Raw genomic sequence first — 72,089 nt, 5'->3', positions numbered from 1 at the left:
ATGACTATCCCCCCTAAAAAGGTCATAACTTGGCGTTATGTTTAGAATGCTGGCATGACCATAGTTCCGCGATTTCAAGGCATCTGTTTCCCGGAGTCTCAGGGCACACCTAGCAGCCTGGAATTTGATCAGAATGTCCAATGGTTGGAGATTCAAGATTGCGTTCAAGGCTGCTTGTGGTGTGCTTCTTAATGCTCCAGTGATCAGAATTGAAGCCGATCGCTGTACTAAGCTCAGTCTTGTCAGCAGCTTCTTTTTATTCACCCCCTGCCACCAGACAAGACATCCATAGGTAAGTATGGGTAAGACAATCGTCGTATACAGCCAGTGTATAATTCCGGGTCTCAATCCCCAACTCTTGCCTATGGAGTTCTTGCATGAATAGAGTGCCATCAATCCCTTCTTAGAGCGTTCCTCGACATTCCTATTCCACAGTAACTTGCGGTCTAGGACAGTGCCAAGATATTTAGCTTCATCAGAGAGAGTTAATGTCACTCCACCAAGTGATGGCAGACGGAAACTAGGAACTTTGTATTTCCTAGTGAAGAGTACCAGTTCGGTTTTTGTGGGGTTTACACCAAGACCTTTGGTGCAAGCCCAATTTGACAGGGTTGAAAGAGCACCCTCCAGGATGTCTGATATTGTCGTAATAAACTTACCCCCAACCAACAAGACTACATCATCGGCATAGGCTACAACCTTTATCCTGAGATGATTGAATTTCATAAGTATCTCATTTATCACCAGAAGCCACAAAAGGGGGGAAAGAACTCCACCCTGAGGTGTGCCTCTGTTGACAGATTTCCTCACGGAACTCTCTCCTAGGGATGAGTTGATAATTCTGCTTTCCAGCATTCTATCAATCCATTCCGTAAGGAGTGAGGGGATACCTATGTCTACGAGAGCAGAATGGATTGCCTCTAGCTTCACATTGTTGAAAGCTCCTTCGATGTCGAGGAATGCTGCCAACGTGTAGCCAGAGGACTCCATATTCTTCTCGATGTATCCAACCACCTCATGCAGAGCTGTATCCACTGATCTGCCCTTGATATAGGCATGTTGGGATTTACTAAGTTTATTACGGTCAATGGTATCTCTAATTTCTGAGTCTAGTAACCTTTCTAAAGTTTTTAGTAGAAAGGAAGAAAGACTAATCGGTCTATAGTCTTTAGGTACCGTATGACTCGGCTTCCCGGCTTTCGGGATGAAGGTCACGGTAACCTCTTTCCATAGACTGGGTATGTACGACAAAAGTAAACAAGCCCTAAAAATGTCCTGCAGATATGATATTATCCGTTCATCTGCGTGTTGCAGCATGGCCGGTGTTATACCATCTGGACCAGGAGATTTGTAGGGTTGAAAACTATTTATCGCCCATATCAGTTTTGGGTATCTTATAGTGTCTTCTATCATCTTCTCCTCTTCCCTCGTCCGAACTGTAGGCTGATGCACACACTGCGCATCTTCCCTATAGTCCTTACAACCAGGAAAGTGGGTTGATGATAGAAGATCAAGAGTCTCACTGCCAGAGTTTGTCCACGTTCCATCACTTCGCTTAATACTTCCTATGGATTTTGGATCCTTAGAGAGTACTCTGCGGAATCTGGCCGCTTCGTTGACTCCTTCGATCGACTCGCTATAGCAGACCCAAGACTCACGTTTAGCTTTCTTGATTTCGCCCTTGTACCTATTGAATTGTCTTTTATAGACATCCCAATCTGTACTGAGCTTTGTCTTACTAGCTCTATTATAAGCTTTCCTTGCAGCCTTCCGCAAGGTTGCAAGGTCCTGTGACCACCATACCGGTTGAGATTTCTTCCCAGGGTATGTCAGGGGACAAGATGCCTCATAGCTCTTCAGAAGAGTGGCCGTGACATTTTTCACAGCTAATTCAACATCCTCAACCGTTTTGAGATCATTACGATCCCGAAAAGAGGCTGCTGTTTTAGCTTTGAATTTGTCCCAGTTCGTCTTCCGAGGATTCCTATAAGGTTTCTGTTTAACTCTAGAGGTAGGAATCTGGAAGGATATGAGTCTATGATCCGAAAAGGAACATTTCTCAGACACCTCCCAGTTTACGACCCCAGAGTCGTCCATATTTGTGAGGGTTATATCAATGACTTCACCTCTCACCCTATTTACAAAAGTTGGTGTATTGCCTCTATTACAAATTCTAAGATTATAGCTAAGTATAAACTCGAAGATGGACTCACCTCTTGTGTTTGTGTTGCTGCTTCCCCAATAGAAGTGATGTGCGTTGGCGTCACATCCCAAGACGAGGTCACCAACTCTACTCATCTCCTCCAATAGGCGGCATACAGCAGTGCCGGGTGGGTCAGGAGCTTCGTAGGGAAGATAGACGGCAGAGACTATCAGTGGCTTCGTGGTACCTCTGTCTAGTCTTGCTGTCGTCATATCTCCATTGCTGAAATTAGAAAGAAGCATTAAATTTAACTCCTTTTTAGCAAGAATACACGTTCTCACCTTCTCTCCATTGGAGGTAGACAAAAGCGTGTATTTGGTGTCGCCCAGTCCAGTCACCTTACCTTTGTACAGGTAAGGTTCCTGGATGAGCGCCACGTCGATGTTTGAGGAAGAAAGGGTGAGTAGCAGTTCAGCAGCTGCTGCTTTACAGTGATGCAGATTTATCTGGATCACGTTAAGCGCTTGCTGCTGCCTGCCTATTGTTTTGGAGTGGTGAGACGGAAACAAAGTTTCCCCATTCCATAAACAAGCTCACCCTTGTTCTTCCTCAAGTACTCCTCTCCCGCAGAATCGGTAGCGAACTTCGCGACTACACCGCCGTTCCTTTCAAACGAGGCGAGGATTCTCCACCTCCTCGTCTGAAGGCCGTCGTTCTGCTTCTCCAATAACCTCAGTGTCTTCTCCAGCCCCTTGAAAGGTTTTGGGATAAACACCGAGGTTACCATACCGCTCGGTATCTCTTGAACCGCTACGGCCGCCAGACGACCACCCTCCCAAAGGGGGTCCAGGCTGTTGATTGTCTTCTTAAGAAAATCTGAAGTCTTCTTAGTGCGACAATCAACAACCTTTACTCCTTTGTAAGAGGAGGTCAGGCCAAACCGCAGGCTCTCTCGATCAACCTCGTCGGACAGGAAGAGGTCCTTCAGATAGCTGTCGACCAGCTCCCATCTCTCCTCACTGATAAACCCGTCAGGGTCAGCTCGGTCGATGATCGCTACCCGCAGATCTTCCGGAACCTCTTTTGGATCAGCAGAGTCGCTTTGCTTAGTTGTAGGTGTCCGGGCTACCTGCTTCGAGACAGCGTGTTTGGTTTTCACCCCACAATCGCTGCTCTTGGCAGGTTTCTCCTTCGACGCTACCACCGAAGCAAAGGAAGCAGAGCTCTGTACGGCCGACGACTGCGTGGGCCTCTTTGCAGCAGGTTGTTGCTCCTCCGAGGACCTCATTCTCTTGACAGCCGTGGGCTGTGGCCGAGATTTGGCACCCGGGGTAGCAGCTACCACAGAGGTATGCCCAGCAGACGCAGGCACCTGCTTCGCGTCCGCTACCTTCTGCTTGACCACTGACGACTGCCCAATTGTCACCGCCTTGGCTGTCAGCTTTGGCAATTCGGCAGAAGGTGGATTGACAGAGGGCGGTTGTGCCTTATCGGTCTTCTTGGAGGCCTTTTTGCGGGCTCTCTTTCGGGCCGACTTCGACAGTCCCCTGCCTTCTGTCTTTGTGGATTCTGATGTCTGAGACGTCTCAGTACTCAGTTTACCCTTTGGGGGTGCTGAGGGCTTAGACGTCTCAGGCATCAGCTTCCTGGATGTACCGGGGCCATCAGCAGGTTTCTCCTTCTTAGAAGGGACTACCGCCGTGGTCTTAGTACTGGGTCGGGGGATCCTGTCAATCAAGAAGTCCCTCTCAATGTCATCAGGATAGTTCCTAGAGAACTTCCTAATGAGTTTGAGGTTCCTCTTGATTAACAGGAACTCCTTACCCGTGATGGAGTCGCTGTCCCGTCCAATGTACCGTTTGCAGAAATTTACTGCTCTCCGATACATTTTCTTGGCAGCGATCTCCTTAGCGTCAGCTTGTCTATCAGATAATGGTACCGATGAATCATCCATCTTAACGATGGGAGCCTCATCGGTGCCAGCATCTGCTTCGACAGCCAACTGCCTTAGAAGCCTCGCGACGTCACTGCAGGCCGTGGAGGTTGAGTCAACGTCTTCAACCTCGCCAGGGTTTGCCTCCTTAGTCAGCCGAGGGGACCCTCCTTGCTTCAGGGGAGACATCATGGTTTCTACCGTACTTATCACCGTGGTTCTAATAACGGTGGTTTCCATAATGTCATCCTCGTCCGACAAGAGAGAGTCATCCCAGAGCTGATTTGGGATGCTCTCCTGACTGAGGCGGAAGGAGTCGGTTTCCTCTAGAAGGTCGAGGAGAAGATTCGACTGCCTCTCCAGGCTCGCATTTACGTCATCGAGAGATGGACAGGTGGCTAAAGATAGGTCCAGGGGAATTGCTTGGGTCGTCAACACTTTGGGGGAATCATTGATGTCTGACCTTGTAGAGTTCGGGACTGAGGGTGCCAAGGCAGCCACACCAACATCAGTCGAAGGTTCGCATTCATTGTTGTTTTGTTTTTTTGGGGGGGGGGGGGGGTGTATTAAAAATTGGCTCCATAAAAAGTGCTGTTAGTGAGGATTTGAGGTCGACCATGGCATAGCCTCTTACCATGGAAAGGACTTGGCAACTAAGCCTGAAACACTTGTTGAGGCGCCCAGGTATCAACAAGGCTCCGTTCTAATACAGTCGGTACCCTGACTGCAAACCGTGGAACGCTGATAGGCACGAGGTCGCATGACACCCCAGCGTTAGGGGAGACACTTTAAGAAGGTAGTGTCCCAAACCTTGAGATGGATATATGGGAGGGGGCGCCATTCTCGCCTCGTCGACTCCAGGCCTCCAGTCATTCAAGGGACTGTTTCTCAGCGGTTGTCCTAAGCTACTACGCCTACATAACGCACCGGTGCTTCAGTCATCCAGGAGACTGTTCAGGGCAATTTTCCCCGGCGAGATCGCTAGCTTAATCCCGGTCTTATTCTCCGTACCAACGGTGCCGCAATACATACTCCAGTCTCTGACAATATCCCCAGTATCAACTGTGCCGAAAACCTTAACAATAAAACCCATCTACACTAAAAAAATCAGAAGACTTATTTCCTTACTCCTGTCGCTGACAGAAATAAATTTCTGTGACGGACTCTGGCCGCCGGGAGCTTGCCCCAGCAATTCGGAGGCCAATTGAGTCGGTACAGGACATACTGAAAATTTTGTTTGAATCTGACATATATTGGGAGTTTGGTGCTACATTTATCAAAAATCGGACAAAACTATATGTGGGATCTAGATCTAAATCTGAACCGATTTCAACAAAACTTCACAGACATCAAACTAGACTTATGTCAGTCAGTACGCTGTGTAACATTTTGTAAGGATGGGACAAATATTGGGTGTTTGTTGCACCATTTACCAAAAATCGGACGAAACTATATATGTGTGCTATATCTTAATCTGAACCGATTTCCACAAAATTTCGCATACAACACAATATGGACATATTTCAGTGCGCTGTGCAAAATTTTGTTTCAATCCGACAAATATTGGAAGTTTGGTGCACCATTTAGTTAAAATCGGACGAAAATATAAACGGAGCTATGTCTAAATCTGAACCGATTTCAACAAAAATTCACGGACATCAAACTGGACTTAAGTCACTACGCTGTGCAATTTTTTTTTTTTTTGAATCGGACAATCCTTGGGAGTTTGGTGCACCATTTACATAAAATCGGACGAAACTATATACGGGAGCTATATCTAAATCTGAACCGATTTAAACAAAACTTCGTATACATCAATATGGACCTAATTCAATCGGACAATCATTGTGAGTTTGGTGCACCATTACTCAAAAATCGGAAGAAACTATGTATGGGTGCTATATCTAAATCTGAACCGATTTCAACAAAACTTCGTATACATCAATATGGACCTAATTCAGTAGACTATGCAAAATTTTGTTTGAATCGGACAAATATTGTGGGTTTGGACAGCTCATCGTCTACAAAGACTCCCTTCAGCTTGACTATGAACCTTCAGTTCGCCTATAAAGACTGCCTTCAGCTCGCCTATAAAGACTTGCTTCAGTTTGCCTATAAAGACTCGCTTCAGCTCGCCTATAAAGACTTGCTTCAGCTTGCCTATAAAGACTCGGTTCAGATCGCCTAAAAATACTCGCTTCAGTTCGCATAAAAATCCTATCTTCTCATCTATAAAGCCAATCTTCAGCCCGCCAATAAAGCTGACCTTCCTTTAAAGACTATCTTCAATTTTTATACAAATACTCTCCTCGGTTCCCTCTTCAAAAAAGTAAAACAACTCATGTTTTTTTAAAATATTTAAAATAATTACGAGTTTTTTTTTTATTTTAATTTTTTATATAATATAATAATTTGTTGTTGTAATTAATAACTATTATAATGCTTTGTTTACTTAGTAATTACATTAGTTTGTGTTTTGTTTTATAAAAAAATGTATGTGTGTGTGTTTAGGTTTTTGGGGGGACTGAGGACGACGACATTGGGTAGAAGATAATGATGCTATATAATCTTTTTTGTTTCCTTAGAGAAAGAACGCGAGAGATAGTGAGGATATATTTTCATTTGTTCTGTGTATGTTTATCATGCGGAAGGAAGAGAGAACGGCTTTACACAATCAACCAACATATTCTTTATAAGATATTTGTATTTTATTTTTTTAAATATTTAATTTTCTTTTTTTTTAATTTTACGATTTTTTTGGGTATATTTTTTTGTTTTTTTCATTTTTTTTGGTAGACTAATAGTTTTTTTTCTGAATATATATGTATGTGTAAATGTATCTGTGTACGTATGCTATTGCAAATTTTTTGTAAAAACATTTTCTATAATAATTTCTATTTTTTGCAAATTTTTCTTTTATAAATTATTTTTATGTTCGGGGACTTGGGCTGGCTGCATCTGGTGTTGGATTAGGTTTTAGTGTTTTTTCCACATTTCTATTTGCCATTATCATGAGAAGTATTTTGTTGTTGTGGTTTTAACCATTGTTGTTGTTTGTTCTTAATTTATTTTTTGTTTTTGTTTTATTTTGTTTTGTTGTTGTTTTTTTTTTTTTTATTTTAAATTATGTGCAAAAATATTTTGCGTTCGCTCCTCGATTATAAATCACGTTGCATTTGTATTTTCACCATTACTTTCGTGGAAATTGGCTCCGTTGACAATAAATGATGTGCCCAAGCCATACAAGTGTCCACAATATTTGGCATTGTCAATATTATCCTCGAAGAACATCTGCAAATGAAAGGGAAGGCAAATAAAATGAAAATAAATTGGTAATGAGAGAAGAATTTTTGGAGGTGTGTTCGTAATAGCCTTGGAGGTTAATGAAGCCACATGGAAGGTATACTATTTGATGGTCTTCTTCTAGAAGTAAAATAGCCCTTAATAGATCTTCCATAAGTAAAAGGTCTCCCATAAATGTCCACACAGATAGCAAATCTACTTTATATATTACGTATATAGAAAATTTCCTAGCCTCCCTCCAGATAGTCCATAAATACCCTCATCTATAAAGACTCCCTGCTTCAGCTCGTCTATAAAGACTCCCTGCTTCAGCTCGTCTATAAAGACTCCCTGCTTCAGCTCGTCTATAAAGACCCCCTGCTTCAGCTCGCCTATAAAGACTCCCTGCTTCAGTTCGCCTATAAAGACTCCCTGCTTCAGTTTGCCTATAAAGACTCCCTGTTTCAGTTCGCCTATAAAGACTCCCTGCTTCAGTTCGCCTATAAAGACTCCCTGCTTCAGCTCGCTTATAAAGACTCCCTGCTTCAGCTCGCCTATAAAGACTCCCTGCTTCAGCTCGCTTATAAAGACTCCATGCTTCAGCTCGCCTATAAAGACTCATTGCTTCAGCTCTCCTATTAAGACTGCCTGCTTCAGCTCGCCTATAAAGACTCCCTGCTTCAGCTCGCATATATAAAGACTCGCTTCAGCTCGCCTATAAAGACTCGTTTCAGCTCGCCTATAAAGACTCGTTTCAGCTTTCATATAAAGACTCCCTGCTTCAGCTCGTCTATAAAGACTCCCTGCTTCAGCTCGCCTATAAGGACTTCATTCAGATCGCCTATAAAGACTCCCTGCTTCAGCTCGCCTATAAAGACCCTATAAATCCGTGCCTCATTTCGCGCTTCTGAGCTCGCCTACAAATCCGTGCTTCAGCTCGTTTATAAAGAGCCTCTTTAGCTCATTTATAATGGAAATTTGTTAGTAAAAATTTGAGGTTAAGTATTTACAAAATACAAAAATTAACAAATAATAATGAAAATGATTTACGTAAATGGCATTTGAATACAATTTGCATTCATTTCAATTAATGATGGTTAATGATGGTGGATACTTACAAAAATATGCTTATAACACATTACCAAACCATATTTTAATATGAGAAGCCTGATTCAGTTAATATTTCCCTTAGGGAAAGTATTTCGAATCAAAGTGGAAGGAAATGTTTCAAACATTTCAAACCATTGAAAAAAATATGAACTTGTTCCTGTGGAGCCAATGATTTTAGGTGTAAAAAATTACAGAATATTTTTTTGATATTTTAAATTTTCTTTCAATTCAAAAATTTTTGATAAAAATCTTTAGAAATTGTTAATGAAGTTTCATTGGCTCGCGCTCGGAACAAGTTCATATTTTTTGAAAATAAGAAAAAATTTAGAAAACGAAATTTTGAAATAAAAATACCAATTGGAAATTTTTTAATATGTTTTTATAAAAACATTAGCATATTTTTTTTTTAATTTAAAATAAAAACAAAATCAATTCAATTGATAACAAATTACAATGTTAATAAAAAAGAAAAGAAAACAAAAATGGAAACTCTATACAGATAACTTCATTAACAATTCATTTAAGAGTTTTTTGTAGTTGTTGTTGTGTTTTTTAAACTAAAAACTAGTTTAATATAAGGAACATATTTGTATATACATAAATAAGATATTGAGATTCATGTTGTAAAGGCAATTCCCCGTAATTGAAAATTATTTCTTGTTAAAAATTAAAATTAAAAAAAAAAATCGGGGCATAAAAAATTCATAAGATTTCAATATGAAAAAAATAACAATTTATAGTTTTCTCAGGAAAACAAAAATTATAAAAAAAAAATAACAAAAATGGTTACATGAAAAAAATGATTAGTAAAATGTTTGTATGAAAGTAAATGGAATTCAAATGTTAATTCATGAAACAAACAAAAAATCCTCCAAAATTTTCAAATATTATTGTTATTAAATTCCACAGCATAATCTAAAAATGTTGATGTGGGTTCGATTTCAAAATTATTATTTTCATTATATACCTCACGCATTTTAAAGAATGCCATTCCCGTTAGCAGGGCATCGGAACCGGCCTGATGTTGTGGTCCGACGCGTCGCAATTCCAGTTGATCGGCCACCTCTTGCAGGCCACCCTTCAAGTTCTTACACGATTTCATCAAATACTTAATGTCATAGATATTCGGAAAATAGATGTGCAGCAAATCGAAAAATTCACTCTCATCGGCGGGTAGATTTTGATCGGTTAACAATTTCAGCAGATAGCCAAAATCATAGCCCGAATGGAAGCATAGCCATTTGATGTTGTCAACCAAAACAATGCCCGATGACATAAGGAGTTCGGCAAAATCTAAAGGATCAATGCCATCCTCTTCGTGTTTTTTAAATTGTATGCCGGAATTTTGTAGCAAATCAATTGAGTCTTGGGCGTACATGTCCTCGCTGGAAACAAAGGAACCAACAAAAAATTAATTAAAAAAAAAAAACAATTAGAATGAATTCTCAAACTCACCTCAAATTAAATTTAAAATTAAACTGCCATGTACTATAGCCGGGTGGGGTTTTACCCTCATCATCCATAAATGTGAGACCCAATTGTATGATGCGCAGCAAATCGACATTGCAACGCAGTAGCTGATAATGATAATCCGATGTTGAACGAAACTCACCAACAGGTCGGGCGACCACTCCCGGGAATTCTGTATCCATTGCCACATAATGATATTTTTGTACAACTTTACGTATAGTACGAAATTCTTCTTCTAGATTATGTTTCCAGACATCGCGTATGCCGCACTCTTCATTGCTGGGTATATTTGAATTATGGCCACCCGAACCATGACCACCACCGGCACCACCTACTGCTGAAGGCATTGCCTGTAAAGATGGCGAGAACTTTGGTTTAAACGATTTTAATGTGTGTTAACTAACAGTGGACTTGGGGTGATTTTTTGATTATGTTGTTGGTGTGTGTAAATAAAAAAATAATAAAGCTAAGGGTAAAATAATAGGAAGAAATAAAATTAGAACGAAACCCAGTAGTTCGAGTAACTGGTGATGAACTAGATATTTTACTAATTACCTGTAAGTACCACTAGTTACCACTTCATGCCCTAGACTGGTGAATTTAACATGTGTATGTCATTGGGGAAGTCAATTGTCCCCTGCCTGCGTTACCAGTATACAGTCATTTCGATAGTCGATTCATTACCCTTTGCATTACCAGTAACTACTGAATTGGTATGATGTGTGTAAACAACTTTTTCAGTTGACAAAAAAATCCAACAGTCTATTTTGTGTTCCTTTTTGGGGTATGAAGTAACTAGATCACCAAGTAACTAGCTATATAACTATATAATAGCAGACAATTGATATTTTTTGTACAACTGGGAAGGAATTGTAAGACTCCTTAAAAATTATTTTTTTAAAAATGGGAAGTTTTTGTCACGTTTTTTAATAAAATTGGCTGCAATGTGGTATTTTGAATTCTCATTGGGTTGTAAATCTTACTACCAAAAATAATCAATATTGGCTTACTCTTGGGTAGATCTCATATTAAAGCAACTCCCGAAATTTCAAAATTTCCAACCAAATTGACTGTAAATTTGTATTTTTAGTTCTCATTGGGTGCCAAATCTTCCTACCAAAAATCATCAATATTGGTTAACTTTTTAGGGTAGATCCCATATTAAGGCGACCTCCCGAATTTCGGTATTTTGGGTTTTTTGTCACGTTTTTTAATCAAATTGGCTGTAATTTAGTATTTTGAGTTCTTATTGAGTAGCAAATCTTCCTTCTAAAAATCATTAATATTGCTCAACTTTTTAGAATAGCTCCCATATTACGGAACTTCCCGAAATTCGGTACTTTGGAGATTTTGTCACGTTTTGTCAATCAAATTGGCTGCAATGTGGTATTTTGAATTCGTTCGTTGTAAACCTTTCTACAAAGAATCATTGATATTGGTCCGTTTTTTAAAATAGGCCCAATATTACCGTACCTTCTGAATTTCGGTATTCTGGGGAGTTTTTGTCAAGTTTTTCAACCGAAAAGGCTGTAATCTGGTATTTCGGTTTCTGATTGGGTGGCAAATCTTCCCACCAAGAATCATCAATATTGGTCAACTTTTTAGGTTAGATCCCATATTAAGGCACCTCCCGAATTTCGATATTTCTTGTCTAGTTTTTAATCGGAATGGCTGTAATCTGTTATTTTAGGTTCTCATTGAGTAGTAAATCTTACTACCAAAAATTATCAAAATGGGTAGAAGATCTCCCTACCAAAAATTATGAGTATCCGCCCATGATAACGTATAACCTTCATATGATTCCACCTAATTTCGATTATTTTGAAGATTTTAGACATCATTTTCAAACGAGTTGGCTCTTTTTTCAATTTTGAGTTCTCATTGACTAGATAATCTACCTACCAAAAATTATCAATATCGGTCCACTTCTTCTAGTATCTCCCCCACAAAAGGTCAAAATTTTCAATTTTTTTAAATCCAATATTAAGCGAATTCAATGTCCGATTTAATCCAAACATTGCAAATTATAATACCTTTTCCAAACCTAGATCATATCATATCGATGATGGGACCCGTCGGCCACCTCCTTCTAGTACCTCCCTCACATTCTAATTCTATATCAAACGAATGCGATGTCCGATGTCATCCAAACTTTCCAAATCTTAATATTTTTACCAAAACTGGATCATGTCCGAAGACGGTACCCATCCATCCACTCCTTCTGGTACTTCCCCCACAAATTGTCTAAATTTTAAAAATTTGTTAATTCAATATCTAACGAATAGAATGCCCGATGTCATCCAAACTTTGCAAATCATAATAATTTTACCAAACCTATATCAAGCCCGAAGATGGGACCCTTGGGCCCGCTTATTCTGGTACCTCCCCCACAAAGGGGCAATATTTTGAAAAATTTGTAAATTCAATATTAAACGAATGCAATGTCTGGTTTGGCCCAAACTTTGCAAATCGTAATAATTTTACAAAACCAATATGAAGTCCGAAGATGGGACCCATCGATCCGCTAATTCTGGTATCTCCTCCACAAACATTCAAACATATATTTCTATGGATCAGATACAGATGGTCGGTCAACTATTTGATAAAAACATGTACCGTATATGAAGGGAATAATGAAACCAGTCTTAAGTAATTCCGCAGACCTCCGGGGGTATACATCGCTCGCCAATATCAACTGACACTTGTTTACTTATTTTTAATCAAAATTTTTTTTAATAAATTTTTTTTTTCAATGGATCATTAGGATATTATAGAAACATTGTTTTAATCGGGGCTTCAAGCGTGGGTTGTTTAAAAAAAATATTATTTTTCAGATTATGGGTGTATAAAAAACTCTTCATTATAATTCTGGCATACATAATCGTGGACATAAATAAGGTAGGCTCGGCTAATTTTTTTTAATCAATTGTATAATTATAATGAGAAGTATTATAATGTTGGAATATTATATCTAGAAAAAATATAATTTAGCATATAAGCAGATCAATTGCAGTGATGAAATTTAAAATAAACAAAAAACACAATGGAAATTATAAAAAAAACTAATATCAAACGTAAAAAAAACAAATTCCAAAACAATTCAACAGTCCTTAAGGATAATATAAAAGGAGGAAGTGGCGGAGGGCAAAATAAGGAAAAAAAAAACGAAACCAAAACAAACAAAAACAATGTTTTCACTATTTTAATTTCTTGCTACTTACATCAATTGTTGCAGATGACTTTGTTGCTGCGACGTCAGCCACGTTTTATTTGAACAAAATAGTTTCTAAAAAATACAATTGATGGTTGTCGTTTGTTGTTCAGTGGTAAAATACTAATTCTTTGTGGGAGGAGTTTCTTTTAACGAAAATATTTTAGCAAATTATTTAAATCTAAATTATTGAATATTATTTTTCATCCTTCACACTGTGTTATATTGGCGAGTTTTGCAATACGGCGCATAAAATGCCTGCAAAGTATATATAATATATAATAAAAAAGAGAAATACAAATATGGAAAGAGAGAAAAAAAGAGTAGAAAAATAGAAATAACTATTATTTGGAAATTTGTTTTTAATAATTTTAATTATTGTTGTTTTAATTATTATATAATAGTTTTTTTGTGTGTTTTATTTCTTTACGAATGTGTGAAGTTTTATGAATGAGATATTTTTTGAAAGATTATAAATGGAATTGTTATACACAAAATGTTTTATGTTATCAAAAGCCTAACTTCTTCCCATAATTGAATTTTTTATTTTATTAAAAACCAAAAATCATCAAGTATATAAAAAAAAATAATTTCAAATTCAAAAATACACAATTTGAATTGATCTGCTTAGAAATTATATTTAAAAAAAATAATTAAATATTTATACTATAAAACAAATTAGGTTGACCAATTTTCAATTTTTTAATATCCATTAAATTTCGAAGCACTATTTGTTGTCAATTTAAAACGTCTCTACAGAAAAGATATTCTTTAAAAGATCCACGCCTTGACTAGACGACCCAGAATAAATATTCTTTAAAAGATCCACGCCATGACTAGACGACCCAGAAAAAATATTCTTTAAAAGATCCACGCCTTGACTAGACGACTCAGAAAAAATATTCTTTAAAAGATCCACGCCTTGACTAGACGATCCAGAAAAAATATTCTTTAAAAGATCCACGCCTTAACTAGACCCAGAAAAAACTTTAAAAGATCCACGTCTTAACTAGACCCAGAAAAAAACTTTAAAAAATCCACACCTTGACTAGACCCAGAAAAAAAGATTTCTTTAAAAAATCCACGCCTTGACTAGACCCAGAAAAAATGATTTCTTTAAAAAATCCACGCCTTGGGTAGGCACATATATAACCACATATAGCCTCAAAATTCCGAAAAAAATGATATATGGGTGGTTTGATTGAACAATGAATTGCTAGATCTGTAAATTGAGATCCTCGTCTAGCTAATTCGTCTGCTGACATCATTACCTATGATGTCACAGTGTCCTGCTACACAACACAGTCGATAGCTGTAAGTAAGTTCTTTCAAAGCTCTTCTACACTTGAGGATGGCCTCAGGTTTGATGTAACAGTATTTGATGGCTTTAAGAGCCGCTTGACTATCCACAAAGATAGTTACCAGTTCAACGATCTTTGCATCCAGACTTTTTATCAATCGCGAAGATTTCGGCTTGGAAAACACTACAGTTGCTATCCAGCTTGTAGGTTAACTCAAGGCCCAAGACCTTTCACAGTAGACACCAGCCCCTGTACCTTCATCCATCGATAGATTCCTCATCGTCGGACATCTCCTCTGTCGCAGTTTGCCTCTGAAGTGTATGCACAGGACCTGTTAGAGACAGACCTGAAGTCGGTCGGTCAACAAGCTCTTCCTTTGTTGAGGCTACAACAATCGCCCTGTGTAGACTTGGTCGGAATCACTGTGGTGTCCAGCTCATCATAGTCAGGGTAAGATTTAGTAGCAGTTTCTCCGGAAGCGTATCCCCAAACATTGTTCTTCCGGTACAAATCTGTCTAAGATTTCGAAGATTTCCCTACTCGGCTCCTCTAAACTATCGCGGATAGCGTTAAGGGTCCCGTGTAGGTTGTCCCTTCCCAGAACTACAGTCCTGTCAGTCATACACTGATTTCCATTAGTTTTTATTGTCTCGTTTGACATTTCAATTGCCGGTTCGTCAACGTTATTCGGGAAATTGATGCGCTTGTAGCAGATACAGCTGCAGGTGCCAAGACATCCACACCTAGAGCAGCCGTATCACAATCGCTTGATCTCGACGACACGTGGCCTGTGATCTCACCGATTGCCGCCAGCACTGGGTCATTAACTCCTTACACCATACCTTTATTTTATTCTTTTTAACCATCGTAGTTTATTAATTTAAGAGCACTACCCCGATCCATTTTTGTTCACCTAAGAGGGCACGATTAATTTATTCATCTTTTCCTGGCAGAAAAGGTCACGCATCATTTTCGGTACGTTCAAGGTGCTAGTTCAATGTTCGCAATATGAATGTATGCAGTTTGTTATTTCCATGGCCCAATAATAAGGTCTTCGGATAAGACCAGATGATTTCACCCGAGCTGTCAAAATGACTGACTGTTTTAGGGATTTTCTACCTTCTTACACGACCTGTTCATTTGGGCCATGGTTATTTCGCTTTCTCCCAATCGATTTTAGGTATTTTAAATAAAAATAAATAAATGAAAAAGTTGTGACCAGTCGAACTTAAAAACGTTATTTTTTTATTTATTTTAAGAACTGCACTTTGATGGTTCTTTTATTTGCGGATTCAAGGTATGCATACTCTGGATTTGCGTATAAAATATTTTCAAGAACGTAATGCCGTGTTGGTTTCGGTTTTCGATAAATGCAACGCAGTCCCTCCATTTTTGAATACCTCCCATAGGTAATTTTATAGGAAAAACTCAAAATAGAATTTGGGGAATTTATGACAATTGTATTGTGTGTATTTCGAATTATGCTTGGGATTTTTAAGTTAATGTTCCATAACTATTCCTAGAGAGTTACTAGTGGCACTTACCCATTTCATGTTTTTGTTTTTGAGGCTCCAAATTTAAAGCGTGTTATTATGATGGGATGTCACCCCGGTTAGGCACAATGCTGTCCGCGCCTTTCTGCCGTGGCAATGGCGAAATATTGTATCGCCTATTATTCTGGGATTTTCTAAAATAGGTAATTGAAATAGTGTTATTTTGTTACTCCAACTTTTAAATAATGTCAGGGCTATTTCGAACCTCGAAATTTCTCCAAATGATTTTTCCTTTTGCTTTTTTCTTCGGTTTGCTGCCGCTTCTTCTACAGTGGCCAAGTGGTATAAGCCAACAAAATCTTTACAGAATTTCGTTCCCCAGTATTATTGAGTATTGACGAACTATTGGCGTTTAGAAAAGTTTGTTTAAAACTTTTACACAAAAAATGCAAAAAAAAATGTTATTGTTTTTTCTATATTTCTTTTTTTAGTTTAATAAATACAAGAGTTAAACTATTGACCAATAATTTCGCGTATTCCTAGAGATGCAATACTAATGGGTACTTAGTTCGGTAAATATTCGGTATATTGTTTGTAGTTGGGTATTTTTGTGGGAAATAAGATATGGCAACGCTTGACAATATGGCAACGCTTGACAATGTGCCAAGACTTGTATATTTGGTTTGAAAACTACGCTACATACAGTTCTGAAAAAATATTCTTTTAGAAATCCACTTTTTGTTGATCCTTGAAGAAAATATTCTTAGACAAGGTCATTAAGTTCGGCCTTTTAGGTGGATATACAAATAAATTGAAATCTACCGGAACTTTTTACGAGAACTATCCGATGTTAAAATGTTGGCGAGTGTATTTTATACTCTGTGAAAACGAAATACTAAAATAGAGAAACTTGTGGTTGGGAAGTTTGGCTAGGCCCTGTGTAGAAACATCGACTTAAATTGCTGCCAGTTCGTAGTATGAAAAATCCGCGTCGGGCCTTAAATTTAATATATGCCATATTATCAATATTATATTAAGGATAAGTATGCGGAAATTTGGAGGTCAATGTGATGCTTGGATTAATTCCTCTTCTCTATGAACTTTTTAAAGTATGGGCTAAGTTTTTGAACATACCGCAAGGAAGCGTGGCCTTTGCATGGGGCAATGTAGACATATTGACCTGAAAATGTTCTGTAAAAAAGATGTTTGCCCACAAAATTCCTTGAATACTAATTTACAGCCAGTTCATTATGCCAAAACATAGTTACTTCGGTTAGAAACTGCACCTACGATCATCAAAATACCTAAAAAGTGATTGGACCTTTATATTGTGGGGCAATACCAAAATATTGATGAATTAAAATCTTGATCATACCGAAATTGTTACGTGACTTTATGTATGGGCCTATGCTGGACTTATATTGAATATATTCGATTAACCCTTTCAGTGTTTTTGTCGAATATATTCGATATTTAAAAATTCTCTCTTTCTTTGCGATTTTTCCGTTATCCTATGTACCGTTAACATTGATGTTTTGCTGAAAAAACAGACGAAACTGTCTGAGGGTTAAAATGAAAATTGCTCTTTTTTCTAAACTCTATGCCTTCATATGATTTTAAGTACAAAATTTTAGATTTTTATTCCGACAAATAATTTTTTTGACACTGAAAGGGTTAAGAATACGTTATGTACCCACCAGTTTTCTGATGGAAAGTGAACCTAAGACCATTAAAATACCTATAAAGTGGATGAATCTTTATATTGTGAGGCAGTAATGAAAGATGAAGAGTAAATTTGGAAATTAGGAGGTTCATATGTCATAAAAGGAACGAAAAATTACATCATATAATTGGTAAACGATGCGAGAATCAGTCTTACACTAAGATTAAACTTTTTTCTTTTTCAGTAAAAGGATTGGACCTTATATTGGTCAGGAAATACCAAAACATCGACCGATAGTTAAAAATATTGGATGGATTCATTGGGTGTCAACAATCTTAAAAAAACAAAAAATTGGGTCCACCATTTTAATGGTGAAACGATATTGATAATTTTGGGAAGATTTTCCAACCAATCAGATCACCAACTGTGAAATTAGAGTCAGTTCAATTGAAGAACGTGTCTGAAATCTTCAAAATATCGAAAGTCATCGGAGGTACCGTTATTTGTGGGATTTATATAGGGGCTGGCGTCTACTGTCAAATGCTAGGCCTTGAGTTTACCTACAAGCTGGATAGTAACTGTAGTGCGATTTGGAAGGCAGCGAAATTGATAAAAGATCTGGATGCAGAGATCATTGAACCGGTGAATATCTTTGTGGATAGTCAAGCGGCTCTTAAAGCCATCAAATTACTTACTTACTTACAGATATCGGCTGTTTTTGGGTACCAGGACACCGTGACATCATGGGTAATGAAAGAACAGTCGCTGGTCATTACTGGTCATTGCAATATCAGAGCTTTTACCAGTAAATGGGATAATGATGCTACTCTTTACTGTAGACTCTGTGTTTACGAGGAGGTCGCTGTCCAGTCCTGGCCTACAACGGAACCTGATCTAAACTAGAGTGGTTGGAAAACTGCAATCTTGGCACGTAATATATTTTTTGTCCGACCTCTATAGCTATCGATACTTCTCACACTTCCTTCAAAGTTTCTCATCTCTTTCTATCCCACCTTCTTTTTACCCATAGATTTCTTCATATCTTTATCTTTTCGTGATCACAATGGACCTGAAGGTCTCAGAGTGCTGCAGCCACATTAGTGACTGAACATACCCAAACCTAACCTAAATCCACGGCATGTGGTTCCCTTGAAAAAATATTTTTAAAAAAATTCACGCCTTGAAAAAATATTCTTTAAAAATCCACGCCTTGAAAAAATATTCTTTAAAAAATCCACGCCTTGAAAAAATATTCTTTAAAAAATCTACGCCTTATGGAGGCCTAGATTTAAATATAATTTAAAAATCCACGCCTTGAAAAAATATTCTTTAAAAAATCCACGCCTTGAAAAAATATTCTTTAAAAAATCTACGCCTTATGGAGGCCTAGATTTAAATATAATTTAAAAATCCACGCCTTGAAAAAATATTCTTTAAAAAATCCACGCCTTGAAAAAATATTCTTTAAAAAATCTACGCCTTATGGAGGGCTTGAAAAAATATTCTTTAAAAAATCCACGACTTATGAAGACCTTGAAAATTTTTCTTTTAAAAATCTACGCCTTGCGGATGGCTTAAAAAAATATTCTTTAAAAAATCCACGACTTATGGAGACCTTGAAATTTTTTCTTTTAAAAATCTACGCCTTGCGGATGGCTTAAAAAAATTATTCTTTTAAAAATCCACGCCTTGCGGATGGCTTTAAAAAAATATTCATTTAAAAATCCACGCCTTGGGGATGCCTTGAAAAACTATTCTTTTAAAATCCACGTCTTATGGAGGCCTTGAAAAAATATTCTTTAAAAAAATATACGCCTTGTGGTTGCCTTGAAAAAGTATACGTTAAAAAATCAACGCCTTCTGGCTACTTGAAAAAAAAAAATTCTTTAAAAAATCCACGTCTTGGAACCTTGAAGAAATATTCTTTAAAAAATCCACGCCTTGTGGTTGCTTTGAAAAAAATATTCTTTAAAAAATCCACGCCTTGTGGTTGATTGAAAAAAATATTCTTTAAAAAATCCACGCCTTGTGGTTGCCTTGAAAAATATTCTTTAAAAAATCCACGCCTTTTGGTAGTCCTGAAAAAATATTCTTTAAAAAATCCACGCCTTTTGGTAGCCCTGAAAAAATATTCTTTCAAAAATCCATGCCTTGTATTTGCTTTTAAAAAATTATTAAAAAAACTAAATTTCCTTAAACTATTATTCACACAGCTGTTAGATTTATCGATTATCGATAAATACAGTTAACAGACATCCGTCAATTTAACAGCAGTCAGTGAAAAGGGAAACTGTTATTTGCCTTGACAAGCAATTCGACACACACGCACACACAATTGGGGCACAGTTGTTTTGTTATTATCGGAGAATTTGCACACATGCTCTCGACGCATTGTTGTGTTTTTGTTTAAATACAACCACAGGAATTTTAAATAAATAAAAATAAATGATATTTGTTTATATTTGAAGTGAAATAGTTTTAAGAAATAAATAAAGTGCATATTATTTTCTAATGGTTTTAGTGTTTGTTGTTGTTTAAAAAAACCATAAATAGCCAGCCATAGAGAGAGTGTGAGAGAGAGCGAACATCAAACAAACCGTATGCCATCGATTGCATGCAAAAACACAAAACCCGGGGAAAAGTGAGAGTAAGTATTGTTTGCTTGTTATTGTTATTGCTTTGTGCGTGCAATTATGGATGTGGCAGGCTTGTTGATGGGCATGTTGCATGCCACAAATTCCAAAAATTTTTTGTAAAAGAATTTATGTTGTTATGTTATTATGGCGGCCAGTGTTGCCACGTAGTTAGCCCAAGTGACACTTCGTTTGTGCCACATCCAGGGCAGAATGTAAACAAATGAAATGACATAAGAATTTGTTGTAGTTGTATTGGTTTTGCCATATTGATGGCAGAAATAACAGTGAATGTTGTGACGGTTATTTTTGTTGTCGTTGTTGTTATTTAATTAAAATTTCTAGACTGTTTACATTTTCTCTTGTGTTTACAATTTTTCTTTTTGGTTGATGACCGAAAGCAGACGAAAAAACTAGTTTTCTGTTTTCTTAATTGGAATTTATTAAAAAAAAGATGTTGAATGAAGAGAAAAAGTTGGATAACCCAATGTGAGTCATTGACATATTAATAATGATTTGAAGTTTTTAAATATTTTTTAAAGAATAATTTTTCAGGGCAACCACAAGGCGTGGATTTTTTTAAATAATATTTTTTAAGCTAAAATATATATACATATATAAATATTTAAAAAAAAAAAATATTTTTCAGGTAGCCTCAAGACTTGGATTTTTTTTAAGAATATTTTTTCAAGTAGCCACAGGTCGTGGATTTTTTAAAGAATATTTGGCTTAACTCTAGTTTAGTAAAAACGATCAGATTTTTCTGATTTTTTTTCCAAAGGTAGGTATTTTTACCCTAATTATCTTTTTATTTGGGGGACGTACCCGGTTATTTGACCCGGAAGTTCGGGTACGGGTACCCGGTTTTATCCGGTTAAGACGGGCGGCGATTTAAGACTCTCCTATGGACAGATACCAACACCGGCTACGCGACAGAATTTCCTAGTTTTTGTAGGGTTCTAAGGTCCATATATTTTGATCCACAACAGATACAGCCACATATCGCACCATAAATAAATCCTTTACTAATAATTAAAACTTAGATGAAGCCAAATGTTGGTCAAGAAATCAGCTCGTTGTTGATCTGTTGGGCAATACAATAAATCAATTACACCATCACTCTCTAAATTCCTTATGTGATATGTTTGGTTCTTGAACTAAACTTTGGAGATTTTATTATCTTTATACAACTTTGGTTGTCTTCATACATCGGAAATGAGATTGTAATTGACATCTCATGTAGTAATTGCTTGATCCACAATAGTTCTTGAGCTGCGTACGAAGCCGCTAAAAACTCAGCTTCAGATGATAACGCAATTGTTGACTGCTTCTTTGAAGACCAAAAATTGCATAGTCTCCCAGCAAAATTAGATAACCACTTGTTGAATTTCGATTATCGAGATCTCCTGCCCAATTTGAATCCGTGTACCATTTGATATTCAAATCCGAATCTGATTTAATTATTAATTTACTTTCCGTTGTTGCCTTTCAACGCTTCGACAAAAAATAGAAACGGCTGCGGCTATATCTGGTCTTGTCGTGATCGATATATGAAGAATCATTCCTAAAATAGATCGATGTCTATCATTACTTTGTAGAAGGTTATCATCATGTACTATTTTAGGGAATTCTGGATTCATTGGAATTTGCGAACATTTTCCTTCTAATTTCGTCTCAATTACCAATTTGGATATTTTCTCATTTTGGTTAAGTTGGAAATCTCCTCGGGAATTGCGAATAATTTTAATGCCTAAATAAGATGACGCATTTCCCAAATATAAATCTTATTCAAAATAATGTTGTTCTTTGCACAAATTAGTAGATCATAGATCATTAGTAGATCATCGAGAAGATAATTAAAGTCGCTGTCCTCCTTCTTGATATATGAACAAGTGTCAGCCTTTCCTTTTTCGAATCCAATTTTCTTCTCCAAATTACTGTGTATCCCTTGGAAACTTTATACTTTGGCTTGTTGAAGTTGTTGCTCTTTAATTGCATCCTATTATTTTCTTCCCTTCGGGTAGCTCCGTCAATACCCAGGTGATGTTACTTTTTAAGCTGGCAATTTCTTCATTTACAGCGCTCATCCATACATTTCGACTTGATGTTGGGAGTTTTGGCATTTCTTTCCAAGAATTTGGAGGATTTTCATTATCACTTACTAATTCAGAGGAGTATTTCTTTTCAGTCTTTCAGACCGGATAGTAACGTCCTCTATATTCTCATCAGCAGACTGAAAATCCAAATCATACTCTTCAGTTTTGCTTTCCTTATAGCTTGAAAATTGTATTGAAATCGATTGTTCCGTTAGATTTTCCGCCCTATGCTGCATATCAAATTCATGAAATGTCACATTTTAGGTAAATTTGCTTCATTCAGCATAGCTCTTACCATTTCAACTAAAGTGCGGTTTTTACGCTCCGCTACTCCGTTCGCTCCGGATAATATCACACTGTTGTTTGCAAAATTATACCATTATTCTTCAACAAAGTTTTCATTTCATTATTTATAAATTCACCTCCATTATCGCAGCGAAGAACTTTTTTTTCAAAAAAATTCTGAACTTCGGCAATGAAATCCTTAAATTTTAATGTTACCACAGATTTTTTCGATCATCATCGTTATCATCGATCGATCGTCATCATCATCGATCATCGTTAAAAGTCAAAAAATATTTCTTTTCATTCTGAGAGCTTACTTGAAGGGGTCCGCAAACATCCGAATGGACTATCTCCGACACTTCCTTAGTCTTGCTGTTGCTCCCTTTTGGAAATGGATTCCTAGTCATTTTGGATTTTGAACATATATCACAAAATTTATTGTCATTACAATCCTGTATACAAATACCTTCAGCTAAATTTTGTAATTTCTTGATATGAGCAATATTTCGGTGGCTTAAGCGTCGATACCATAAATGAATACATGCTAATGAATGATTTGTATATGTGTTCTGTTTGCATCCATTTCTTTCTTTTAAAACATACAGATTTTCAGTTGCTAAACCCTCGGCTAGTAACTTTCTTCCATATATATAACCATGAATCCTTTCGATAATTTATCTTATATATATATATTCATATATATGAAGTACCAGAGGGAGTGGACCGATATTCCCCATGTTCGAACTTGAAGAAATTTTGGAAGAAATAATAAAATGGACAAAGTTTTAATTTAATTTCATCTTTATTTACTTTGTAATTGAAATCAAAAATTTTTGAAACAAATTTGTTGGTATATTTCCTATATTTTTATTTAAACCATCTATGGTGGATGTTTTATAAAGTTCGGTTCGGCCGAACTTTATGCTTTTTCACTTGTTACAGCATCATTTTCTACCATATTATTATAATTTACCGTTTCACACCTGCGTTCACATTCCTCCAAAAGTTTTTCTTCAATATATTCCAGTATGATGGTCTCTTCCGGCTGATCTTCAATTGACGTAACTAATGCACTAAAAGACTTCGGCAAGCTATTCATATCTAGCAAGTGTGCCCTTATAACATTCAAACTTCTGTCATATAGCCGACGTAACAAATGCAACTTAGACGTCATAGTTTTTCTCACATAGGTTATTTTCAATGTATTCCACAAGGACTTTGCTGATGATGATGTTCTTATAAGATGTATTTGCTATAGTTTCTTTGTCTTTTTGATCTTGTCTAGTGAACTCCCCGGTAACAGGATTTGGCGTATCCTTTTCCACAACATCCCACAAATGCATTTGCATCTTAAATTTCTATGTAAAATAATTACAGGAACAACGGAAACATCACTTTTTGCTCCATTCCGAATCTTCTCTAGTATTTTTTTATATTTTTAAAATGGACAATTGGACTGGACCCATAACCTATTGGAATTAAAGATAAAATATCAACACGTCGACTTAAGAATTCAAGACAGAATGAATACACAATTTTTGGAAAATGTCTCTAATACAATTTTTCGGTTTCAAAGGTTATATATATATATATAAATATTGTGTTGACAAGTAAATTGAAACAAGTATATCTAACATATTTTTGGAAGGTGATGTCAGAGCTTCAGCCGTGGCTGTTCTAAGACAATTTTTTCTTATAATTTATTGCGACAAATACAATGTTGCGTTGGCTAGACTAGATAAATGTATTCCCCATTACTGTTTGCCCACGACTGTGGTTCGGAGTATATTTTTTCTGTTTAAATGATAGTGGATACATTTAATATCATCCAATCAATGCATCGATTTTGCTTTTGAGTCACTGTATGTCAAAAAGTTACAAAATATTTGTATATTCCATTAAGGTTTTTTTTTTTTTTGGAATTTGTGACAAAAAGGAATTTTCCCGGTCTTCTACACCTTCTAATTGAAAAGCAACAACTTCGGTCAATTCAGTTCTTGTTAGCTGGTCTGTGTTGGTGGTGCTATCGAAAATTCTAATCGAAGATATATTTACTATTTTTATTAAGCGGAATGACGAAATTTTCAATCAGCATTATATTGAAGGCTATTTTACTTCTATTGACATTGATCGCAATGCAAACACCTTCTGGTGAAAAAAAGGATTTACCGAAAGAGGGGTTTCTTCGGCCACGTACAAATTGTAATAAATATGTATGCGGACAAAATATTAATCATTAATTGTTATTATTAATACATATATACCTACTACTATGTACGTATTTGCAATATTTAAATGTTCTTGTGTGTATGTGTGTAATTTTGTAATAAAATAAATAAAAAGAGATTTTCTAAAGAATAAAATCGAAAGTGTTTCAAAAACCCACTGGCCTCCAGTGATAATTTTTTTCAAGCTCCAACAAGACGTACATTTTTTAAAGAATATTTTTCAAGGCATCAACAAGGCGTAGATTTGTTAAAGAATATTTTTCAAGGCATCCACAATTCGTAGATTTTTTAAAGAATATTTTTCAAGGCATCCACAAGGCGTAGATTTTTTAAAGAATATTTTTCAAGGCATCCACAAGGCGTAGATTTTTTAAAGAATATTTTTCAAGGCATCCACAAGGCGTAGATTTTTTAAAGAATAAAATCAAAAGTGTTTCAAAAACCTCCTGGTGGTAACGATAATTTTTGTGGTGGTATTAGAAATAATTTATAGGACTTTTATGAATATTTTTCTAAAGCTCCCAAAAGGTGTAGATTTTTTAAAGAATATTTTTCAAAGCTTCTACAAGGCGTAGCTCTTTTCAAGGATATTTTTCAATGTATCCACAACGCGTAGCTTTTTTAACCACTTTCTCCTGTCTTGCAATTGTGGTTAAGTATTCATCTTACCATTTATTTCAGAAGTTCTTGTTCAGCCTTTGTATCCATCGATTCAATGTCCCTATTTTATCGACAGTAAGATCATCTGATGCATTTATAAATAATCTTCCTATTATAAAGAAAATTGGCCATAAAATATCAAGTGATTCGATATCCTTACTTTGTTCGGTCTCGGTAAGGGTCGTCGTCGCTACAGTTTGGGTCGTCATCGCTTCTATCCATTTATTTCAGAAGTTCTTCTTCAGCATCTGTCTCCATGTTCTCGTTTGGGGCATCTACGGAGGACCTTCGTATTAAAAAATCAGCTGGCGACAAATTATCATGCAATTCGATAGCCTCACTTTCTAGATATTGGTTAAGAGTCTTGAATCGATATACATACTCATTTTTTCGTAGGTCAGTTTGGATTCTTCAATTATTCGATTCAGATTGAAAAGTCATTGATTTCACCCCTGCTTCCCAAAAACACTCTTTGATGAGATTCATACCTCGGCTTTGTTTATCCAGCTTGGATTTATCCAGCCGTCGATTTATACACTCATTTCTTCATAGGTCAGTTTTGATTCTTCAATTATTCGATTCAGATTGAAATGCCATTGATTTCACCACTGCTTCCCAAAAACACTCTTTGATGAGATTCATACCTCGGCTTTGATTATCCAGCTTGGTGAGGTACTCCACCTCCAAACCGTCGATTTTTTAAATAATTTCTTTTCGAGGCATAGATTTTTTACAGAATATTTTTCGAGTCGCCTAAAAGTCGTAGACTTTTTTTAATTTTACTTCGAGCCATCTACAAGTCTTAGATATTTTAAAGAATTTATTTCCTTTCAATTAAATAGGTCAAGACCAGAGACGATGACTAAGTAATACACATAAATTAAAAAATATCGCAAACAAGTCCACTATCTGATTGATGAAATATAAACAAATATTAGGGGGAATATAAAAAGCGTTCAACAATGATTTTTCAGAAAAAGAAAAAAATAAATTGTCGTTAGACTCAAAATAAATTCTATAACAGTCGGTGAAGAGATTTTAATCACAGCAATTCAAAAATAATTAATAATAAAAAATTACTTTTTAATAAATGATGCTATCTTTGGCAGTTGATGAATATCCAATAGTCAAGCCTTTCCAGGTGTAGAATATCACGATTTCCATTTGTATCAGTATAATCCGCAATATATAAAAATAATGACTCAGCATTATTTCCTTAGAACGAAGTGCTTATCTCTTTTTTTCAAGTTCTGCACGTGTTTATGAGTGCCGGTTTTGTTTTGGTGAAAAATAATAAACAAAACATAAAATTTAGATTAGAGCCTTTAGAAACTAAACTAAAACTTTTTAAACCAATGATAAATATAGGGGAGAACAACCTTGAGGCCGTTTTGACGCAATGATAAGGAAAGTTCTATATTGAAGGGGTTCTAATCAATTGATGGTGGTTGTAGATCAGATTAAGGTTGTTTTTCCAATAATTGGGAAAGTGACTTTTTAATTTTGGTAATGAGTGGATCTCCAGCATACACCGAAAACCACAGGATCCTGTAGATTTTTTTACCGATTTTTTAGGTCTACCAAAGTGTTGATTTTTTAGATTTCTTAAAGGCGTGGATGCCTTGAAAACAGGATGACGTTGCAAGTGCTCGTCATTTCGTCAAGCATCTTTCGGACACTAGGGTTTGGTGGATCCAGTTCCTCAAATGGCATGTAGACTGAGAAGAGCAGAGTGTCTATCCCCGTCGATTAGAAAGATTAGATTTAAACTCTTTTAACCTACTATACCTTGCCCCATGGACGCGGCGAATATGTCGAAGTTGGCATTCCTTAATCTAGAAACCATACTTTTTTTAAATTTATGGCTCCTGAACCATGTGGACATCGCCACTTCAGAGTTTGTGAGGGACAAGAGTAGTTCGGCGGCGGCGGCCTTGCAATGAAGCAGATTAATCTGCAGGATGCGCAGCCTTTGCCGCTTCCCTACTCCTATTGAGTTTCGGTGGAAGTGCTCAGACGAAACCGAACTCATCCTTAACCGAAGTTCAATTTTCCTTCACGCTCCCTGAGATATGCCTCCCCCGGTGCTACCCTTGCTGCAAGGAGATAGACTGACAACAGTCCAGCTCGATGTTGTGAGGCTGAGATTTTGCAACGATAACATTTTCAGCTGAAGTTTCTTGTCCGCAACAAGGTTGGATTCTTCTCAGAGTGCACCAAAGCCGTCTACAGTTTTCACGAAGAAATCTTTTGATTTCCTGCTTAAGCAGTTAATGACTTTGGCGACCATCTGCATGAAGACACTGCCAAAATGACGATCACCCTGATCCGACCCACAGACGATAGCCCACCGAAGGGCGAGGAAATCTTTTGATTTCCTGCTTAAGCAGTTAATGACTTTGGCGACCATCTGCATGAAGACACTGCCAAAATGACGATCCCCTTGATCTGACCCACAGACGATAGCCCACCGAAGGGCTCCTTCAAAGAGCAACCAATGACTATCACTAATCCTGCCATGAGGATCAGATTTGTCAACGATTGCCACTTGAAGGATTGATGCCTTCTCTGTACTAGGCTTTTTCTCCGCGACAGACGCATATGAGGTAGATGGGTCAGTCAGACGCGAAGTCATCGTCTTCTTGCGTGAAGGTTGCGGACCTTCTGATGAGCGGATGCGTTTCACAGATTTGCTCTGCGGGGCGGCATTTGCTCTCCCAGGAGACGATGATTCCTTGCCGGATTTGCCATTCTTCCTATTCCGACCACTGGTGGTTCCACCCAAAGCTTTAGCACCAACCGCTTTACCTTTGTCGCTAGGCGTAGAATCGGGCTTTGAGACAGAGCCCTCCACACTTTGTCACCCTTATGGGTGACATTTTGTGTCGGGATGTTCTCAGTAGCCTTTTCCTTTTTAACTTGGGTTAGGCTTCGGATTAGAAGTCTGCTTAGCTCCCTTGTCAGAGACAGAGGGCTTCGCCGATGCCACTACTTCATTCAATGTAGAGTTCTCCTTGGAGTTTTTAATGGAGCCGTTAGATTCGGGAGGGAGATCCTATCCATCTGGAGCTCTCGATGGAGAGCGTGCAGATAGATTCATTCGAACTTCCTTATGAATCTCATCTTGCCCTTGATGAGGTGAACCTCCCTCTCCTAAAGCAAATTCGCGTCTCGCCTCTCCAGAGCTTCGCATCAGATACTTATCGGGCATTTCAAACCTTTGAGCCGCTGTCCGTTGCTGGTGTCTCGAGTCTCGCAATTTGCCTCTGAAGTTTATTGTCGGCAAGTGCCGTCACAGGACCTGTTGGAGTCAGACTTGAAGTCTGTCGGTCAACAGGGTCTATGCTTCCTTCGTTTAGGCTACAACAATCCCCCTATGTAAACTTGGCCGGAATCATCGTGGTGTCCAACTCAACATCAGTCAAGGTGAGATTTAGTAGCAGTTCCTCTTCCGGGACAAGTCTGTCTAACTGGTCGAAGATTTCCCTACTTTGCTCCTCTAAACTATCGCCGATAGGGTTAAGGGTCCCAGAGTAGGTCGTCCCCTCCCAGAACTACAGTCCTGTCAGTCAGAGATGGATTTTCATCAGTCGTGACATGCTCGTTTGGCAATAGAATTACCGGTTCGTTAACGTTGTTCGGGATTGAAATTGATGCGCTTGTAACAGATACAGCTGTAGGTGCCAAGGCATCCGCACCTAGAAAAGCCGGATTACAATCGCTTGATCTCGACGACACGTGGCTTGTGATCTCACCAACGATTGCCGCCGGTACTGGGTTACACGGTCCACGGGGGATCCGAAGATCCCCAAGGTTTCCACGAAGTGCAGAGAAAAGTTGACTTAAGTCAGTTTCACCCTACACATCATGGAGATCGCCTTCCCATCCGCCACCCGGGAAGACGCGCCTAGTAGGAGATTGGCGACTTCCCTAGCCTAACAAATGGTGGATTTTTAAAGAATATTTTCCAAGCATAACGTTTTCGTTACCACTGGAGGTTAGAAGTTTTTGAAACACTTTCGATTTTATATTTTCCAAAAAATACTCAAGGTCCTCTTTAACAAAGTGTAGATTAAAATGTTTCTTAAAATCTAACCAAGCGTGGATCTTTTCAGAATATTCTTTCAAGATCCGACAAAGCGTGGATATTTTAACGAATATTTCTCCAATAGCCTAAAGATTGTAAATAATATTTTTTCAATCTTTGGATTTTGTAAAGAATTTTCAGAATATTTTTTAAGCTTCGATGAAGATCTTTTTTTGTCTTCTGAAGCCCTAACTTAGTACATACGAATAACATGAAGTCTAACATTCTTCCATTTTTTAATTTTCTAGACTAAACCCCGTCACTAAGTTTTTTTTAATTAAAATTTTGAGATTATGACGAATTAAAAATACCAAATCTTAAAAAAATTTGCTAAGAAGCTTATTCCGATACAAACATAAATATTTTCCCTACTATAGGTCTTTTTTATGGCTGACTGTTTTTTGGTCTTTGATAAGAACTTTTTTGTGGTGGTGGTATTCTCTAAAATATAATCAAGAATTTTTCTGGAGGTATACCGTACAAATAAACAAAATATTGAAATATTTTTCTCTTTCTCTCCCGTTCTATGTGAGAATACGCGGCGACTTCTAAACTCTAAAAAATTGATTCGAGCGTTAGACTTCTGTTAAAGCGATCGATAAAAAACCCGCAGAGAACGTTTCAGTCGAATGCCGGTATCGTTAGTTAACGCACGTGAATACGGTTTATATTTTCTGTCGTTCGGTTCTATAGTTCAAAACACGGAACATGACACTTCGAAATATCTTGGTTCGGTTAATAGTAATTTATGGACTGTAGTAGAAAGAAAAATATCCAAAAGAACCAGTCAATCAGCAATTAAAACGTGTCATTAATGTAAACACACACGAGAGAGAAAGAAAAAAAATATTGTAGAAAAAAAGTAAATAAAACAAAACCGTTTTTAGTTTTTGAAAGTCGGGAAAATAAGAACGACGAATAAACAAAGAAACACTTGTTTTATTATTAAAACAAATGGATTGTGTTTAGAAAGAAATTCGTCTTCGTCATATTTTTTGTTTAATAAGTGTTGGTTCCAAATAAGTGATAAATTTTCTGATAATTTTTGGGAAACAAAAAAAAAAAAAAAAATAGAACCAATTTTTGAAACAACATCTCACAATTGGATTCTGTTCGGATTCCTAGGTATGTATTGTAAAATACAAATGTTTTGAAAAATTATCAACAGGACTCCTATAGAATATTAATCCTAGAAAAGAATTTGGTCAAAGATCTCCTTTGATTTCCTAGGAGAACTTGTAATCCTCAAGTCGATTTTTGAAAGACATCTAGGAGCTGCTTGAATTTATCGAAGCAAGTCGAATTTTGAAAAACATCTAGGAGTTGATTGATCGAAGTTGTTTCAAAACCGACAGACCTCAAGTTGTAGCGCCTATAACTTCGGTTGTGGCATCAGAAAATAATTCATAGGATTTGAAACTAGTGTAAGTCATTCTTTTAAGCCTCCCTAAAAAAATATCCCTTAATATTTTATAAGAGTTTGTGTGTCATAAAGTTCAAAATATTCTAAGTGTAATTCAAGAACACATATCTATGATTTTGTTAAGAATTTTAAAATCGAAAGTGTTTCAAAGACTCCGGACCTCCAGTGGTGGTAACGAGGACCACTATCCTCTGTGCTGTAATGTGGCTAAATTTTCATCTTTCCATTTATTCCAGTAGTCCTTAATCTTCTGAATCAGCTAACATCGACTCAATAACCCTAGCACATCTTTCTATCATCTGGCGCTTCTACCAAGAACCTTGCTATTAAAAAGTAAGCTGGCGACAAATATCAATATAATATCAAGCGATTCGATATTCCACCTTTGTGTGTGGGGCTGTGAATTAAACATCATTTCAATTTGACATAACAGGATACTCATTTCTTCATAGGTCAGTCTTGATTCTCCATTTACTCGATTCAGAATGAAATTTCATTGATTTGACCCCTGATTTCCAAATACACTCTTGGTGGGATTCCATTTTCATTTATCTTGGATTACATTATTGTGTTTAAGTATTCATCTTTCCATTTATTCACGAAGTTCTTCTTCCTCATATTATGCAACAGCTGCTATGGATTCAATTGTCATATCACATTTTCTAAATGCTCATCTATGGAGGACCTTCCTATTTAAAAATGAGCTGACTATAAAATATCAAGCGATTCGATATCCTAATTTTCTAGATGTTCATTAAGAGTCTTGAATCGATATACTCATTTCTTCATAGGTCAGTTTTGATTCCTCAAAAACTCGATTCAGATTGAAATGTCATTGATTTTACCCCCGCTACCCAATAACACTCTTCGATGAGATTCAAAATTTTCTTCAAACTGGATTACTCCATTGCGGATAAGTATTCATCTTTCCATTTAATCACCAAGGTTTTCTTCACCTTCTTGTTCATTTTTAATCTTTAATGTCAGCTTTTGTGTCAAAATTGTCAAGTGGAATTCCGGATGATTTTGTTACGAATTTTAAAATCGAAAGTGTTTCAAAGACACCGGACCTCCAGTGGCGGTAACGAGGACTTTTGTTGTGGTATAAAAAATAATTTATAGTCTCATAAAGAGATTACCCTGTGTGACCTTCTCTGAAAAATCGTCAAAAAAGAATTATAAAATCGAAAGTGTTTCGAAGCCTCCTGAACTCCAGTAGTGGTATGAAGAACTTTCGTTGTTATATTCTAAAATAATTTTTATGATTTTAATCTGAAGTCTTGTAACATATAAATACATACATACTTAGCTGACTTGTGAGAGAATTTTCGTTCCGTCAGGCGAGGTTTCCAGGCGCGTCGGTTTTTTGCTCAGTTTTTCCAATTTGAAAGACCATGTTCGGCAATGTTGTCTTACTCTTGATATTCTCATCTAATTTGTAGCCTTCCCCTTCTGCGTGAACCATCAGCTGGTTCGCCTTTTGAGCTGGGGCATCTTCATCAATTCTCACAACATGACCTAGCCAACGTAGTCGATGTATCTCGAAACGTCTAACAATGCCTATGTTCGAGAATAGCTGGTAAAACTCATAGTTCATTCGACGGCGATATTCACCGTCAACGTAAATCGGACCATATATCTTTCTGCTTGCGTAAGTACCCATGCTTCCGATCCATATAACAGCATGGGTAGTATCATCGTCTTGTAGAGTGTGAGTTTGGTCTGACGGGAGGTGGCATTGTTTCTAAACTGATTACTTAGACCATAGTAGAATCTGTTGGACAACACTATCCTTCTCCGAATTTCAAAGCTGATATAATTAGTTTTATTTATGGCGGTACCGAGGTATATAAAGTCTTTGACTTCCTCGAAGCTGTAGTTCTCAAGTTCCACAGTTGGTCCGAGTATACTGGACGTCTTGCGCGTTGATACCATTAGCTTGGTTTATCGCCATTTATTGGCAGGCCGACTTTGGCAGATTCATTCTCAATTTGTTCAATTTGCTCTCATTGTTCGACCCATTATGTCGATGTCATCGGTGTAGGCGATTAACATGTGTTGTTTGGTATACAGAGTGTCATTTCTGTTCACCTTTGCCTCTCGTATGCTGCTTCCCAAATATCTCCTTTCAGAACTTCCCAACTTCAATGGGGCACATGGACATTCCTAAAATATATTTACCTGTTTCATATCAAGCAGAGAATTTCCTATTACCGTCGAAATTAACTGCAACGATATTTACCTCCTGGATCCGTGAACTCAAGACTGAGCTAAATGTCATTGGGAAATTTGCATCGTGAGGTGTTGGTTTTGCATCTGGTTTCCATCCTCATTTTACGGTTATTCCATTGTGGAGAGCCTGCATGAGGCAGCTCTTGGAGTGTTTGAGAGAAAAAAATTCCGAAAAATCTATGGGCCGATCTGCGTTGATGATGAATATCGCCGCTGAACGAACCATCAGTTGTACGATCTATTCTCGCACATCGGCATTGTCAGACGTATCGAGCTGCAGCGACTACGTTGGCTAGGCCATCTTGTGAGAATGGATGAAGATACCTCCAGGTCAAAAGTCATATAAAAGCGAAACAACTAATGTTCACGCAGAAGGGGAAGGTCACAAATAACATGGAAAGATCAAGTGAAGGACAACATTGTCGAAAATGGTCTTTCAAATTGGAAAAACTGCACAAAAGAACGACACGCTTGGAAATCTTTTTTAAGCTCGGCTTTTCGAACGAAAGTTCTGTCACAAGCCAGATAGGTAAAATAAGAAAGTGGGTACAATTTCAACCGAGCGCGTGACCCATAGAAAGCCGGGAGTTTCAGATGAGCTACAATCCTCATCCAAATACGTGTGATCGATTGGTAACTGCATTTTCGTGTGTGAGGGCGTTGGTTGGCGCTTTGTATTAACTGATATTTTAAGCATCTCTGTCGATAGTTCAACATTTCAAAATACATAAAAAGAAAAGTCTTTAGCAAAACTTTAACAGGTACCTTCTGGTAAAGGAAGGCGCTCATTGCCATGTACAAAGCAATCAGTAATTCTGTACGGAGCTAAGTCGTTTTTGTTTGGAAGTCGTACCTAAGTGGCACATAACGGAGTAACCTGCAAAGTTATGCCGAGTGGGGCTCACCATATGCTATCCAGTTTGTACAATCCAAAATAGTACTCTATGAATTGCTACCTAATATGTTTTTTTTTTTTTTCAAATATCTCACATCTTCATTTTGGAGATTAGAAACTATTTTGAAAATGTTTATGTTATTATATTTATATTAGGATTGTTGTATTTTAACTTAAAAAAATCACAAATAAAATCGAAAGTGTTTCAAAGATCCCACTTCTCCTATAGTTCATATGTTTTTAATTTGGCGCGACAAACAATCTCTGGACAAAACTCACTGGCTCTTGAAAAAAAGTCTGCTTATACAAGTTGGAAGGTTCTACACGATAGAATTTCCATGTTCTCATGCGGAAAAGTATGTTTTACAAATATAATCGGTAGTGTTTCAAAGTTCCCAAATGTCTTTTGAAAAATATGGACTTCTCTTGTTTAAGGGGACCCCCCCATTCTCCGGGTCAATTTTTTTTGATATAATTCGAATCTACACTATTTATAGAATGTGCCTACAAAATTTCAAATGAAAATCTCAAGAACTCTTGAAGATATAGCCGATTTATTGTGTCAGCATCAAGTGACGGCTGAAGGGCTTCTAAAACTTTAAACGCGTTTTTCTCTAAACAATTTTTTGCGAATGGCGGGCACGATAACTCAAAAACTAATAACCCAATCGATTTCAATTTTTTACACGTTTCTCTGGGAGTGTATAGCTATCGTATGAACTAGGATAAAGCCAATCGGTGAAGATCTTCCTCATTTTTTAACTTGGTTTTGGTAAAAAATCGGCGATTTTCCAAAAATATTTTTTCAAAGGTCCACCATTTTGTTAATTTTAGAGCGAAGTCAATAATCCTAGTTCATATGAGAGCCAGACATGTACTCTTGCTAACACCGTTGGAATTTTCGGATTCCGATGTTCCAGTGAGGAGTTATCATGCCCGCCATCAAAAATAAGGGTTTTTCTTTAATTACAAAAAACAACAACAACAATTTTTTTTCTTCTATTTTAAATCTTCAATTATATATGTGTAAAGTTACAAACATTGACAAACATTGGTATTGATTTACCAGCCCATTGAAAATCTTGAAAAATTAAAATAGAGAATGGGTGGGGTTCCCTTAAATCGGCACGACTACAACCTACAACCCCCATATTTTTTGAACAGAAAAATCCGCTTATCTGAAAGATGGGATTTCAAAAATCTCATTCGGAAATGTAAAATCGAAAGTGTTTCAAAAATTCCCACATCTTATTTGGAGAAAATGGACTATTTTTAAAATGTTATATTATATTTAATGTACTAATATTGATTTCGAATGTGTATTTTCTAATTTTTTTTGTTGACTTCAATAAAATTAGACATTATATTAAAAAACGCTTTCATTTGTAAAGGTGTTAATTAGAAAATTAAATTTACTCAATTTCTTTTTCATTAAGAGCATTCAAAATTATTTAATATGCTAACATTTTATTTGTATATTTAAATAAACATTAGACTTGATACAATATTTCATTTTTGACAAAAAGAACTGTAAATATATGGGCTTCCATTTCAGAATTTACATTAATTTTGCTTTTTTCTCAATTCATATTTAAAGGTTTACATTTTTTAATTTCAAATGCATATTCTCTTTTCTCAATGCAAAATTCTCTCTCTCTCTCTCTGGCCCATATATATATATATATATATTAATATGTATATTTTTTGTTTCTATTCTAGATCCACTTCTACCCTTATCTATCTTCTCAAATTAAATTGTTATATCAGCTTGCAAGCTATTAGAAAAAAATGCCACCTGGTTTTGCAATTCATTGATTGCTATTTTTGAAAAATAATACCTGCATAATATTACGGGAAATTGTAATTCAAATTAATGACCCACTATAGTGAGGCAGTCAATTTTAAGTTATTTGCCTTTTTCAATTATCAGTATTTAACTTTGTATCTTTTGTTAGAATATTTCGTAATGTAATATATTAGGGTGGAGTTTAAAGAACTAGAATTTTGAAACTTCCGACAAAATACACCAACCCGACCATCTATACCATTTTCTTTTCCATGAGAAGACTATTTTGTCATTATAAAGTCCTATTGGACTTGGCGGCTTTCTCGTCGTACCTTTTCCGGATTTCGCCAATCAAATATCCAATATAATAGTATAGATCCCTTAATCGGTAGACTGGACGACTGCGAACACTCACGAGCAAGTTCGTCAGCTATTTCATTCCCATTTATGCCACACTGTCCTGGAAACCAACAAAAATTAATATTCTCTTGTATATCGTGCTTTACATGATTTTTATTTACAGTCAAGAACCTCTTTTGAATTTATATTACACGACTTAAGTGAATTAAGGGACGCCTGACTATCCACACACATAGTCAGCAGTAAGTGTTTTTTACTATTTCCGCCGATTTCGTGATTGCTAGGATTTCTGCCTGAAAGACGGTACATACAACCAATGAAGTCGATTCGATGATAAAAAGATCAAGAGTCTCTCTTCCGAAGTTTGTCCACATTCGATTTGTTCGTTTAATACTATCTATCGATTTCGGATCTTTAAATATTACTCTGCAAAATCTGAACGTACAAAAAAGGACCATTTTTCAAATACTTCCCTATTCTTAACCCCAGAGTCGTCCATGTTTGTGACGGTGATGCCCATGACTCTGCCTCTCACTCTATTTACAAATGTCGCTGTATTGCCCCTATTACATATCCTAAGATTATATCTAAGTATAAAATAGTGGGTTTGGGTCATTGCTTCCCAAGTGGAAATGGTGGGCATTGGCAGCACAGCCTATTAGGTTAGGTTGAAAAGAGGGGTGGATAATACCACCACATGTCCAACATGGGAAGGACATACACATAAGCCAATTGAGGCCTATTGTGCGCTCTAGAAATGCAGAGAAAGATATAATTAGGTAAAGTTTAGATTTTTCGGCTTATTTCATTTTTGTTTAGCGTTAGGATTTGCTAAGTTTTTTGCTTCATTTGGGTCACCCCATAAGATTTTGGTGATCTTTTCTGTACCCTCATTTTCGCAAAGTGTTTTGTGGGTCTGATTCGCTTCATTTATTGGCGTGTTGTGCTAAAGTGTTTGACGGTATTCACATCTATTTCGTTACCTATGATAAGTTAGGATTCCTTCCCCTATGAAGTATTATAACGTCATATGCATAAGAGACTGGTTCAAATCCTACATCGGTTAAGTTCCTTAAGAGTTCATTTATGGTAGATATCCACAGTAGCGGTGACAAAATCCCTCCCTGTGGTGTTCCCTGACCTACTTTGTCTTTGATTGTTATGTCCTGTATGCTACAGCTAATCCATCTATTCCTTAGCATATAGATAACCCAGTCTATGATTGCCCGGTCGACTTGGAAAGTATCTACGGATTGGATAAGCGTATTAGTGCTCACATTCTTGAAAGCTCCTTCAATGTGAATACATACCGCTAAGGTATACATTTTCTTAGCGAAAGTGCCCTCAATATTGAGTACTACCTCATGTGCAGAGACATTGTTTTTAATTGACCAATGATCCTGAATCAGTCCGATGTGTATTTTACCATTGTTTGCCGTCTCGCTCCGATGGAGGTTAATCTGGACGACTTTTATTAGTTGTCCTCCAGTAACCGGTTTTCTTGGGAGTCTTCTCGGGTCTCTCCTCTTTGTTGCTGGGTGTTTTCCCATCGCTGTTACCTGTGGTTTCACCGCCTTCACTCCTTGCCTTCCCGATTTTGAAGTATACGGCGTTGGACACGTAATGCGCCTTGCCCTTTGCCAGACTTGCCATTGAAGACCTGTCCAATCCTAACACAATCCCTTCCTCGTTCTCCTCTCTGAGGAAGACTTTCCATTTCTTCACATGCAGTGTCTTGTTCTGTAGGCTGAAGACCTCGAGCATGCGTTCCGTGTCGAAATCGCTGCCCTAACCTCTGACGGAGACCTTTTGTAATTGAGGAATATCTTTTTTCCTCACCCGCTGAGTTTGATTGTTCCTATGTTTTTTAGTGTTTCAAATTTCAGCATTAGATAGTCCCCTTTGAATGCGTAGCTATCCAGGTCAATGGAGTCCCCCATTTGTCGTAGGTGCTCCATGATCTTGTTGTTGACCATATTCAACACCTCCATGTGGGTCGCCTTATTCAGTTTACCGGACGCGCTATTTCTGTCGATCACTGCATAGCAAAGCTCGTCTAGGTAGCGTTTCCTGGCAACCTTCCTCTTTCGCAAATAACGGCTGGTGCTTTTGGGATTCCCGGTCTTTGCGGAAGATTTCGACTCAGCACTCGTCTTCCTGATATCAGAGCCAGCTTTGTCTAACTTCGTCAGTGGATTCTCGTGGCAGTCTCCTTTGACGTTGGTTTGACTCAACTTTCTCTTACTATCGGTAGGTGGGAGGCTCTTTTTCTTTTTGGCGTATTGACAGTCGTCTGCTCATCCGGAGACCGTATTCTCTTCGCCGCTTCCGCAGAAGTGGAGGAAATGTTTTTAGCCACTGTCTGTATCTTGCACTTTTTGTTCATCCGGTTCATTCTGGCCAACTTCCGCCTTTGTGCCCCAGACAATTGCTTCTTCCTGCTTGTGAGTTTGGCGATATCCTTACATACCTACTCTATCATCTCGTCGGCCTCTTCTCTCTTCCGGCTCTCCAAGACGGTTATATTTGTCTGATTATCATGTTCAGACTCAGAATTCGATGTTGAGTCCCCTTATGTCTCTGAAGGCTGGGTTGGCTGCTCTTCCCCTGTGGTTCCTCAAATCTGGCCGATGGCTGAGTGCTTGTAGCTGTACCTTTGACTACAGATGCCAAGGCACCCACATTTGTTGGAGCCTATTACCAGTGGGTCGATTCACTATTAAATTTATACATTTCTCAAATCGATAAAATGTTATAACGTCAAAATAAACAATATTTCAATTCTATAACAGTTTTTAACAACAATTGTTAAAAATGTTGTTAATAAACAACACCAAAATATTCGAAGTTAACTTATCGACAAATATTTTTTAATATTGAACATGCCTTGTTTTGTTCTGAATTTGTATGTATTTTGTTTTCAAAATGTTCAAAATTAAAAGCTTTTTGAAAGTTTATCGACAATTTGTCTACATTTTTGCAGAATAATATTTTCGTTACTGCAAACGATTTTATGTGTAGACAAAATTGTCGATTGTCGGATCGTTATAAGTTACTGAATCGACCTACAGGTCACCTATATTTGCCTTGAAAATTGCTTATAAAATCGAAATTGTTTCAGAACTCCTTCGCCATCCATAAACATACTTAGACAAGGCTAAGGCCTTTTAAACCGCTTCTCCACCCCGGTGACAAAATAAAAAAAAATTAATGATGTAATTTGGTACCTCCAGACCCAGTTTCCCCCATATATTTGTTATTAACGAAATTATTTCGAAGTCATCCGTCATGCGTTCAATGAATTCCGAACATCATCATTATGGCCCGGCCTTTTCAGAAAATTGACAATAATGCAACACCATATAAATTATGGACATTTTTTTAAATCTTTAGTTATTGTTGTTGCCTTGATTGTTCGCTATTCAATAAAACTGAAAACGATCTAACTATGTGCTGGCATTAATTGAATAAAATTGTTTATATTGTTGTTGTTGTAATTGTTTTTTCTTATTTTTTTCTTTTCAGCTACACAACAATGAAATCCACCAAAGAGCTGGCCTATCGTTTATTGCCCGGCCTTAAATGGCTGAAGGGCTATACGGGGCAAGATGCATTGTCTGATTTAATTGCCGGTATAACCGTTGGACTTACAGTACTGCCACAGGGTTTGGCCTATGCCACATTGGCGGGATTGGAACCGCAGGTGAGTAGTTAGAGATTTTTTTAAGGGAAATTGCTAATTTTGTAATTGTTGTTATTTTTTCCAGTATGGTCTATATTCCGCCTTTGTGGGTGGCATAATTTATGCATTTATTGGTAGCTGCCGTCAGGTGACAATCGGTCCCACCGCTTTGCTGGCCTTGATGACCAGCCGTCATACTGGCTTTGGTTTAAATTCTGGACCGGCTTATGCCATATTGTTGTGCTTGATATCGGGCGTGGTGGAATTGTTAATGGCGGTCTTGAGATTGGGTAAGTAAGGGGAAGGGTCAAGTGGGAATGGGAATTTCATAGAAGTGGAATATTGAAAAATAAAAAAAGAATTTTTTGAAGTAGCGAGGATTTAAAAAATATTTTTCATAAATTTCCAATCTTTTAAAAATTTTCTTTAAAACTCGTCCATATGTTCGGGCCGAACTTGTTTTCTATTAATTACTTTGTTTTATGCACCCATTAAAACAAATTGTTTAATTAAATGTCTCATTAAAATCTAATTAAATTATAAAATGACAAATAAATATCTAAACACACATAAATAAGTATTTTATAATTACAACAGTAATAACAATAATCTTAATTAGCTATCAATCGCAAAATTGTATCGAAACGTGAATATCATGTGACGTCTGATTGTAGTCCAAAGTTTAAAAAACATTTATTTATTTTTGTTCCTAATTATATGCAAATATTGGAATTTAGGCAATGGTATTTTATTTATTTGGAATTTCAAATATTATTCTCAAGAAAAAAAACTAGGGAAAACAAACATAACCTAGATAAACACATTTCATATTAGATAGATATTTGAAATAGTTAATAAATAACATCTGGTTCGAATAATGTGACACATGTGTCAACATAAATTGGAGTGGCCCAATTTTTGATTGGATTTTTGAAAATAATAATTAAATAACCTATTAATTATATTTGATCAATATGTTTATTTATTTTTTAATGACGCATTTTTAAAATATGAATTATTTAATTCCTCTCCATGTACCTCCCATATCAATCTTACTAATAACACAAATTTTTTGGCATACTTTTAGGCGCTTTGGTTGATTTAATTTCTTTACCCGTTACGGTTGGTTTTACATCGGCCACAGCTGTTATTATTGGAACATCACAAATTAAGGTAAGTTAAAATAAGAATTTGAATTAAAATACTTTTTGTTAACTATCTGAGGCATCGACTTTTTAAAAGATTTTCTTCTAGGCCTATTGTTTGGTATTGTGGATTGTTTATAATATTTTTCTGGACCTATTAGAGGCATTTATATTTTTAAGGCCTGGTCCTATCATAGGTGTGGATTGTTAAAAGCAAATATTTTTCTAGGCCTATCAGAGGTGTGGATTTGATGGAAATAGATGGCAACTCTCTTTTGTGCAACATGAATGCTGTTGTAACTTCTTTCTTTTTCTTTTGTTGTTCGTTGTGGACAGAAGCATATAACACTGCTTTTAATTTCAATAAATCCTTTGATATTTTTTTTCGTTCGTCCACACGCCTCCCTCACCCGCCCCTGCCGACTGAGGGGGCTACCTCCCTATACGCAGGGAGCACGTACACACCAAAGACCGGACTAAGGCGGGTTAGTAATGCTTTAACAATACCGGCTACAGAAAGATCATCAGCCGGTAATTAATAATTATACAACAAATATAAATCAGATCGATAAATAGCATAAACTAACTTAATTAACCCACCAACATTAAACAAAAGCTATAATATAAAATTTGACAAATGCTGCTGAAATGCTAGGCTCTACTGTTTCCAAGTCCAGTATAGAATTCTTTATGGCATGCAATGGACTACTTAGGCATATAACATTACTTATGCTATTATCTATTAAAAAAAGACTTTATTGGGTTGTTTAGTTCATAATTAGTTCTCGCGATTGACAATTTCAACGGCTCAAAATTCCGAACATTAAAAGTTATTTCTCCCGTAAGAAAGGGTGAATCAATCAGGCCACGTATTAATTTAATAATAAATAATGATCTTAACATAAAACGTCTTCTTTCAAGTGTTGGAAGACTAATTAACAATAAGCGAATTTTATAAGTTGGAAGTAATTCAAATGGGTTCCAATTTAGGCCACGCAAGGCAAAAATTAAAAACTGAACTTGAACTGACTCAATTTTATCACAGTGACATTTATAAAATGGACTCCAAAGAATTAGACCTCGGATTTTGCATATTTGCATATTTTTTAATAATGAAGATATCGAAATTCTGATTGGACACAAATTCGTTTCAAAGGATTTAGAATTATTTGAAGGGTTCATATTTTTTTAATTTTTTGCATATTTGCATATATTGCATTTTTTGCAAAATATGCATATATTGCATATATTTTGCATATTTTGCATTATATTTTGCATACTTTATGCAAATATTTTGCATATTTAATGCATATCGACCTATCATACTTTGCATATTTTGCATACTTTTTGCATATATTTTGCATATTTTTAACAAGACCCCAAATATCGTTCAATTGGAGCATGAAACGCCTAAATACAAAATTTGAGTCCAATCGGATAAAGCATAAAAAATATGCAAAAATCCGAGGTCTACAAAGAATGCAACAATATTCTAGGATTGGGCGGACAATACTAACAAATAATCCTTTAGTAACATGAGGGCGATCAAACTCTCTAGATTAGCATTTAAAGAAACCTAATAAAGACATGGCGCCAAGATCAGAGAAAGAATCAACATTGTCCAGTTTGTATGACCCTATCAAGTAGTCGGATTGTATTGGATGTGATCTGAATAAGGAAAATTTCATGCATTTTTTTTAATTAAGGGGACCCCCCCCCATTCTCGGGGTCAAAATTTTTGTTGATATAATTCGAATCTACACTGTTTAAAGAATGTCTCTACAAAATTTCAAGTGAAAATCTCAAGAACTCTTGAAGATATAGCCGATTTATTGTGTCAGCATCAAGTGACGGCTAAAGGGCTTCTCAAACTTTAAACGCGTTTTTCTCTTTGCATTTTTTTGTGAATGGCGATACGAAAACTCAAAAACTAATAGTGCAATCGGTTCCAAATTTTGCAACGTTTCTCTGGGAATGTATAGCTCTCGTATAATAGGATAAAGCCAATCGGTGAAGATATTCCTTATATTTTAACTTGGTTTTTGGTAAAAAATCGGCGATTTTCAAAAAATATTATAAAGTGAAGGTCCGCCATTTTGGTTATTTTAGAGCCAGACATGTACTCTTTCTAACACCGTTGGAATTTTCGGATTCCGATGTTCCAGTGAGGAGTAAAAAATAAGGACATCTCTTTAATTACAAAAAACAACAACAGAACAATAACAAAAATTTTTTGTAAATTATTTTTCTTCTCTTTTAAATCTTCAAATATATATGTGCAAAGTTACAAACTTTAACAAGCATTGGTATTGATTTACCAGCCCATTGAAATTCTTGAAAAATTAAAATCGAGAATGGGTGGGGTTCCCTTAAGAGACATTCCATTTGCACTGCACCAGTTATAAAGTGAGTGTAAATCGTAATGTAAATAAACTGAATTACGTGTATTTGTATGCGAAAACAGCTTGACATCATCTGCATACATTACTATTTCGGAATAACGAATGGAATTCGGAAGATCCTTTAGATAAAGAACAAACAATAACAGACCCAAATGACTTCCTTGCTGAACTCCAGAGGAAACAATAATATCTTTAAAAAAGGAATCACTGAACAAAACATTTTGGGTACGATCATCTAAATAGGATGAAATCCAGCTTAAAATAATTTACGGGAAGCCTATACAGTAGATATTGGTTATAAGCACATCTCAAATAAGAAAAAATCGCATATAGGAAAGATTGTCAAAAACACCGAGCTTATACTTTCTTATATCCGATAATTCCATATAAGAAAAAAACGCATATATCTACTGTAACATTAAGTTTATGGAGCAATAGCTTATGAACTACAGTATCGAAAGCTTTACTGAAGTCTATATAAATAACATCAGTTTGTTGCTTATTTGCAAAGCCATTATGAACATGACATACAAATTCAAAAAGATTGGAAGTAGTAGATCTGCCTTTCATGTGATATTCTTCGTGGCACTAATAGTTCCAAAAGTTTAGGTATGGCACTCAACTTCGCAATACATCTATAATTATCTATAAGACATCTATTGCCAGATTTATGAAGGGGGATAACATAGCTCGAACTCCAGAAGTGCGGAAAATAAAAGGAATAATTAAATATTTTCGTAAGGGGTAAAAATAATTCATTAGCACAAGACTTCAAAAAATATAGGATGGAACTCCGTTAGGAGCGGGGGAAAATGAGGAACGTAATGTCTTTAGCCCAGAATAAACTTCACCTTCAGTTAAGCAGAAACAAGGAAAATGATTTAATTGATCAATTTGAAAATTATATTGACCACTAAATGCATTTTGAATATATGAAGATTGAAAAAAGTCCGCAAATAGATTTGCAATTTGTGTGTTGTCTGATGATTTTTTACTTCCAAGTTTCATACAGCTAGGAAAATGTTGTGCTCTTCTCTTAGAATTTGCGAATTTAAAAAAGCATTTAGGATTATTCAATAAGTTCAATCGCATTTGTGTTATATGCTGAAAATAACATCTAGAATTGTCAGTAAGTGAAAAGGAGAGAAAAATGAGTGCCCCAGTTCTTCAAATAAATAAGTTGGACGAGAGCAATTATGAACTGTGGTCAGTCCAGATGCGGAGTGTCCTGGTCCATGCTGACTTTTGGAAGATCGTGAATGGAACAACCAAAAAGGAGGGCAATGAGGCAGCAATAGCGAAATGGGAAGCCGCACAATCCCTCGCAAATGGGACCAACACAGTTGGGTTATATAAGGAATACGAAAACTTCACATGAAGCCTGGAAAAAGCTGGAGGAGGCCTACATGTCAAAGGGTCCGATTCAAAAATTTCTTTGTATAAGAAGTTGGTAAATTTGAAGATGGCGTCAAATGGCAATGTGGTGAACGAGTTCTCGGAAGTATACGAGGAATTGCATGAAACCGGTATAGAGATTATCTTTCCCAAGGAATTTGATAATTTTGTGATCGCAATCGAAACGCGCGAGGATCTTCCTAGTTTGTCATCCTTAGGACAAAGCGAGGAAGAAATAACCAATCAGAAGGCATTCGTCGCAAAACCTGCAAACTCTAGAACGGACAAGAAGAAGCAAAGCAACAAGAAATGTTTCAAAGGAAAATGTTTCAACTGTGGTCTAATGGGACATTGTGCCAATAAGTGCGAGAAGAAAAGCGTTTTGTACTCGCCGGAGTTGCAAGCTAATTTTATATCGGTTAACAAGGCTGTTGACAGAGGATAACCGTTAATTTTGATGAGAAGAGAGCATCAGTGAAGAGACCAGATGGTGAAATTGTGTTGCAAGCGGAACGAACAAAGTCATGACAAATTTGACACTTGTATGGTATGTAAAGTTCATGTATTACCATTCCCTAACCAGTCTTAGACGATTTCCAAGGATTTATTGGAACTTGTGCACACAGATGTGTGCGGTCCTTTTAGAACACCCTCAGTTGGACGATCCAAATACTTCGTAACATTTATCGACGATAAGTCCAGAAAGATATTTATTTATTTTATGCGGTCGAAATCTGAAGTATTTGAAAAGTTTAAGGTGTTCAAAGACCCAGTTTAGAAGCAGAAAGGCTGCAAGATAAAATCGCTACGATCGGACAGTGGGAGTGAATATATTATATAGAAAGAAGAAAGAAGGCATCACACGGCAGTTGACGGTTTCTCATACACCACAAAAAAACGGGGTAGCCGAGAGGCCAACCTTGTGGAAATGGCCAGATCCATGATGGTGTATGCGAATGTGAAACCAGCTTTATGGGCAGAGGCAATAAATACCGCCGTTTATATTAGAAATAGGTATCCTACAAAGCAGCTGGAAAACAAAACGCCGTATGAAGAATGGTGTGGAAGAAAGCCTAGAGTTAAACATTAAAGTCATCGAATGCCGGGATGTACTTTTTGATGAGAATCGTTTTGGCAATGCAGCGAGTCATGCGATGATGAAGGATCTTCCACGAGTGATACACTTTTTGATTATACTCTGGAAGACAAAATTGAATCCGATGGTAATGAATCTGCATCATTTCATCAGTCACAGACAATAATTTACATTGAAGACAAACATCGGATGGTGAAAATGACTACGGAAGCTGAATACGTAGCATCTTCAGAAGCAGCAAAGGAGGCGTTATATATTTGCAACGGCTTTTAAAGAAAATAGGCTTTTGGAATTGAGAATACGTAGTTTTGCACATCGACAACCAAAGAGCATTAAAGTTGGCGGAAACCCCTGTTTATCACAAGCGATCGAAACATATAGACTTAAGGTTTCACCACATCCGTGACTTAGTCCAGAACAATGAAATAAAATTAAAATATTGTCCTTCAACAAATATGGTTGCCAATGTATTGACTAACAATTTTTAAAAGTATTTTTTGCGGTCTATATAAAAAATATTTTTCGAGGCCTATCAAAGGCGTGGATTTATAAAAATAGTATTTTTCTAGGCCTATCGAAGGCTTGAATTTATTAAAATAGCATTTTTCTAGGCCTATCAAAGGCTTGAATTTATATATTTTTTTGATGCTTATGTGCATATCTATGGTTTTAGGTATAAACTGTCTGGTCCGTCCGAACCTAATGCATTATATGAATTAATTTTTATAAAATTCTTTTTATTTCTCCCATTCTAGGGTCTCTTGGGTTTGCGTGGTGGTTCCGGCTCCGGTTTCATGAATACCATGAAATCAGTATTTTCAAATTTAGATAAAATCCGCATTGGAGATTTTAGTTTAGGTGTGACTGCCCTTGTTATATTATTGCTATTAAGGGTGAGTACGAATGTTTTAAAACCCCAACCCCATTTTTCTCTATATAATCTTTGTTGTTTTTGTTTTTCCTCACAGAAACTGAAAGACTTAAAATTAAAAAATTCCAATAAATTCTTGAAAAGTTTTCTTTGGCTTGTTGCCACGGGACGTAATGCCTTAGTGGTGCTGATAAGCAGTACAATTGCCTATTATACATGCCAAAATTCGTCCACATGTCCCTTGATATTAACGGGGAAGGTGAAAAGTGGTCTACCCGAATTTCAATTGCCAAAGTTTGAAACAACAATTTTGGGTACAAATGGTACCGAAGTTGAACAAAATTATTCCGCAATGTTTGAAGAATTGGGACCATCAATGATTATTTTACCAATTATTGCGGTGTTGGGTAATGTGGCGATATCGAAGGCATTTGGTGGGGCTGGTATCTCACCAACACGTGAATTGGTCGCTTTGTCGTTGAGCAACATTTGCGGTTCATTCTTTTCATCGATACCAGTGACGGGATCATTCTCACGCAGTGCCGTCAATCATGCCAGTGGTGTTAGGACACCAATTGGTGGATTTTATACCAGTGCATTGGTGCTGTTGGCCTTGGGCCTACTGACACCATATTTTCAATATATTCCCAAGGCTTCGCTGAGTGCGGTTATTATATCGGCGGTTATATTTATGATTGAATTTGAGGTTAGTTGTCAATTACGGGAATTAATTCAAAATCTTGAAAAATATTTAAAATTTAATTTCTTTTTTAGGTTATCAAACCCTTGTGGCGTTGCAGCCGCCGTGAACTGTTACCCGGTGCCATAACATTTGTGGTCAGCCTGGCAGTGGGTGTGGAACTTGGCCTGCTTTTGGGTGTGGGTGCCGATGTGGCCTTTTTGGTATATCGTGTGGCCCGGCCAATATTGACAGTTGACAAATTAAGTGTAAGTTTGAAATATTTTTCGAGGCCTATCAGAAGCGGGGATTTATAAAAAAATATTTTTCGAAGCCTATCAGAGGCGTGGATTTATAAAAAATTATTTTTCGAAGCCTATCAGAGGCGTGGATTTATAAAAAATTATTTTTCGAGGTCTATCAGAGGCGTGGATTTATAAAAAATTATTTTTCGAGGTCTATCAGAGGCGTGGATTTATAAAAAATTATTTTTCGAGGTCTATCAGAGGCGTGGATTTATAAAAAATTGTTTTTCGGGACCTATCAGAGGCGTGGATTTATAAAAAATTGTTTTTCGGGACCTATCAGAGGCGTGGATTTATAAAAAATTGTTTTTCGGGACCTATCAGAGGCGTGGATTTATAAAAAATTGTTTTTCGGGACCTATCAGAGGCGTGGATTTATAAAAAATTGTTTTTCGGGACCTACCAGAGGCGTGGATTTATAAAAAATTGTTTTTCGGGACCTATCAGAGGCGTGGATTTATAAAAAATTGTTTTTCGGGACCTATCAGAGGCGTGGATTTATAAAAAATTGTTTTTCGGGACCTATCAGAGGCGTGGATTTATAAAAAATATTTTTCGAGGCCTATCAGAGGCGTGGATTTATAAAAAAATATTTTTCGAGGCCTATCAGAGGCGTGGATTTATAAAAAATTATTTTTCGAGACCTATCAGAGGCGTGGATTTATAAAAAATTATTTTTCGAGGCCTAGCAGAGGCGAGGATTTATAAAAAATTATTTTTCGAGCCCTAGCAGAGGCGTGGATTTATAAAAAATTATTTTCCGAGCCCTAGCAGAGGCGTGGATTTATAAAAAATTATTTTTCGAGGCCTAGCAGAGGCGTGGATTTATAAAAAAAATATTTTTCGAGCCCTAGCAGAGTCGTGGATTTATAAAAAATTATTTTTCGAGCCCTAGCAGAGGCGTGGATTTATAAAAAATTATTTTTCGAGCCCTAGCAGAGGCGTGGATTTATAAAAAAATATTTTTCGAGCCCTAGCAGAGGCGTGGATTTATAAAAAAATATTTTTCGAGCCCTAGCAGAGGCGTGGATTTATAAAAAATTATTTTTCGAGCCCTAGCAGAGGCGTGGATTTATAAAAAATTATTTTTCGAGCCCTAGCAGAGGCGTGGATTTATAAAAATTATTTTTCGAGCCCTAGCAGAGGCGTGGATTTATAAAAAAAATGTTTTGCTGGACCTATAAGAGGCGTGGATTTATAAAAAAAAATGTTTTGCTGGACCTATAAGAGGCGTGGATTTATAAAAAATTGTTTTTTCGGGACCTATCAGAGGAGTGGATTTATAAAAAATTGTTTTTTCGGGACCTATCAGAGGCGTGGATTTTTAAAAAAAATTGTTTTCGGGATCTATCAGAGGCGTGGATTTATAAAAAATTGTTTTTCGGGACCTATCAGAGGCGTGGATTTATAAAAAAATGTTTTGCTGGACCTATAATAGGCGTGGATTTATAAAAAATTGTTTCGGGACCTATCAGAGGCGTGGATTTAAAAAAAATTGTTTTTCGGGACCTATCAGAGGCGTGGATTTAAAAAAAATTGTTTTTCGGGACCTATCAGAGGCGTGGATTTATAAAAAAAAGTTTTGCTGTACCTATAAGAGGCGTGGATTTATAAAAAATTGTTTTCGGGACCTATCAGAGGCGTGGATTTATAAAAAATTGTTTTTCGGGACCTATCAGAGGCGTGGATTTATAAAAAATTGTTTTTCGGGACCTATCAGAGGCGTGGATTTATAAAAAATTATTAAATTTAAAATCTTCTCGCCCCTTGCAGACCACCCATGGCATATCGTATATTCTGATACGTCCCAAGCATAGTTCATTATATTTCCCAGCCATTGAATGGGTACGCAGCGGCATATCGAAGGCATTGGAGACACACGGTTCGGCGCCGATTATTTTGGATTGTTCCAATGTGCATGGTATGTTTTTTTGAAAATTTTTATAAACAAATATTAATTTATTGTTGTTTTTTTGTTTATAGAATTCGATTTTACCGCCGGACGTGGCATTGGTGCTTTGAATGGTGAACTGAAACGCATGAATGTTCCGCTGTTTTTACTCAAAGCCACAAAGGAAATTGTTGTCATCCTAAAGGAATCGGCAAATGCCGATATACCTACTTTGGAAAATCCCGATGATTTGGAGACGATATTGGAACAGAGTAAGTTGAACTTTTGCTGCTTTAAAAATCGGACTACACGTATAGACTGTGTTTGGCCTAGAAGTATGCTATGATTTTCTTTGCAAACCAGGAGCCATTATGAAAGAGAGGAAAAATTGCCGTTTTTAAAATATCAATTTTTGTGTGGATTTTCATTTTTAGGTAATAGGTGCCCAGCACTGAATAGTAGGTAAATTTCGGAACATCGTTGAATTGAAGTGCAATTAACGTAGAGACTATTTAAACGATTTTCATAGAATTTAGCAAACAAATTATGAACGGATTTTTATGATACTTGACATTTGGGGCTATCGATAGATAGAGAACCTCTATACGAAAAATTAGAATGATTGGTTTATATTTCGGATGAGGCTTCTTTAGAAATATTTTTCCGATTTGACCGATTTTAATAATAATTTTGAACGGATAGTTATAACATTTGGTAATTCGAGTTCTCTGCAGATTGGGAACCTCCATGCAAAAATTTGTGAAGATCGGTCCATATTTTGGTTCCGCATTTTTTTCACATTTATGAACGGATTTTTATGTATTATTTATATTTATGTATTATGTATATTTGGGATTCTCGATGAATATATAACCTCTGCACAAAAAATTATAATAATTGGTCCATATTTTGCATGAGGCTCCTTTAGAAGTACCCGTCAATTTATGGAATTTCGAAAATTTTCTCCACATTTATGATCCGATTATTATGTTATTTGATATTTAGGGTTCTTGACTAAAAAAACCTCTGTACAAAAAATTATAAAGATTGGTCTATATTTCGGATGAGGCTCATTTTGAAATACCTTTCAATTTAACGAAGTTAGCAGATTTTCTCCACATTTTTGAAGGGATTTTTATATTACTTGACATTTGGGGTTCTCGATGACTGTAGAACCTCTGTACAAAAAATTATAAAGATTGGTCCATATTTTGAAAGAGGTTCCTTTAAAAGTACTTCAAAATTTCACGAACTTCGCAGATTTTGGACACATTTATGAGCGGATTTTTCTGTAATTTGATATTTGGGGTTCTCGTTAAATGGTGAACCTCTGTGCAAAAAATTATAAAGATTGGTCCATATTTTGGATGAGGTTCCTTTAGAAGTTCCTTTAAATTTAACGAAGTTTGCAGATTTAAACCGCAATTTTAAATGGATTTTTATATAATTTGACATTTGGGGTTCTCAATGAATGGAGAACCTCTGTACAAAAAATTATAAAGATTGATATATATTTTGAAAGAGGTATCTTTAAGGATATCCCTCTAAATCGCGATTATAGCCACTTTTTTGAACTGATTTATAAGGTAGTTTGATATTTGGGGTTCTCAATGAATAGAGAACCTCAGTACACAAAATTATGAAAATTGGTGCATATTTTGGATGAAGCTTCTTTAGAAATACCTTTTAATTTAACGATGTTAGTAGATTTAAACCGCAATTTTGAATGGATTTTTATATAATTTGACATTTGGGGTATCTCAATGAATAGAGAACCTCTGCACAAGAGGTTCCTTTTGAAAGAGGTTTCTTTAGAAGTACTTAAAAATTTCACGAACTTCACAGATTTTGGACACATTCATGAACGGATTTTTCTTTAATTTGATATTTGGAGTTCTCGATGAATACAGAACCTCAGTACACAAAATTATAAATATTCATCAATATTTTTGACGAGGTCCCTTTATGGATACCCCTCTAAACGGCAGTTATAGCCACATTTATGAACTGATTTTTATGTAATTTGATATTTGGGGTTCTCAATAGATAGAGAACCTCTGTACAAAAAATCATAAAGATTGGTCCATATTTTGGATAAGGCTCCTTTAGAAGTACCTTTCAATTTAACGAAGTTTGCAGATTTAAACCGCAATTTTGAACGAATTTTTATGTAATTTGACATTTGGGATTCTGGATGAATAGAGAACCTCTGTACAAAAAATCATAAAGATTGATCCATATTTTGGATGAGGCTCCTTTAGAAGTTCCTACCAATTTGACGAATTTCGAAGACATTAAACCGCAATTTTGAACGGATTTTTATATAATTTGATATTTGATGTTCTCAAAACCAAAGGAACGTCCATGCAAAAATTTATCAAGCTAGAAATCCTATTTGGAAAAGGTCCCTTTAAATGTACTTCCTGATCCCGAATTCGTACACTTTTTTAATTATGTTCTAATCTCCTTAATTTCAGGTCCCGATTATGAACCATATCTGCAAGTTATGATACCCTTGGTAACAAATCTCAACGGCAGTACTACGAATTTAGAACACGATAAAAAGAATTGAATTTTTGAGTGAAAGAAGACCTCAAGGATCAATAAACCCTTTCTCAAAGCTTAACACATATTGAAATACGATTTTCGTTAATATATCGGACAAAGAGACTAAATGCTGTTTTAAGTATTTGAGTTTTTCTTTCTATTTTGTTTTGTTTTTTGCCAATCTCCTTTACAAGATGCATATTAAAAAAAGTAGATTTTTATAAAAAAATAAAAATATTTATATAAAATATTATTATTAGTACTAAAGACCCCAAAAAATTAAACAAAACATTTCAATTTTTTGCACAAAAGTTTTTTTTTATTATTTTCATTTTGTTTTTTTTTAAATTCTTTTGCTTAGTTTTTAAGATAAAAAATTCCATTTTGTTTTTAATTTATAATAATAATAAAAATAATTCATATTATTAAAAATTATTTATATAATATATAATAAAATGTATGCATGAAAAACTCGTGTATTATTTGTAAAACTAGAAAAATATAATAAGAAAATATTTTAATTTTTTTAAATATATAAAAAATATTCTATGTTTTTTTTTGTTATATTCGAACTATATATGAAACGATAACTTTATAATAATGCAACTATTAAAATGTATATGTATATATAAACATTTATATATAATAATTAAAAAAATACACAATAGAATAATTTATTATAAATATTATTATTATTTTTAATTTAAATCAATGAATTTTTATGCAATAAAACAAATTATAAAAAAAGATGCATAACCTCACAAAATAAATACAAATTAAAAAAACTCTCAAAAATTAATTTTAAAATAAAACAATTTTTAATAATAATTATAAGTAAATATGTATATATGTAACTGCCATATGGGTTTTGTATATAAAATTCTAATTCGCATTTTCGTTAAGTTTTGTAAAAAACTTCCTCTCTTCCTTTAACGTTACTTTACAAAAAAATGTCATCTCTCCATGAGATTCAAAGGCACCTCAGTTGTTGTTTTTTTTTCAATTTTCAATTTTTTTTTCTTCAAATTTTCCAAATTTAAGGCTCTCTGCTCTCATTTATAAATCCGTTATCTCATGCTGATGAGATTCTCCCGTCTCATTGTATACTCCAGCTGTTGCACCACTGCCATTGCTTACTTCGTAACCAGACGAAGTGGACGAGGATGTTTGTTGTGAACGTCCCTCGTTTGTAATGCGTTGCAGCAGTTCAGCCTGTATACGTTTGAGCACTTCGATGACTTCGTTTAGAACACCACTTTGTGCTGCCTTTTGCATGGCCTCATTGGCATCAGCCAATGCTTCATTCAGATCACCATGTTCCATGCGTGCCTTGGCCCGGGCATAATAGCCTTCATAGCTGCTGGGTTTTTGTGCGATAGCCTGTGAGGCCAAATCTATTGATTCATCAAGTTCCTGTAAAAATGAAAAGAGAGAGGATAAAATTTATTAGTAAAGAGAATAGAAGAAAATTAAAAAAAAAACACAAAATAGGGGTAAAGGACCTATTGTCAGAGGTCATGGAACATTTTAAAGCCTTCAGAATCACCTCTCAATCTGACGATTTTCGAAGATTTAAACCGCAATTTTGAACGGATTTTTATGTAATATGACATTTGGGGTTCTCGAGGAACCTCTGTGCAAAAAATTATAAAATTTGGTCCATATTTTGAATGAGGCTCCTTTAGAAGTAATTTCCGATTTCAGGATTTTACCAAGAGTTTTGAAAGAATTTTTATAAAATTTGACAATTGGGGTTCTCGATGAATACAGAACCTCTGCACAAAAAATTATAAAGATTGGTCCATTTTTTGGATGAGGCTTCTTTAGAAGTACACCTCAAATTGTCGAATTTCGAAGATTTTCTCCACAGTTTGAAACGGATTTCTATGACATTTTACATATGGGGTTCTCAAAGCATAGATAACCCCTGTACGAAAAATTATAAAGATTGATCCATTTTTTGGATGAGACTTCTTTAGAAGTACACCTCAAATTGTCGAATTTCGAAGATTTTCTTCACAGTTTGAAACGGATTTTTATGAAATTTGACATTTGGGTTTCATGATTAATAGAGAACCTATGTACAAAAAATTTTAAAGATTGGTTCATATTTTGAAACTCTGTACAAAAAATGATAAAGATGGGTTCAAATTTTGGATGAGGCTTCTTTATAGGTACCTCTCAATTAAACGAAGTTCTAAGATTTTCTCCACAGTTATGAATGGATTTTTCTGTAATTTGACATTTTGGGTTCTCGAAGAATAGAGAACCTCTGTACACAAAATTATAAAGATCGTATTTTCCGTATTTTAGATGAGGTTCCTTTAGAAGTAATTCCCGATTTCAGGATTTTAACCGTCATTTTGAATGGATTTTTATAAAATTTGACATTTGGGGTTCTCGATGAATACTGAACCTCTGTACGAAAAATTTCAAAGATTGGTCCATTTTTTGGATGAGGGTTCCCTAGAAGTACACCTCAAATTGTCGAATTTCGAAGATTTTTTCCAAAGTTTGAAACGGATATTTATAAAATTTGACATTTGGGGTTCTCGATGAATACAGAACCTCTGTACAAACAATTATAACGATTGGTTCATATTTTGGATCAGGCTCCTTTAGAGGTACCTCTCAATTAAACGAAGTTCGAAGATTTTCTCCACAATTGTGAATGGATTTTTCTGTAATTTGACATTTGGGGTTCTCGAAGAATAGAGAACCTCTGTGCAAAAAATTATAAAGTTTGGTCCATATTTTGGATGAGGCTCCTTTAGAAGTAATTCCCGATTTCAGGATTTTAACAAGAGTTTTGAAAGAATTTTTATAAAATTTGACATTTGGGGTTCTCGATGAATACAAAACTTCTGTACACAAAATTATAAAGATTGGTACATATTTTAGATGAGTCTCTTTTAGAGGCCTTTTTCGATTTGACCGATTTGAACTGCAGTTTTCAACGGATATTTATAAAATTTGGTAATTCGGGTTCTCGACAGTTTGTGAACCTTCATGCAAAAAATTGTGAAGATAGGTTCAGTTTTTTGGAGAAGGTCCCTTTAGAAATGACATCCGATTTGTCGAATTTCGAAGATTCAGGGCACATTTATAAACGGATTTTTTATCTAAGTTGACATTTGGGATTCTCCATGATTATAGAACCTCTGTACACAAAATTATAAAAATTGGTCCATATTTTGAATGGGGTTCATTTAGAGGTACATTCCGATGTGAACGATTTTAACTGCATTTTTGAACGGATATTTATAAAATTTGGTAATTAGGGTTCTCAACAGACAGGGAACCTCCATGCGAAAAATTGTGAAGATAGGTTCAGTTTTTGGAGAAGGTCCCTTTAGTAATACTGTCCGATTTTACGAATTTCGAAGATTTCGCCAACATTTTTGAACGTATTTTTATATAATTTGATATTTGAGGTTCTCGATGAATATAGAACCTCTGTGCAAAAAATTATAAAGTTTGGTTCAAAAAATTATAAAGTTTGGTTTATGAACGAATTTTTCTGTAATTTGACATTTAGGGTTCTCGATGAATGTAGAACCTTTGTGCAAAAAAATTATAAAGTTTGGTTCATATTTCGGAAGAGGTTCCTTTAGAAGTACATCCGGATTTGACGATTTTAGCCATAGTTTTGAACGAATATTTATAAAATTTGGTAATTTAGGTTATCGACAGGTATTGAATCTCCATGCAAACAATTGTGAATATTGGTTAAGTTTTTGGAGAATGTCCCTTTAAAAAATATTTCCGATTTGACGAATTTCATCGATTTTGTCCATATTTATCATTGGATTTCTATCAAATTTGCTATTTGGGGTTCTCAATAAATATAAAACCTTATGAAGATTGATCCCTATTTTGGTAGAGGCTCCATTATAAATGCCCTCAAATTTCACGAACTTCGCTGATTTTGGCCAAATTTATGAACGAATTTTTCTAAAATTTGACATATGAGGTTTTCGATGAAAAGGGAACCTCCATGCCAAAAATTATAAACATTGGTCCAAATTTGGAAACAGGTTCCTTTAGAAGTAGCTCAAATTTTTACGAACTTGGTACATTAATGAACGGATTGTTTTGTAATTTGGCATATATGGCTATGGAGGTTCCCTACATTCCAAAAATTTTAAAGATCGGTCAATATTTTGGAATAGTTTCGGAATAGCTCCCCACGATCGGAATTTTTCGATTTGGAGAATTTAGAAATTTTCGAACACATTTTGCAATAGATTTTGAAGGAACTTGTTTTTTTGGGTTCTATTTGGCTTAGGACCTCTATAACTATCCTCCTGAGCCAATTAACATAACCTAAAACATAACCTCATTTGACATTTTTTTAATTTTTTTCTAAATTAGTTTTTTTTTCAAAATTTCCCCCTCATACTTACATTCAGTTTCCTCTTGCATCGCGACAAATTCAACAATAGATTTGTTCTCAGCTGGGCAAATATTGCACTTCGCTCCAGAAGACTTTCCAAATTGGCGATTTTCCTCAAAGCATATTGATAACGATGTGCCGCCTCATGGAAACGATTTTTCCGATATAGAACATTACCATCTTCGAGTAATTTATTCAATAGAACCACCAAGATTTCCGGTTTACCCATGGCCATATTCCAGGTGGTAGGCCCCAGTTTGGCACCTTTACGTAAGAATACCTGTACCACTTGTATGTTACGACAGGCAATGGCACGATCCAGCGGACGCATACCATTAACATCAACATGTTCGATATTGGCACCTTGTTCCATCAGATATTGCACCAAATGGGCAGAGCCTTGATAGGCAGCTAAATCGAGGCCGGTGCGACCATTATTATCGGCATGATTTTTGTTGCACCCTTTGTCGATTAGGATTTTGGCGGCTGTTTGCCGTCCTCTCAGGCAAGCCCATGAGAGGGCGGTGAATCCTTCATGATCTTGGGTCTCGAGGTTGGCACCCCGCTCAATAAGCATTTCAAGAATTTCCAGATGGCCCTCTTCGGCAGCAATCATTAGAGCAGTCTTGCGGGCCGAGGTGACCGGTTCATCGAGATCGGCACCGCTTTGCAGCAGCTTTTCGGCCACGGCCCAGTGACCTTCCTTGACGGAGAGGCCGAGGGCGGTGAACCCTTGCTTATTATGTAGATCAATGTTGGCACCGCGGGTCAATAGGACTTCAACGGTATTGAGACAGCCATTGCGAGCCGCCGAGGTCAGAGCCAATTCTCCCGAACATGGTTCAATGGCATTGACATCGATATCCTCCATATCGAGCAGATCTTCGAGAATGGTAATGTGATCCTGTGAGGCAGCTGCTATTAGGGATTGATGTATGGCAGTGGGTAGGTTGACATCATTGGAATTCGGCCGTGGTGTCCAATCACAGGCCAGTAAATATTTGACAACATTTAGGCGTCCCATGCGGGCCGCCTGGACCAAAGCACAACGCTGAGTGGTATCACATTGACCGAGACTACTGCCAGCAGCCACTAGGAGGCGTACAACATCACAATGGCCCCGCATGGCAGCCAGAATGAGGGGTGTACAACCTTGACTGTTGGTCAAGCCGACATCGGCTCCGAATTCTAGTAGGAGGCTTACCATGGGCACTATGCCCTCATAAGCGGCAATGCAAAGAATTGTGGCATCTCCCATAAATTCGGTGCGGTAGTGAGGTGAAGCTCCGGCCAGGAGTATGAGGCGTGACACCTTCAAATTGGGGCTGTAGACATTGCGCAGCGAACCCAAGGCCGCGGAGACATTATCCGATACGGTCGACACCCAATACGATTGCATATCACGCGGCGACTGTGGACCCTGATTGTTGCGGTAAATGTGGGCCTTCAGCATATGATGACCTAGTTCCAGTGTCTGTTCCGCATCCAGGGGCGGCTGGAGCCTTGACAAACGGAATGCAATTGCGGCATGGCCCAAACGGAAATCACACAGGAATTTCGTCGATTCACCTTCATCGCGGCGTATCAACCACTCCCGGAAGGACGAGTGGAAGAACATATAGGTATTGTCGATCCGCTTGATTAGGAATCCGTCGAGCAGCTTGAACCTCTGCAGGAATTCATCCCAAGGCATTACTTCATCGGTTTTCATGGCGCAAACGGTGTAGTAAATCTCATTCAGGGTCAAGGGGTACAGGGCAGCCAGGCATACATTAAGTATCGGAGCAGCCTTCTCAAAGCTACACGAAGTTGGGAAACGTAGATTGAAATGCAGCAGGAAAATCTGAGCCAGTGATATAGGCAAGACCTTATAACTCGTGGACTTAATGACCAGCTGGCCCTTTTCAATGAGATCCAGGATAAGCTTGGCATACAGCATCGAACCCTTGGTCAGGGATTGCAGGTGGCCAATAAATTTCAATTGTCCCGTGTTGTGATCCTTAACGACGGCTACATTTTTTTGAATCTCCACGGAATTGTTGACACGGAAGGTGATATAATCGAGCATATCTTTTTGCAGCAGATCATTGGAGGCCCAACTGTCCAGGGTCATTTTGGTGTAGGACAACCCCTTGACGAACTCCAACATTTGAGTGCGCACCGTGGCCACCACCTTCAACCAGGAGGGGAAATATTGGGTCATTTTGGCAAGAAATGTGGCAATGGTGTGGCCATGGTCGGGACGATGATATTCCGCTTCACAGAGAGCATCCACCAGGATGATGCATGTTTTGGCAGGGATCTTTCCAGCTCTCTTCAACACTGTCAAAGGTTCCAATATGGCCATGCGCATAACCCTTTCCGCATCGGCAATACACTCCTTGACGCTGAGTATATCCTGCAAATGGGTTTCATTGAGCAGATACTCCCGATATGCCGCCAATTGGGGTGCTTGACATAACTGCGCCGCCAGGGAATGAACAAAATCCGGTACCAAACACGTCAGATTGGCATCTGCCTGACAGAAATGATAACCCACCACATAAGAGGCCAGGGAACGTAGGCGATCGGTCACCGAGCTTATTTGATAATAAATACCATCCGGATCACTTTCCACAGAGTTCGCGGCAGCATTACGGCGTCCGAAACAGGAGTACTCCACCAATTGCAGAATAAATGCAGTTTTACCCGTACCAGGGTTGCCATTTATTAACACGCCTGGGGTCTCTGTGGCTGTCAGGGTATTTGCCAATTCTCTTATTAACCATTGTCTTCCGATGAATGGTGGATCGGGTTCCTGCAAAGGTACCTCAAAGAACAAAGGCTTCAACGGCAATTGTATGGCAGGTGGTAATTGTTGTTGTAACGATGGGGTTTTATAAATGGCATTCCTTTTATTGTTGTTGTTCGCATTTCCCGCCATTTGTGTGGATCGTGCCGAACGTCTGGCCACCGATTTTCGGGGTTTCAAGGGCAATATTTCATAACCATTACTATCCGTCAGAGAGCAAGCTTTCATTTTACCACTCAAGCTATAGGTATCATCCTTAGTGGATACCGACAGCTGGCTGCCTCCATAATGATCTACCGAGAGGCCAGAGCTGCCCGTGGCCAAAGTCTGCTCGGGACTAATATTGTGCGATGAACTACTGCTGGTGGTGGTATTCGTATTGTTGGCGGCATTGCCATTTTGATCGTGGTCAAGTAGCAAACCCAAACGGGCTCGCAGCTGGTCCTTTTGTTTCTCCGCCTCATTGCCCAAATGATCGCTTCCTATAATGAGAGAGAGAGAAGAAGAGAGAGGAGGGATTAGATTTTGAGAATTAAAAAATGAAAACTGGGGAGAAATTACAAAAAACATGCTGGTAAAAAATCAAAAAATGGACAGAACCACATTGAAGTTTATCTTCAGGACAACTTCTTTGAATGACTTACTGTTCGGAAAATTTAAAACCACCATCCGATGAGTACGGAAGGCAATTTGTTAAGAATTTTCCTTTGTACCCAACAAAAATGGACCAAGAAAAATGGCAGTGTAATGCCAAAAATCTCGGTAGAAAAAATCTGAAGAGATAATCTCCAGTTCGGCAATAAACAATAAAATAACAAAAACAACAAAAATGCATGCATAAAAATTAAAAGCAAACACTACATCAAATAGTTAATATTATTCGGAACTCTGAGAAAGAAAAAATCGTGAAATGTCAAACTTAATCATGTAATATATATTTTTATATAACATCGAAATAATTATGACCCTAAGGAATCCTTATAATCACCTACATATAAACTTTTCGAACCAAATCAACTGTTGAATGAATCAGCTGTTCAAGAAAAGCCTAAAAGTTTTAAGGTTAAAAAATGACGATTCTATTTATCGCATTCTTTAGGGCACTTGCTGAACTGCTGATTGGGTTCGAAAAGTTTATATTTAGGGGATTATAAGGATGCTAATAAGTCTCAACATCATATTTATGACCTTAAGGCTTCTATAAAAAAGTAACAATAAGTAGTTAACATTATTCAGACCTCAGGGAGAAACATGGCGGATCATCACATAAATATGAACCAGTCAGCTGATTGGGTTAAAATAAGTTCATAATTATGATCTTGAGACTTCTTCGAATGACTTACTGTTCGGAAAATTTTAAAACACAACAATATTATTCATACCTCAGAGGAAAACCTTGCGGATTCTTATAATCACATAAATATGAATCAATCAGCTGTTGAACGAATCATCTGATTGGGTTTCAAAGATTTATAATTATGATCTTGAGACTTTTTTAATTGTTTTAAACAAATCTTTTCTTGTTGCTCGGGAAATTTGATATTACCATCCGATGTGCATGGAAGGTAAGTTTTTAACAAATATTTTCATTGAGGTGGGTCAAGAAAAATTACAGTTTATTCCCATAGATATCGGAAATACATACAAAATAAACTGAAGATTTAATCTCCAGTTGGTCAATATCAAAATACAACAAAAAGGCATGCAAAAAATGAAAGACAACAACAAATAGTATGTGATACTTAGACCTCAGAGTGAAAAAATTCGCGGAAGTTCAAAACAGACCCAGTAATCGATATTTTTAAATAATTATGACCCCAATGGCTCCATAACATCACCCAAATATGAACTTTTTGTAACCAATAAGCTGTTGAATGAATCAGCTGGTCGTGAAATGCCCAAAGGTATGCAATATTATTTGTCTTTTAACGCGATAGATGACCTTTCTATATATATATATATAAATCAGATTATTGAATACATGTGGGCAATTATCAAACAGCTGATTCATTCAACAGCTGATTGGGTTCGAAAAGTTCATATCTATGATCATGAGAATTCATCGAATAACTTTCTGTTCGGAAAATTTAATATCACCATTTGATAAGTACGGAAGGTAATTTTTATAGACTTCTTTTCTTTGTCCACAATGAAAATGGCAATGTAAGTCCAAAAATATCGGAAGACCATATAGAAAAAAAACTGAAGAAGTAAACTTCAGTTCAACAATAAAAAAATTCATGCAAAAAAAATTTAAAAATAAATGAAACAGTAAATAGTTAATTTTACTCGGACCTCAGAGAGTAAAAAATGTATACTATAATTTGTATTTTGATATCAGTGGACTCCTTGAAATAATTATGACCCAAAATTTATCCTTACAATGACATAAATATTAACTTTTTAAACACAGTCAGCTGTTGACTGAATCAGATGTTCCATAACTTCCTAAAAGTATGCAAAACTATTTGCTCTTAAGGCGATAAATGGTCTGTCTCAAGGTCCATTATTATGGTAATTCAGGCAGGACAGCTGGATATCAGCAGCCTCTCAAGTTTGCTGTCAAAATCCCTTATTGTGAATTGACTTGTATTATGAAAACTTAAACAAAGTCCAAATTTTTAACATTAGACTTGAGAGAATAGAGCTGACTTCGCTAACTGGATGACCTTATTAACAGATCTTGGCCTATCTCTTTATCACCTAAAAAGAGGCAAATTATTGCATACTTCTAGGCACTTATTGAACAGCTGATTCATGTAACAGCTGATCGAGTTTCAAAAGTTCATATTTAGGCGTTTAATTAGGATTAAGTTAATGACATAATTATTTTGAGGTCTCCTTTGAGTTAGAAACAATGTGAGGCCATATTTTCTCAGGAAACCACTGACTAAAAACTTGAAGAGAAAATCCTCAGTTCAATGAAAGTATAATAAAATAAAAATATAATTAAAAAAATAACAACAAAAACATTTTCTTAAAAATTAGTAGACATAACAAACAAAAATACCAAAAAAAGCATGCAAGAACACAAAAACATCAAATAGTTAATGAAACTCGGGAATCAGAACTAGGGACATTTTTCGGGAATAAACAAATCTGAGTTTATGGGAGACAACTAAAATCCCTTCTCTCTTTCACTTCAATAAACTCAGATTTCCCTTCACGAAAATCTTCCCTTGTCTAAACCCCTCTAGTTAATGAAATGTGTAGTAAAAATTAAGATGTCCTGCCTGTAAATTGATTGAGGCCACCCTCCGATGAATTGGAATTGACACTCCATAGCGATTTGATTTTGCCCAATACCAGCGATGATAGATGGCCAGCATATACAGAGGTTCCAGCCAAACTTAGGCGATGCAGCCGATTTTCACTGCCCGTTGTTGATTCCGAAGATGATGTCAACTTACTGCTTACATTTTTACGACGTCGTCTGGTGACCGCCGAATCGGAACAAGTTGAAGTATTCAAGGCATTGGATTCTTTACCTAAATAATGGTTGGGAGGGGAAACAACAGTTGGGAAAAGGGAAAATTGTGTGGGTGAGTGAATGATGAAAGTGATAAGTGCATAATAGATGTAATGTGCAAAAGTGCATTAATCTAAATTATAATAATAAAGTGAGGTTAGGTTATAAATTTTTATTTTGTAATATTCTTAGGTTAGTTTTTAAGCATTATGGACATGTATAATTTTTGCAACCCCACCAAAGCTTTGGATATTGTGATAAAGCGTTTAAAATGTCGAGTGATGGAAAAGCATATTATTTTAAAAACTATTTACGATCAGCTGTTCGGCAAACAGTGTGAGTCAACTACATATTTACATAAAATAAACACCTGATTACCAGGTAATTTTGTAAACCTCAAAAACTCTTGAAATTGTGATATACGTAGTTACAATACAAATCGATCACGAGACACCAAAAGCTCTCGATATAAAGCTTTGATATTGTGATAAAAATTGTAGCAATTTTTAACAAACTATTATCGATCAGCTGTTTGGCTAACAGGGTGAATCAAATACATATACCGTAAAATAATATAAACAGCTGATGAACGGCTAGTTTTGTCATTCCCAAAAACTTTTGATAAAATATATTTTGTGAATCGAAATCCAAAACTATTGATTTTGCGACAAAAGCTGTTAAAATTTAGAATGAAAAATCCTATTTTAACAAATAATTCCTGATCCGCTGTACATCAAACAGGGTGAGTCATATACATATTTACAATAAAATATAAATAACTGATTACATGGTAGTTTTGTGGACCCAAATGGATGTTGACAGAATATAATTTGTGGACCGACCCAAATCTCTTGATATTGTTACAATTTAGAATGAAAGAAAAGCAGAATTTCTAAAATAATAGCCGATCGGCTGTGCTGCGAACAGGGTGAGCCAAATACACCAAAATAAAATCGCCAGATCACCAGTGAATAATAAAGAAGAAGATTTCTAGAATAATTCTGGGGAATTTTCAATGGATTGGGGATGCAATTTCTTAAAAAATAGTTCCTAACCGGATGAGTCAGATATATAGGTAATGAAAATTCTATACGGTTTAATTTTAGGAACCCAAATGTAAGAAAAGTTAATTTTATCAAATATTTTTCCGATCAGCTGTGCCGAAAACAGGGTAAGTCAAATACATATTTACACTAAAACTGATCATCAGTCAATTTTGGGAACCTCAAAACCTCTTGAAAATGTATAATGATAAAGAAATAAATTTTTAGAATAATTCTGCGGATTTTTTTCTTATAAAATAATTTTCCAAACAGGGCGAGTCCAATACCCAGATGATCAAAATTCAGGTTTAAATTTTGAGCGTAAAATATGGTGATTTGTATACATATTTTTTCGTAACCTCATAAGCTCAGTGGGCCTAAACAAAATATAATTATTTAATTGATGTTGAAATCGATATTTTAAACATTAACCAACCAAAGCAGATTTGTCTCTGCTGCTGGCGACAGAACATGTAAAACTTAATCCTGCTGGAGTGTTGCAGGAATGGGTCTTTCTTACTCCTGAAATCTCTTTCTTATTTCCTACTTTCTTAATTACGATTTTGTAACGGAGGTCGTTTAGTTCTAAATCAAATGCATCCTATAATTAACTACGGCCAACATTGAATGGTATAGCCAAAAAAAATATATGAATCAGCTGTTGAATGAATCAGCTGCTCGATAAATGGCCTGAAAGTATGCAAATGAAATTTTCTTTAATTCGTTTTCGACTTCGGATTAAAAGTTTTTCTTAGTTTTTTCATTTCTACCCTCATAAGGCGTAGATTTTTTAAAGAATATGTTTCAAAACATCCACAAGGCGTAGATTTTTTAAAGAATTTTTTTCGCCTCAGATGAGGCGTAGATTTTTTAAAGAATATTTTCCGAGGCTCATATTAGGCGTAGATTTTTTAAAGAATATTTTCCGAGGCTCATATAAAGCGCAGATGTTTTAAAGAATATTTCCGAGGCTCATTTAAAGCGTAGATGTTTTAAAGAATATTTTCTTGAAGCTTTCATATCTGTCAGGTCAGTAAAAATCGATTCTCGGCCTTTATTGTCCAAAACATTGCGTTCATATGAATCAATCCCGCACCTAATAGCATCTTCAGTGAGATTGATGTATCACAATTTTCATCTCATGGCCTTTGGGTCATGCCTAGCTGTCTGCAAGCTCATAAAAATGTCATTTGCAAAACTTTGCAGGTGTCGTTGGGGTCACTTTCAACATTGTTGAAAGGTTATGTCAATCGAAGGCACTCTACCACCGATGACTGCTTGTAATCTTGACATAATCACTATTCTTGAGAATATTTGTTTTCCATTTGGCAGAATTTGTAAAGAAAGCCTTTGGAGACAAAGAAGAAAATGCCATAGAGAACTGCAGCCTGGCATGATTTTGCCAGCAAAAATCATTGAAAAATATTACAACAAAGTTCATCAACTTTTTTCTAAATATTTTCTTTTGTTGTAGAAAAACGAAAAACATTTGGAGAAGATGACAAAGCGTTTTGCATATGGAGGATGATGATGCGAATTTAAAAATGATGGTCAGTGAAAAATCTACAAACTTATTTAATAGTTATTTTTAGGGGGTACAGTGGTTCTGAAGGCATTGGAGGCTTTTAAGCGTCGCTCGAATGAAATGGGGTCTCCTATTATTTTATCATTTTACAATATCAATTAGTATTCGGTAATCATCTTATTACAATAGCTTATTTCCATTAATATATTCTGCAACAGCTTGGCTTTAGATTTCTTAAGGGCATTTCCTAAAAAAAATGCATACTTTCAGGCATCAATGGAACAGCTGATTCAATTAACAGCTGATTGAATCTAAAAATGTTAATTCTGAAATAAATATATTTTAGAAGAGGAATTCAAACCACTGTGAGGATGTATTTTTCCTCTCTCTCACATATTCTCATATTTTCTTAAAGTTTTTTTTTTTTCAAACAAATTTTCTTTTTTTCCCTGATTTTCAAAAGAAAAAAACATAGTAACCACATTTGAACCTCACTTACCTTCGGATAATATCGAGGATGATGTATCAATGGGACAGCCACTACTATTACTACTATTGCCGCCATTCGATGAGGTTCGACGATGTCCAACCACACCGCTGACACCGTTCGTTAAGGCATTGCGCAAATTTTTGTGATTGAAAAAGCGACGGCGTGTCGGTGGTGTGGCAAATGATGAAGCATGAATTTCGCTATAGTTGCCGTTATTGTTGTGCTGGTGACCATGATGATGACCGCCGTTACTGCTGCTATTGGTGCCTGTAGAACTGATGGACGATGTGGTACCGGTGTGGCTGTGATGATGGTTGTTGTTGGTTCCACTGCTGCCGTTATTATGAATATCAACGGTAACGGTATGTTTTGTATTATTTGAATTTACCGCCGCTACAGTTGAGGCCTTGGGTAATTTACCAATACTGGAATAACGATGATATTCCGGTGATATGGAATCCTGACGATTATGCTGCTGAAAGAGACGAAAGAAATAAAGAATCTAATAAGTATACAATTTTTGAATAGGGAATATCTTAATAATACTAAAAGGAAATTGTAAGAAAAAACCATGATGGAAAAAATTATGTTTTTGTGGTTAACGAAAAAATAAGAGGTATTGTCCATTCATCCATTCCAGTACGGGATTTGCGGAATATTATCAATGATGAAAGTCTCTTTTTTATTACAACATGACTATAATATTTTTTTCCTTCTTTTCAGGAATTGGCGAACATTTTATTGGTCACAAATACACAGAGAGAATACCTTTGGCGGATATTGGAATTACATTTTCAAGGATTGCGGAATCAAAATGCCGGATATGATATATTCACAGGTGCTAATTTTTAAAAATTTTGGAGATCTCGAATATTACTATATTTGTCTTATATGACAACCAGAATAACCATAAGGCGTAGATTTTTTAAACAGTGTTTTTGGAGGCTCCCACGAGGCGCAGATTTTTTAAAGAATATTTTTAGAGGCCTTTATGAGGCATAGATTTGTTACAGAATATTTTTCGAGGCTCAGATGAGGCGTAGATTTTATTAAAGAATATTTTTCGAAAGAATATTTTTCGAGGCTCAAATGAGGCATAGATTTTATTAAAGAAAATTTTTCGAGGCTCAGATGAGGCGTAGATTTTATTAAAGAATATTTTTCGATGCTCAGATGAGGCGTAGATTTTATTAAAGAATATTTTTCGAGGCTCCCATGAGGCTTTGATTTTATTAAAGAATATTTTTCGAGGCACATATGAGGCGTAGATTTTATTAAAGAATATTTTTGGAGGCTCCCATGAGGCTTTGATTTTTTTAAAGAATACTTTTGGAGGCTCCCATGAGGCGCAGATTTTTTAAAGAATATTTTTGGAGGTTCCCATGAGGCGTTGATTTTTTAAAGAATACTTTTGGAGGCCTCTATGAGACGTAGAATACGTTTTGAGGACTTTATGAGGTGTAGATTTTTTAAAGAATATTTTTCGAGTCGTAGGTTTTATTAAAGAATATTTTTAGAGGCCATTATGAGGCGTAGATTTTTTAAGAGTATTTTCCAAGGCTATTGTAATGTGTAGATTTGTTAAAGAATATTTTTCGAGACTCAGATGAGGCGCAGATTTTACTGAAGAATACTTCTAGTCTCAACTGAGGCGTAGATTTTTTTAAAAAAAATTTTGGAGGCCTTTATGAGGCGAAGATTTTATTAAAGAATATTTTTGGAGGTCTTTATGAGGCGTAGATTTTTTAAAGAATATTTTTCAAGGCTCATATAAGGCGTAGATTTTTTAAAGAATATTTTTCAAGGCTCATATAAGGCGTAGATTTTTTAAAGAATATTTTTCAAGGCTCATATAAGGCGTAGATTTTTTAAAGAATATTTTTCAAGGCTCATATAAGGCGTAGATTTTTTAAAGATTATTTTTCAAGGCTCATATAAGGCGTAGATTTTTTTAAAGATTAATTTTCAAGGCTCATATAAGGCGTAGATTTTTTTAAAGATTAATTTTCAAGGCTCATATAAGGCGTAGATTTTTTAAAGATTAATTTTCAAGGCTCATATAAGGCGTAGATTTTTTAAAGATTAATTTTCAAGGCTCATATAAGGCGTAGATTTTTTTAAAGATTAATTTTCAAGGCTCATATAAGGCGTAGATTTTTTAAAGATTAATTTTCAAGGCTCATATAAGGCGTAGATTTTTTTAAAGATTAATTTTCAACTCTCATATGAGGCGTAGATTTTTTTAAAGATTAATTTTCAAGGCTCATATAAGGCGTAGATTTTTTTTAAAGAATATATTTTTGTCTCTTTTATTTCTTTCCGTGTATTATTCCAAATCACCGTAATGAAGTTTGAAGTGGAAGACAACAAACTCATCGAAAGCCATAACCAAAACAAAAAAACCGACCAAACAAAATAACTGTGGCAAATCGTTCGGCCACAAAATATTAGCCGGGTTCCAAAGTTCAAGTTTACCAAAAAACGCCTTGGGTTCAATGGAAAAAAAAACACACACAGAAAGAAAGGGAAATAAAATGAAGACAACCAAAACAAAGTAAAAAAATGATGATGGTTAAAAGTAACGGCTCAAAGCAGAAAAAAATCCGCCATCCATTTCACATTGATTAGTCATATGTATTTCAAAAAAAAAAAAAAAAAAAAGATGGTCGCTTCGTAGCTTGTTTGCCGAACTAACACTTGTGTTTTGGGATTTCAAACTAAAACAATGTTTAAAATATTTTTTATGAGAGAAGAAGAAAAGATAGAAGAGAATATAAAAATAACGACTTTAAATTTTACAAATCATGGTCCATAATCAGTGGGGCAAGTTGATCAGTTAGTCAAGCCATTCGGCCAGGTCATAAACTGCAAGCTTTTTAATGAAATTCATTGCCGCCATTGAGCAGGCGGGCAGGCAGTCTGGCAGACGACAACGAGCGATTGTCTGGGAGATAAGTCATATGTGATTCTTTTTTTTGATTCTTTTGAATGTTCAGAGTGAGAAGTCTTCATTTGTGTCTGCTGCAGAATTTTTAGGTCTAAAGAATATGATTCTAATGAAAACTATTCTCAAAATTCGGAGATCGAATATTACTATCAAATATTTTTTGCAGATTTTTGATGCCTCCACCTCTTCGCTTAAAATTTATAAATTTTACGATCTGTTATTCATCGTGAGATCACTTCGAAGCTATTCTGCATTACTGCTCTACTTCGATTCGTAATAAAACTGCATTTATGCATATTAAACATAATTTGTTTTCAGAACATTTCCGCTACAGTTTTCTTCTTAACATTTCCTCCTCTTGGAAATTTTTCTTTCATGGCTTGTGAGAAGTCATTAAAAGTGTTTTAATAAAAAAGAGTAGACATAATGTATTCCCATGGCCAAACCCTCTCCTCACTATCACACACTACAAAATAATTAGTTATCAGCAGCATTTCCTTTTTTCTTTTCCTTCTTCTTCGGAGTGCTCTTGAACACCTTCCATTAAAAAAAACTGCGTAATGCACATTAATTCTCAGGCAAAGTAATTTTATTTTTCTACAAAGTGTTTAGAGGTTGATCGGATTCTCAAACCAAGTAATTTTATTTTCTTACAAAGTGTTTAGAGGTTGATCGGATTTTTTTTCATATTTTTTCTTCATTTGGTTTCAATCGCTTGTATGAGCTGGAGCCGGAGCCATTAATGGGAAATTGTGGTGATTTAAGAATTATAATAGAAGACCAGACACATAATGTGAAGAAAATAATGGAACTCAGTTAAATGCTATGAATTAGAGATCGGAGGAAGACAGGAAGATGCTTGGCAAAGGAAAAAATTAAGCTGGGGGTTTTTAGTCTGGTCGGGCTAAGTCAAATGCTGTGAATTAGATATGCAGAGACAGGAAGATACTTTGCACAGGACAGAATGATGCTGGTGTTTCGTGTATGGTATGGCTGAGGCATAAATCCCACTTGCTGGTCCCTAAAATAATTACAATAATTATTTCAACAATTTAAAGCCTAAATTGAAATGTGGTTAGAGGGATTATTTTGCCAAAGACCTGGCCCTTAGGTAAGTAAATATTCTAAACAATTTTCTTTCTTAATTGCAGGTAACTTTTGGGGGGCGAACATGGATGGATACTTCTAAAAATGTGGAATATTATAGATTGGTGTGTCAAAAATTGGAACAATTTTGATGAAGACTTTGACCTTTGAGAGGAGGAGTAAAAAATTATAATCGATTTTTTTTTCAATTACAGATTACTTGAGAAGGATGAAGTATGGCAATTTCTAAAATGTTCTGAAGTGTTTTCGAAACTTTTTCGTCAAAAATCATCTTCCACACATACACACGAATGGATTTTAAAAATCTTCGAGATCTCGAATATTACTATATTTTTCTTATATGTGAACCAGAATAAACATAAGACGTTGGGTTTTTAAAGAATATTTTTCTAAGCAACACAAGGCGTGGATTTTTTTAAACCATCCACAAGGCGTACATTTCTTAAAGAATATTTCTTCAGAGCATCCACAAGGCGTAGATTTTTTAAAGAATATTTTTCGAGGCGTAGATCTTTCAAACAATATTTTGTAAACCATCCATAAGGCGTAGATCTTTTTTAAAACATATTTTTCAAGGCTTATATGAGGCCTGGATTTTTTAAAGCATATTTTTCAAAAGAATATTTTTCAAGGCTCATATAAGGCATAGATTTTTTAAGGATTGTTTTTCAAGGCTTCAAAATAAAGCGTAGATTTTTTAAAGAATATTTTTCAAGACTTCAAATAAGGCGTAGATTTTTAAAGCATATTTTTCAAGGCTCATATGAGGCGTAAATTTTTTAAAGAATATTTTTCAAGGCTCATAAAAGGCGTAGGTTTTTAAAAGAATATTTTTCGAGCCTCATATAAGGCGTAGATTTTTTAAAGCATATTTTCCGAGGCTCTGATGAGGCCTGGATTTTTTAAAGCATATTTTCCGAGGCTCTGATGAGGCGTAGATTTTTTAAAGATTATTTTTCAAGCCTCACATAAGGCGTAGATTTTTTTAAAGAATATTTTTCAAGCCTCACATAAGGCGTAATTTTTTTAAAGAATATTTTTCAAGCCTCACATAAGGCGTAGATTTTTTTAAAAAATATTTTTCAAGCCTCGCATAAGGAGTAGATTTTTTTAAACAGTAGTTTTCAAGGCTCACATGAAGTGTAGATTTTTTAAAGAATATTTTTCGAGGCTCATATGAGGCGTAGATTTTTTAAAGCATATTTTCAAGGCTCACATGAGGCGTAGATTTTTTAAAGATTATTTTCCGAGGCTCACATAATATTTCTAAAAAGTTCAACAATATTACACATCTTCTGTTATTAACACTAGAGCATGGACTGTACTAAAATTTTTTCTCTTCCGTCCACTTCCTGTATCCATTGTCTTTTTCAAAATCGCAAAATTAAATTTTTCAACATCAGGTTTTGAAAAACTTCTTGTCCTGTCCCGTCAGCATCATCTACTTGCCAGCTATCAACGCTCACGCAATCAACTTGATGATTTTTGTTCCAGACAACGAAGAGGCGTTGCGTCTTGCTAACGACACATTAAATGATGGGCGTTTTATATGAAATGCAGGACAGTAAGTTGAAAAAATGGCAGCTTAACAAAAGAGACGACAAATAAACCACAAATAAGGAAGAAATGGGGGAATATTGCGAATATGTGGCATAAGAAGTTAAATCCTAACTGGTAACTTCTATATGAAATATTTAAAAAATAAGCGAAGATCTGAAAAGGGGAGTCTGAAAATTAAAATAGAACTTTGAAGTATATACAGGGAAGAAAAATAATTGGACGCTATTTTTAATAAAAAAAAATCCGAAGGTCTCGAATATTACTATGTTTGGAATGTTACTAAAATTTGGAAAAGCTCATTGAATTGAAGATAACAATATTATAGTGTTAGACAAAAATCCGAAATATGAATATGAAAATAACAGACGAGAAGTGGTACAGAACGTTAACAAGGGGCGGAATGGGACATACCTTCACGCAGATTAAAAAATATCCGGCGGCTTCCAATATGACTATT

The 72,089-nt window shown here is 36.0% G+C and overlaps 3 protein-coding genes across 3 annotated transcripts; 1 reads left to right on the top strand and 2 right to left on the bottom strand.

Moving 5' to 3' along the window:
- Positions 1-7,144: 7,144 nt before the first annotated feature.
- Positions 7,145-13,196, bottom strand: LOC133335853 (CCR4-NOT transcription complex subunit 7-like). The gene is made up of 4 exons (XM_061544150.1): positions 13,160-13,196; positions 9,924-10,288; positions 9,436-9,853; positions 7,145-7,367 (listed from the first exon to the last, which is right to left on the bottom strand). Exons 2-4 carry the CDS (start codon positions 10,283-10,285, stop codon positions 7,242-7,244), a joined length of 906 nt encoding a protein of 301 aa, XP_061400134.1. The 5' UTR covers positions 10,286-10,288; positions 13,160-13,196; the 3' UTR covers positions 7,145-7,241.
- A 7,497-nt stretch (positions 13,197-20,693) lies between these two features.
- On the top strand, positions 20,694-52,329 carry LOC133335864 (sodium-independent sulfate anion transporter). Its single transcript, XM_061544159.1, has 10 exons — positions 20,694-20,728; positions 39,817-39,994; positions 40,059-40,263; positions 41,061-41,146; positions 46,767-46,904; positions 46,980-47,588; positions 47,657-47,830; positions 49,640-49,787; positions 49,850-50,029; positions 52,235-52,329. Exons 1-10 carry the CDS (start codon positions 20,694-20,696, stop codon positions 52,327-52,329), a joined length of 1,848 nt encoding a protein of 615 aa, XP_061400143.1.
- Positions 52,330-53,360: 1,031 nt separating this feature from the next.
- Positions 53,361-66,493, bottom strand: LOC133335896 (protein TANC2-like; the record flags this gene model as incomplete). Its single annotated transcript, XM_061544192.1, has 3 exons — positions 53,361-53,717; positions 56,711-59,973; positions 66,028-66,493. Coding segments are annotated over 3 exons (4,086 nt in total), but the record flags the coding sequence as incomplete, so codon positions are not given.
- Positions 66,494-72,089: the final 5,596 nt, after the last annotated feature.

This window comes from Musca vetustissima, unplaced genomic scaffold (genome assembly GCF_032173495.1).
Source record: "Musca vetustissima isolate MV318-11 ecotype Yass unplaced genomic scaffold, APGP_CSIRO_Mvet_v1 utg8773, whole genome shotgun sequence".
Classification (NCBI taxonomy): domain Eukaryota; kingdom Metazoa; phylum Arthropoda; class Insecta; order Diptera; family Muscidae; genus Musca; species Musca vetustissima.
The sequence above is the reverse complement of the archived record's forward strand: the minus strand, read 5'-3'. Positions and strand labels throughout refer to the sequence as shown.

Excerpts from the sequence above, each read along its gene's own strand:
- LOC133335853 (XM_061544150.1), bottom strand. The coding sequence starts at position 10,285 with ATGCCTTCAGCAGTAGGTGGTGCCGGTGGTGGTCATGGTTCGGGTGGC. Across the intron at positions 9,854-9,923 it reads AATTTTAAATTTAATTTGAG|CGAGGACATGTACGCCCAAG; the intron begins GTGAGTTTGAGA and ends CTTTGTTTCCAG. Across the intron at positions 7,368-9,435 it reads CATTCTTTAAAATGCGTGAG|ATGTTCTTCGAGGATAATAT; the intron begins GTATATAATGAA and ends TTTCATTTGCAG.
- LOC133335864 (XM_061544159.1), top strand. The coding sequence starts at position 20,694 with ATGTTGAATGAAGAGAAAAAGTTGGATAACCCAAT. Across the intron at positions 39,995-40,058 it reads TGGCGGGATTGGAACCGCAG|TATGGTCTATATTCCGCCTT; the intron begins GTGAGTAGTTAG and ends TATTTTTTCCAG. Across the intron at positions 40,264-41,060 it reads AATGGCGGTCTTGAGATTGG|GCGCTTTGGTTGATTTAATT; the intron begins GTAAGTAAGGGG and ends GCATACTTTTAG.